This window comes from Nelumbo lutea, chromosome 6 (assembly GCF_056320005.1).
Source record: "Nelumbo lutea isolate HS-2025 chromosome 6, American lotus-T2T, whole genome shotgun sequence".
Taxonomy (NCBI): Eukaryota; Viridiplantae; Streptophyta; class Magnoliopsida; order Proteales; family Nelumbonaceae; genus Nelumbo; species Nelumbo lutea.
The window spans coordinates 30,432,133-30,504,221 of record NC_142689.1 but is presented as its reverse complement, the minus strand read 5'-3'; the positions used below and the strand labels follow the sequence as shown (position 1 = coordinate 30,504,221).

Here is a 72,089-nt window from a genome sequence, read left to right as displayed (position 1 = left end):
AATTGCTTTCAATTATTGTATATACAAGAAATTGTATAAACAATTGCTTGATTTTACGTTTTAACAACCACACATTTGCCAATGAGCCACACATATTTGCTTGCTATGACTATATATATTTTTAGTTTTTACTAAATTTTCACTTTTCTTAATGAGTGATAAGTTTTTATTAATAAATGCTAGAATTAATTATTAAAATTTATATACTAATAAATATTAAGATTAATATATTGGTTTTTGAAAATTGGCATTCACATTTTAGTTTTTTTATTCTTTTTACATTTAATTATTCCATTATTTTTTTTCAATAGTTGCTAATTATGTCCCAATATATTACATTTTATATAAACCATTAAATTATTGTTTTTTGCATTTAAATGACTTATTTACAATAATATAAAATTATAAATATAGTTAGTAATATATATTTTAAGATTTATTTGAATTTTTATATATTTATATATATTTTGATTTTTCATCCGTATCTAAAGCATATTTCAAAATATCTCTTAAAATTATCTTTCTGATACATCTTGCATTTCCGATCCTTTGATTCTTGAAAGACACGGCCCATGGGTCAATACAGCACAACCCGCACTTTGCATGTACTACTTACGGATTGTGCCATACCGACCCAGTACTACCCACTTTACACTTCAACTTACGGGAAATGTTACGTAGTCTTCGAAGATCGATGACTCCATGATATTGGAGTTTGGCCTTTCATCCTACATGCTGTGGTTACCTACTTCTTTTGACCAGGATCAGATTCTTTTGGTAACGATCTTATCGTGATTCAAAAATCAGAAGCCGACACAAGGTCTAAGGCTTATTCTTTGACTATGGTGGATTATCGGTGGCCTATCTAAATGGGAATGCAGCGAAGAAGATTGCTTCTGCAGTCGGTACTCTTTATGAACTATCAAAGAAAGATTCTCGAAAGTGGAGCAGTCCCACAATCTCATGCAAATTTATCTTTTATCAAAGAAAAGTTGCTATGACATAAACAATACATGTCATGATTTTTGGTTGTCTGGTTCAGATAGGAATATTGCTTTGCATTTGCTCAAATGGTTTCATTTCCTTTAGTCAAAAATATTATGGTGGGCTTGTTTTTCATGATGTTAGTGTGAAGAATAGAGCCTGAATAATTAAACTGACTGGGTTGGCATTTTCTTATTGAACCTGATGCTCTATAGACTAAGGTCTTTTGAGCCAAACACATGGAAAATTCAAATTTCTAGAACCTTAAAAGCAAAGCAGGAGACTTTTAGGTCCCTTTCATTTTTTGGTAAATTAGTTATTCAAGTAAATGCAATTAATTGAATAAGTTTTTTTTGGGAAATATTTACCTAGGTAAATACACTTATCCATATGTTCTTTTATTTTCCATGTAAATAAGGTAATGACCATTTTAGTCATTAAAAATCCATTAAAAGGGGCATTTTTGTCCCATTCAAGTGTTATCAATTTTTCCACTTAATGGGAAAGTTATTTACCCACCTAAGATATGGGTATCATTTGCCCGGATAAGTTATTTACTCAACTTTCATTTGCAACATAGACCCTTTAACTTTCACTTTGAATAAATGCCTCCTAGCCATTAAACTATCAAAATGTTCACCTAAACTTTTTTATTTTTTTTCTCATCCTTTTTTCTTAAATCCTAATTGATCAAAAAATACCTCCATTTTCTTTAAACAAAATCAACTAAAATAACAAGAATCATTTTACTAGCATAGATAAAAGTTTTTTTTTTTAATTATTGATCCATTTCACTCATATGAATGTCTTTCTTCATCTTAAAATATAAAAATTATCTACTCCTTTCTCCAATAAATCAAGAAAAACCAAACGAAACCATAAATTTATATCTATCAAAAAGAAACATCTACTATTTCATTTGAATATTGAATCCATCGAGAAATCTACATGGATCTATTTGAATAACCGAGGGCTCCAATGTTATATTTAGAAAATTAATTGAATCATAAATTATTTAAATAAATAAGAAAAGGGTAATTTAGAAATTAAAAAAAAAAAATAAACTGCTGAATGAAAATCTTTTTTGAAGTTAATCGACCGAACTCTAATGGAGGGAGGCATTTGTCACAAAGTTAAAGTTGAGGGATCTTTATCTCAAATGAAATTTCATGGGATATTTGTCCCTGACCCCATAATTGAACCATAAACCATTTCAGGTCCCAGCTGCCAAGCCACCGACCTCCACCCACCCTCTTCTCTCATCGTCAATTTGGGCATTGGAAACAAAGGCTGAAGGACAATATCCTAACCATTTAATTTGGGGTTACAACTTACAAATGGTTCAGATTCATCTCCATTTAATATAGTGGGTATGTGGGTATGTGTTGGGTTGGTTGAGTGGGTTTGATATAAATAAATAAGTCAGGTTGGTGGGTTGTTTATGAGTTGAATATAATTGTAGTGGTCCAAGAAAGTGAAGTAGTGTAAGGGGTGTGCAAGTAGTGGGTCATTGGAGGTCTCTCGAATCCCTCAAAGCATCTACAAACAACCTTATGTCGGATTTAAGACGCAAATTCAAGGAATTAGAAAGTGAGAATCATAAAGCATATCTATAAACTATATATAAGCCATGTCGTTTTACCTTAGACAGTAAAATATATACCACTACACTTCTGTTGCCATTGTCCTACCAGTTCACTTTGACAGTACGTAGCTCTAACACTACTTCTGTTGTCAATGTCCTCTCACTTCACTTTTGATAAAAGCTTCCACCTAATCCACTCCAAGTTGTACTCCTAATTTTATTTTTTTTTGTACTAGTAACTGTTTTTAAATTTTAGTTTTGGGTACTAGTAAATAATATGTTTTTTAATTTTTTTTATATTTTTATGTCTATAAAAATTATTTTTATTTAATATGATGATCAGATATGTTTTCCACAAATATTTCGTATTTTATAAACTTCTGTATGTTTCCATATTTTTAATTTTTGTTAATAATATTTAGTTATGTTATCAAAAGTTGACACATTTGACCCAAAGTGTTGAATTGTTGGCTTGCCATCAAATAGGAAAACAACTCCATTTTTAGGTATTTTATTTCTATCATCAATAAAAATAATTATTCTTGTTACACTTATTTTTCTTTAATATGATTAATTAATATAGGATTAAATGAGAGAATGGAAGCTAACACCCTAAATATAAGACTTAATGAAAGGGAATTAACTAATGAGAAATGTATGTAGTTCAAATTACATTTTGTGCCCTTACAATTAGAGAGGGACCAAATTAAAAAAATAGGAGCATTCTAGTTAAGAATAGGATTCAATGAATGTAAATGGAAGTAAATACTTTGAAATAATACTTAATAAAGGGGGTTTAAATGAGGAGAATAGTGATTCTTCAAATTACATTTCTATCCTTACAATTAGATTTTTTGGGATGGGGGCGGGGCGAGGGAGGGTAGGGGTGTTCAAATTCGGTTGATAAACAAACCTAATAAGCTAATTCGATTTGATTAATTTGGGTATCAGTTAGGTTCAATTTTTTTTAATTGGTTTTGGTTTTGGTTTCGATTCGGTTTGACTGAGATTTTCACTGAACCAAACCGAAAACTGAATTAGTGCTTTTATTTAATGAAGTATATTAAATATTTAATGTTCCATTTAATACATTACACTAATTAATTATTATCTTTCCCAATGGTCAATTTGGCAATTTCCCATTAGGCTTTGGACCCATTCTAATTGTTTCTAACTAATGGTCAATTCGGCAATTCCCCATTGGCATATGGTTTTGGGCCTATTCAAACTTTTAATTAGTAATAGTTAATTAAAACCTAGACTATTTATTAATTGTTTGTAAATAATGGCCAATTTGGTAATTCCACATTGGCATATGACTTTGGACCTTACCATTCTAACTTTTATTTAATAATAGTCAAGTAATTAAAACCATTCATTAATTGTTGAATGTTTATCATTTATGTGAAGTCAGGGCCCAAATGTCGATTTGGTTTTAAACTTTAGTTCGGTTTGATTTGGTTGGAAAAAATTGTCAAACTAAATAGTCAATTAGGTCCCCATTTCTAATCGAACCGGCCAATTGTACACCCCTATGGGAGGGTAAAGGAATCTATATATCCTACTCTAAGTGATGCTTTTTGTAGTTTGATAGGCACTAATTACCAAATGTAATCTATATTACTAATAAAATAGCAAATAGTCTCATTTTCTATACTTTTTATTAGACATTTTTACCCCTTATCTAAGCAATATACAACGGACATAAAAAATGGCATATATGTCCTTTACTCTCACTCCAAAAAACTGCCCACTTATAATTACTGTTCAAAAACTGTCCATAAATTGTAAATAGTTTTGTCTTGGAGATACTGTGGCGTACAAATGCACATACATGTTTATTAGTTACATTAAAAGCCTTAACATCATTAAAACTACAGCTAGAACTTGAGTAGGCTCAAATTGATTATTTGTTAACTTAGGTTGGTACAGCCGTTGGCTCATCCAATATAGACTCGGGATTGCATCCTGTTGCCATGAAGGGTTGGGGATTATGAGGATGGGGATGGGATGATCCTAATGATTTGAATATCATAATTGGTTGAGTTCTAATATGGTCCAATTCAATTCAATAAATATCCAAATTGAATCGATTTTACAATTCATATATAACATATAATATATAAAATATTTAAATATTTTATTTTTATGAAGGCTAAATATTTAAATATTTTAGGCAATTCATACATAATATTTAAATGATATAAATAATTTATAGCTTTATATATTTTATATAAATATATTTATACTATATAAATATTAATTACCTAAAATAATTAATCAATCAAATTTGAATAAAAAAGCTTATTTAATCAAATTCAAATTATGAATATTAACTTTCAATATCCATGAAATGTCAAATTGAATTCAAATATCAAATTTTAATTTATAATTGAATTTCAACTTGGATATTACTTAATTCAATTTGATTTCAATCCGTCTACACCCCTACACATGTTGGGTTCATAAGTATACATAGGCCTTGATGAAGGAAGATTTGGCCCGACCTCATAGTTATGCGACACGTGGCAAAGACGACAAATCGACACAAAAATACGCCTAAGGCACGAGCACTAAGGGGAGGATCTAGCAGCGGACCGAACTCCCCTACCAGCAGTTTTAACTCCCTACTAGGAGCCCAAACTCTCCCTTAGGCCCCAAGCCACTCAAGGGACATAAACTTGAATTGGCCTGCCTTATAGCAGTTCGGGACACACCTCGCCGAACTGGCCTGCCTTACAGCAGTTCGGGACACACCTCGCCGAACTGGCCTGCCTTATAGCAGTTTGGGACTCACCTCACCGAACTGGCCTGCCTTATAGCAGTTCGGGACACACCTCGCCGAATTAGCCTGCCTTATAGCAGCTCGGGACTCACCTCACCAACTTGGCCTGCAATATGGCAGTACAAGACATACCTCTGAACTCAAGACTTCACCTCACTCACCACTCCAAGACTTTGCCTCCAGGACGCCAAACCGTACCACGCCTAACACCAAGGAAGTTCGTACCCAGGGGCAGCGTACTTGACTGACTTGGGATCTGACGCTTGACGACCGCACTTCAAATGGCCACCTGCCACCGCCATCTCCAGTTACAGAGACGGCTCCGACAAGGAGCAGTGGCGGTTCTGTCCTAGAAGAAAGGTTGACACCTGAACTGATAGAAATAGAGATAATCGTACCCAACCTGACAGAGGCCTCGGAGTGAGTGTGCGAAGTGGTTATAAAAGGCCCCCTATCCCCAACAACAAGGTTATGTGAACTTTGCGCCATCTAGTCTTTACTTTGCCTTTGAGAGAATACTAACTTGAGCTTCGGAGTTATCTCACCGGGTTCCCCCAGGAGTTCCCTCATCTTCTCAGTTCGGGTGAACCCGGAGCTCCCAAGCCGATGGAGTCTGAACCCCATGAAGTTGCAGCCAATGCAACATCTCTCCTGGTCAGGCCAAGTGCGAACTGGGATGAGGAGCCCTGGATCCTTCACGTAGATGGCTCCTCAAACCAGCAGGGCAGCGGGGCTAGAATAGTCTTATGCGGCCCGAGTGGCACAAAATTGGAATACGCACTACGCTTTGAGTTCGCGGCATCCAACAACAAGGCTGAGTACGAAGCACTAATAGCCGGGCTGAACCTGGCGCAAAAGGTAAGAGCAAAGCACATAGTCATCTGCAGCGAGTACAAAGCACGCGAGCTCTCCATGATCGCATACTTAGCGAAAGTAAAAGAGGCTCTGCTCAACTTTCAATCACACTTCATCAGGAAAATCCCGAGGTCAGAGAACACTGAGGCCGACGCTTTGTCCCAGTTAGCCAGCACGAGTCACAACAACATGAGAACCGTGTACATAGAGGACTTACCTCGGCCTAGCATTCTCGATGGGGCAGAGGAGGTCGCTCCCGTCCTCGAAGCAGAGTCGTGCTGGATTGACCCACTCGCGAGCTTCTTGCTAGATGGAACCCTACCTGCGGACCGCAATGCAGCCAAGAGGGTGCGGCAAAACTTCACATCAGTCGCGCACCCGCAGGCAAACGGTCAGACAGAAGTAATGAATAGAGTCATCCTGTGTGGACTAAAAGCACGTCTAGATCGAGCTAAGGGGTTATGGGCGGAAGAGCTACCAAGTGCTTTATGGGCTCACCGAACTACAGAAAAAACTGCCACGGGAGAAACCCCCTTCAACCTCACCTACGGCACTGAAGCAGTGATCTTGGCGGAAATCGAAGTACCTACACTGCGACTAGAAACATATGACGATCAGATGAACGAAGATGAGTTACGTACCAACCTTGACCTACTGGACGAGGTAAGAGACCTCGCGCACATCCGGACAGTGGCCTACCAGCAGCAGGTAGCTCGATACTACAACGCCAGAGTAAAGCAACGAAGCTTCCGAGTCAGTGACCTGGTTCTCCATAAGATTATGGTGCCCGAACCCGGCATGGGCAAACTTGGACCAAATTGGGAAGGGCCCTATAAAGTAAAGAGAGCGCTCGGAGGGGCATATGAGCTCGAAACCTTAGAAGGCAAACAAGTATCCCGAGCGTGGAACATTGTTAACTTAAGGCGATACTACCTATAAACCGCCAAGCGAAGTGGACGAAATCGCTACAAGAGCCTTAAGGCCAAGATGCCGAGCCAACAAGAGGAACCTCGGCATAAGCGAGCAAAGAAAAGTCGGGCAGATTATAAGTTCGGAAAAATATCAATCAAAAGAATAAAGCGGAGCAGAGACTTAGTATTAAACACCGAAACAGGTCGCGCGAGTACAATAACCCGGGTAAGAAACAAATCGAGCATGTTATCAGTTCGGAAAACAAAAACAACACTTAATCGAAAAGATTGTCTATTCCATTGCAAGAAAAAGAATAGTAAATAAAAAAAATTACAAGCCCAGAGCTACTTCTTCCCCATCAGAAGGTACTTCAACGACACCCGAAGGCCCTGCCTCGCCCTTAGAATCCGGCTCGCCATCAGCAGCATTGGCCATCTCTTGAGTTATGCACGAAGTGGATATGGCACTAATGTCGAGGTCGGGATACGTGTTCCGTATCATCCACCGGCTCAGTTTGAATCCCCTTCTGTAAGAATCCACCATCAGGTCGTCAAAATGTGGCGAGGCAATGTAGTCCTCAACGGCCTTCTTCTTGGCATCTTCAATACCTTGGGAAAAGATCTGCGTTTTCCCCCTGATGTCCTCCTGAAGATATTCGACCTGATGCTGCAGGTCCAACCTCAAGTCCGCCATATGCTTCACGACTACCCCCATGGCCTCGGCATCCCGCTGAGACATCGCCTGCCTGGCCATAGTAACGCGAGCAGCCTCTTCGGCAGCATGAGCGGCTGCCTCAGCAGCTCGGGTATTTGCCTCGGTGGCACGAAAAGCCTCTTCGGCAGCATGAGCGGCCGCCTCAGCAGCTCGCGCCTGTCGCGAGCTCCTCTCCACCTGGGCCGCTAAGGCGTGAATAGAAGAGTTCACCTACCAAAAAGAAACAAGTGAGCGACAACAGCAAGAAGGATAGAAAATGAAGGTAGACGAAATCTGACTTGCCACCATAGCATGAGTTACGCCACGGCAGGCGACCTGATTCAAGGGAAGATTGGTCCACGTCGCGATCTCCTCAGGGAAAGTAGCCTCCCTACTCTTCTGAAGAGCGTAGTTCGGCGACAACATGCTCCTGAACTCCCATGGAGCTCACGAGCCTGAGGGCCCAGCCCGCGTATGAGCGAACCCAGAATAAGCAGGAGCACTAGAATAGGCGGGAGCACCCGTGTGAGTTGTCTCCGCGTAAGGGGCCCCTGCCGCTCCCTGCATTGAAGGAGCCACCTCGGGCTCCCTGGGCAGATCCTCCGACGTATGGTCCAGAACTTGTGGCTCCTTTTGGGGCAGCTCGGTACGAGTTTGCTTGGTGACCCGCTTCCTCCTCTTCATGCCTTGGAACAGGCACCCCCCACAAGTCCTCTTTGAGTCCATCACACCTGCAGAAAAGAGTTCGACATCAGAAGAAATGAAGAAACAAAGCAAACAAGAAACCTCTGAGCAAGAAACCTACCCGAACTCAGGCCGACCGCAATAAGCTTGGCCTCCGTTAGGTACTGATGGCACTTTAACCATTGCCGGAGGCCCTTCACCGTCTCTTTATCAAGAGTAACACCAGAGTCAGGAGCGGCCTCCCCCCACCCGGTCTGAAAAGGCCACCCCTATGCACTTCGCACCCCGAAGTAGTCCCGCTTCCACGTCGGGACCTTGTTAGGAAGTTTGTGCAGAAGCTTAAAACCCGGGCGAGGAGATAGGTAATACGCCCGCCTACCCCCGGGAAGAGAACCCGCTTGTTTCTTGAGCATTAAAATGGAGGAGAATATCTCCAAGTCTAAAGGGAAGTTTTGTTCGCAAAAAAGGGAGACTGTCCCCACCAGGTTCCGAATAGAGTTCGGATGGAGCTGGCCAACGGTAACGCCGAAGTGGTTTATGACCTCGACGAGAAGGGGGTGGAAAGGCAATCGCAGCCCCGCAGCGAGCTGCTCCTGAAAAATCACGATCTCATCAGGACCGTGTTCCCAAGGAAAGCTACCCGAAGGAATGAAATAGGTGTACCCCCCGGGCAGATTGTAAGAAATAAGTAGAGATTGGAGCCCCTCAGGATCACTAAGGCAATCGGAGGATACGACTTGGTTCGTAGAACCCACATCAGTCCTACTTGAAGAATCGTCTGAGCTATCAAAGCTAGACATCGAGGAGAAAGGTTAGATTCAGGAAAGTACTCACCGGAAGAAAGTTTTGAAGGCCCCGGAAACTGGAACAAGCCAAAAACCTTGAAGGCGAAAATGCGAACTGAAAAGCCTGGACGCGAGCTGAAAAGTTGGGCGCGAGCTCAAGAAGTCATAGAAGTGACAAAACGACTAGGGTCCCCTACTATTTATAGCCATAGTAACCGAGAACCAACAGTGCAGATCAGAGCCAATCCGACAGCCCATGTTCGCGCTGACCGCACATCCCCTGAGACCGAGACGTGATTGGCGCACGTCTTTCTGAAACTGACAGTGCACCGGTGCACGTCTTTCTATAATCAACGAGTGCCAATGCACGTCTTTTTGTAACTGACGAATGCTAGCACATGTCTCCTCACCTTTCAAAACGGCAACGGCGCGCTCTTTTCAAAAATCGAAAGACCCGCTGTCGCATCCCCCAGCGGCGCGCCTTTTTGAAATTTGAAAATGAGCGCCTGCCGCCACGTCTGTCAGTATTTGGACACTCCAGAAAACCGAAGAACTCTGACAAAGCACCTCGCGCTGTCAAGATTCGAAGAACGGGACAAATCCACCTTGCAAACTCCCCGCGCCAGGGCAAGACCCTTGGCGCGAGGAGTGGGGGGCAATTGATGAAGGAATATTTGGCCTGACCTCATAGTTACGCGACACATGGCAAAGATGACAGATCGGCACAAAAATACGCCTAAGGCGCGAGCACTAAGGGGAGGATCTAGCAGCGGACCGAACTCCCCTACCAGTAGTTCGAACTCCCTACTAGGAGCCCAAACTCTCCCTTAGGCCCCAAGCCACTCAAGGGACAGAAACCCGAATTGGCCTGCCTTATAGCAGTTCGGGACACACCTCGCCGAATTGGCCTACCATATAGCAATTCGGGACACACCTCGCCGAACTGGCCTGCCTTACAGTAGTTCGGGACACACCTCACCGAATTGGCCTGCCTTATAGTAGTTCGGGACACACCTCACCGAACTGGCCTGCCTTATAGCAGTTCGGGACACACCTCACCGAACTGGCCTGCCTTATAGCAGTTCGAGACACACCTCGCCAAAGTAGCCTGCCTTATAGCAGCTCGGGACTCACCTCACCAACTTGGCCTGCAATATGGCAGTATAGGACATTCCTCCGAACTCAAGACTTCACCTCACTCACCACTCCAAGACTTTGCCTCCAGGACGCCAAACTGTACTACGCCTGACACCAAGGAAGTTCGTACCCAAGGGCAGCGCACCTGACTGACTTAGGATCTAACGCTTGACGGCGGCACTTCAAACGGCCACCTGACACCGCCATCTCCAGTTACAGAGACGGCTCCGACAAGGAGCAGTGGCGGTTCTGTCCTAGTAGAAAGGGTGACACCCGAACTGGCAGAAACAGTGATAATCGTACCCGACCTGACAGAGGCCTCGGAGTGAGTGCGTGAAGTGGTTATAAAAGGCCCCCTATCCCCAACAACAAGGTATGTGAACTTTGCGCCATCTGGTCTTTACTTTGCCTTTGAGAGAATACTAACTTGAGCTTCGGAGTTATCTCACCGGATTCCTCCCGGAGTTCCCTCATCTTCTCCGTTTCAGGCTCCCCGTTGTTTCAGTCAGAGGCGAAATCGTTGATAGCTAAGACCGGCCAAATTGCACTCCATCAGGCCTAGTTTGTTTTTTGGTAAACAGGGTGGATAAGTTGGTCAGCTGGAGAGTTAATCAACTCACCCCTAGATATGTTGGATAAATAATTTTTCCATCCACAAGAAAAATTACTAACACATGATGGGACAGCATTTCAGATTCAATAACGACATTTTTATAAATAAAATGATCATTGTCTTACTTTCCCTCGAAAATAAAAAAATACTAATAAGTGCATTTACCTACGTAAACATTAGCTTGAATAAATATATTTAATTAGGTAAAAGAGTTACTGAAAAACAAACTATGCCTTATTGTTAAATGGTCAGTATCATCTAATTTCTGTCAATTACGTAAAAAGTCAAATGCCAATGGCTTGATTTAACTAGAATACTTTTAAGCTTGAATTCAAATTTGATTCAAACTCTAATTCCTGATTGGAGCTTGATTTGATTAAATAATTGATGAGTTTTAGTTCAGATTGAAAGCTCAAAAATGAATATATATTATATTATATTGTATTACATATATATAATATATAGTATATTCTTATATTATATAAAGGATATAAAAATACATTTTACATGAAAATTTTCATAATATATATTTTTATTATATATATTGTATGTATATGTTAATCCAGCTAGTTCGTGAACTTTCAAACTAAACATTTTGTTAGTTAAGCTCATATTCGAATAACTAATCAAGCTTATCTTGAGATTCAAACTACAATTGCATCTAATCAAACTTGAGTATAAAAAAATGTGATTAGGATTCGATTATATTATAACCCTCTCATAAGATTTAGATTTTTTAAAAGAATTCTCATAGGAGATTTGCCCGATGCCTACCATAAGACCAAGTCGGGATCTGCTCACACAAAGCGCACCTCACATAGACCTCACATGCTTAGGGGTGCTCACAATTCAGTTAACTGAACCGTAGGCTTATTTTTGAATCCAAACTGAACCAAAGCCAATTGGTTAATCAGTTGACCAATTTGGTTAACTGTCGGTTCTATTCTTCGATTTTTTGATTTTTATTATAGAAAAATATATAAATATACAAATATATAATAAAATTTAAAAATATATATATATAATTATATTTTAAATAATATATAATATATTATGTATTATAAATATATATTTATATATAATGCATAGAAAATATAAAATATATATAATATACATAAAATATATAAATATATATACCGTTCGATTAATCACCGGTTTTCTATTTTGGTTAACCGAAACTAAATCGATACCTTTGATTTTTTTTTAAATACTAAACCGACCTATTCGATTTTGGTTATAGATCTGCCAATTTTGGTTAATTTTCTTATTCGATTCAGTTTTTTGGTTTTTCTTGCTCACCCTGGAATGGGGCTGTGAGGTCCTATATATCTGACAATTAGTTGTCAGTCAATTCAAGGATTCATCCACGTTTCGTCACATGTTCAGTGAAGTGTTGATGTGTCATCTTACATAGGTAGAGTCATTGGGGTGAATTATAGGGGTGGCAACGAGCCGAGTTTTTCACGAGCTGAGTTCGGATTGGTTTAAACTGAGCTCGAGCCCAATTCAATGGCTCGATTATTAAACAAGCCGAGCTCGAACCTACTAGAGCTCGGCTCGTGAGGCTTACAAGCTGGCTCAAATATATATAAAATAAAATTATAGAAAATAATATATATAATAAAAATACTATAATTCTTAATTTTTGAAATATCAAATAAAAAATTTTATATAAATTTTTTTATTTTTATAAAATATTTTTCTCAAAATTAAATTCAAACCAAACCCAACTCAAGCTCGAGTCTTTTATAATAGTCTCAAGCCGAGCTAAAGCCTAATAGTATTCGTTCGGCTCGAATCCACCCCTCACCCGCAGGCGATACATCATGAGTGACGACGATTGATGACTACTGATTTGAATTGTCTTTCGTTTGGGAAAAAGAGTGTTACTTTTTGGCTCTTGCTACGGTACTTCCTCCACCTTTTAACGGAAGTCTCTTGTATTGGGACTCGCCAACTCAAGATGACTTGATCAGGTTCGAAGGCTTTTACTCGGGTGAATTGACAAGCAATTTCAAAAGAGCATAGTTCAATTTGTAACAGAACATGTTCCAACCCTCTACCTACTTGATCTCACACCTCACATCTCACCATGAGACTCGAACCCATCATAAAAGTGGGACCTACCATCGATGAAATGTACGGTGTAAGATCATGTTGATGAGGGTTAGAATATTTTTGTTGGCAAGTGATTGGGACACCACATCCGATCATGCATTGAGAATATCTCCCGTACTTATTAGTTTTTATACACGAGAGATGTTCCTAATGCATGGTGGATATACCTATGAGGCGCCTATTTGGGAAGAGCAGATCTCGTCAATTGAGACACTTGTTGGGGAATTGGGATATGCTTTTCACTCGACCTCACAAATACATCCTATTAGAGCTATTCACGGGTTGGGTTGGGTCGGTTTACTGATATTTTTCCAACTGACTCGACCTGGTCGGGTTACCTGAAATTGAAACTGAAGCTGACCCTGTGCTAAGCAAAACTGATCTGATCGATTTGAGTTGGTTTGGGTCGGTTTCGGCTCTACTTAGTAGTGACTTAGTTGTTGTTCAAGTGTTTATTTCTGGCTCTACATTTCCAAAGGAAACCAGCATTTCCTTAATGTTTTGTGGCTCATCCATGGATCCAGTTGTGGAGGGAGCAGAGTTTGAGAGACAACTTGGTTAAGTAGGTTGTAACTAGGATAGAGACAACTTAGTTAAGTAGGAACTAAGTAGGTTGTAACTACTAACTAGGAACTAACTCGGGTTGGGTCGGTCCGAAACCGACAAGTGCTGAAGAAAACTCGATCGAATCGGGTTGGGTCGATTCGGGTTGGTCAGTTTGGTTGGGTTGGGTCTTCTTAGGAAATTACAAGAATATCATGTAAAGATAAACCTTTTTGTGTAATTGACTTATAATTAAACTTGTTCATGGGCCGGGCTTTGAGCCTGACTTTATATTATATTGGGTTTGAGCTTTAAGTTGGGCCCATTCAAAATTTGGCAAAAGTCAAGCCCGAGCCCGGTTCATGAACATGTCTACTTATAATTGTCTATATGGTATTTGAAAATTACAAGACTACCATATATAAATTATATAATACAAATCTTCCACCTTGTAATTGCCTCTATAGTATCCAAAAATTATAAAACTATCACATATATGACAAATCTTCCAATTTAATTAACTCTATGGTATTCAAAAATTACAAGAGTGTCATATATAATTATTTATGATTTTGCCATCCCTTTTCTCTCTCACCTAATTCTCTCTCTCCTCCTATTATTTATCACAACTCTTATTTATTTTTTTATTATTATCTAAGCACTTATTTATTTAATAAAATTAAATAAATTGTGTATAAATAAAAAAAATAAAGGAGATTTGACCTTGAGAGGAAGATTTTAATATACATTTATTTATTTATTTTACTAAACTATTTATTTTTTTATTATTATCTAAGCATTTATTTATTTAATAAAAATAAATAAATTATTTATAAATTAGTAAAATAAAGGAGATTTGACATTGGGGGGGGGGAACCATTAGGGTGGGGAGTGGGGAGGGGGAAAATATACATGAAGAGTGGGGATTTGGCTCTCTAGGGTCCCCTTAGGCTTCGCTCCTAAGGTTGGGATTAAACCTATTCACATGCCATACTAGGCTTTGCCTTTATATCAGCAAAACATATTTAGACTTAAGCCGGAGCATGACTAGACCATCAAGTCTAGATCTTGAGCCTGAGTCTGACCCCCATATAAAGCCTAAAGCCCAAGCAAGAAATTGAAAAAAAAGAAGATTTGTATTCTTTATTTAACAACATAAAATGATTTATTTATATTAAATTGACTTCAAAGGTGAAAGTTTTATTTATTTATTGTTTTATTTTATTAAATTAATATATTATTATCCATAAATTTTTGTTTGTTTAATTCAACACGCACCCAATATTTAGGGTTGTCAATGGGTCGAGTTTGGTTCTAGATAACTTGGACCAGTCATGTCCTAATAATAAATGAATATTTACTTATATATTTTATTACACTAAATAATTGATTTATTTATTTTACAAAATAAAGTAAATTATTATCAATAAATTTCTATTTATTTAATTTACTAAATTAATTAATTAATTAATAATCTGTTTTACTAACAAATTATTTCTCTTTCTCCCTAAGTCTAATAATTTAGGCAATGTTTTCAAAATTGGACCAAACCCAAGCGGTCAAATCATAAAACCATTCGACTTGGGAGCGGTTTTGGCTGTTTTTGGGTTATTTTATTTTATCTTCTATCAAAGCAGGCTATTCGTTTGGACTGAATGATCAAGCTGTTCGGCCTGGGAACTAGACCCCAGAACGGTTCCTTGTTTGGTCTAGTTTTAAAAACATTGAAATTAGGACTATCAATAAGTTAGGTCTAGGTTGGGTAGGAGGAGAATAAAATATGGATGGCCATTAGGGGGCAACCATTTGGGTGGGGAGTGGGGGAGTAGGGGTGCAAATGGATTGGATCAGTTCACCCATGGGTTGGATCTTCGGATTGGATCCTATGATCTGATTATATATTGGATCGGGTTGGGGTCACCCTTATCCAATCCGAGAAGACCTGATCCAATGTGTTATATATATATATATATATATATATATATATATATATATATATATATATATATATATATATATAGAAAATTTAAATTGGTATGTTTAATTTTTTCTTTTAATAATTTATTAATTTTTAAAGAAAACAAGATGGATCCAATCCAATCGGAAGATCTGATAGGATTCAAATTCAGATTGAGTCCTATCAGATCCGATCGGATCTTTGGATCAGATTGGATCCAACATGAATGGTGTCAAATCGAATTCGAATCCGATCTAATCCGTTTGCATCTCTTTGGGGAAGGGGGATTTTTATTTTTATTTTTTGAGGGCGGGGAGGGGGAAATATAGATGAAGAGTGGGGATTTGTTGGGCCATATGCCATGGCTGCTTGGGGTCCCCTTGTGGCCTTGTCTCTACCCTCGGGGTTGGAATTAAACTTATTCATAGGCCACGCTAGGCTTTGCCTTTATATCAACGAACATATTTAGGCCCAAGCCTGAGCAAGATTGGACCATTGGGCCTAAATCTTGAGCCCAAGCCTGACCCCATATAAAGTCTAAAGCCTGACTAAGAAATTGAGATAAAAGATTTATATTATTTATTTAACAACAAAATTGATTTATTTATATTAAATTGAATTCAAAACTGAAACTTTTATTTATTGTTTTATTTTATTTTATTAAATATATTATTATCCATAAAATTATATTTATTTTAAATAAATCTTTTTTTCTTAAAAACTTTGAATTAAAAAATTTACCTTTTTGCAAATTCAATTTTTTCCTACACAATAATTTAACTTTTGCAAGCACTTCAACGCTGGGCCCCTCCGCTAGTCATGTTGATTAATACAAGTGCATAGCAGGTGTTCTTATACTAGTAAAAAAGTTAATCAGATTACAGTAATGTAATTTATATTTTTTACCTTTTCTTTTTGGATTTCATAACCTTTGAATTTTGTGAAAATTTCCAATTTCGACCTTAAAAATTAAAAGGGGGGAGGGTCATTTTTCTATTCTTACAATTTGGTGAGAAGACCATTTATAGAAAAAACAAACAACGTTTGTAATAATGTCAATCATTTGAAATTGAATAAAATAATTGAAAATGCTTATATTGCATTCCTAATCAGCCTATATACGTTTTCAGGTCGGTCCTACACAGTAATCCCACGCGTTAGAGCAATGTACATGTCACCACCTAATTGGGAAAAAAACAAAAGAATCATGTTCGACCATAGACTTCGGTGAAAAACTCTCTTCAAACGATATCAGGAATCCGATCGTCTTCTTCATCTCCGACCGTTGTTCGAGCTCACTCCGATTGTCTTCTTCGTCTTCGGCTGTCGTTCGAGCTCACTCCGGTCGTCTTATCATCTCTTTGAGTTCTTTTTCTCACCAATACAAAGAAAACACAATAGTGACTTCCATCCAAGCACACAAGGTTTTCAATTGTCTTCCTCATCTTCGACCGCCTTTCACTATGACTTTTTTGCTTTGTGTTCACCAATATAGAGAATAACACACTGGTCACTTCCATCGAGAAGAAAGGAGAAAAACACACTAGTAATCGGTTTACAAGCTTTTCATAGGTACCAATGTAGGGGTTTTTGGGGGCACCGGTCAGATCAAATCCTAGCTCAATTGCTTCTAACCACTCCTAAGGTAAGATTAACTATAAAAGGGGGTATTCATCTTAAGGTAAGCATATCAAAATCTCAAGAGAATCATTCTTGGCTATTAAGGACTAAGCTCTAAGCTTTTGTCTCTTACCTGGTCCGATTTCTCTCAAACACTCAACTAACTTGATCGTCGAAATCTCCATCCCTAAAATAACATCCGGGGCCTTTGACATGTGCTCTTCTCTTATTTTCAATTGCTCGTATTACCATTACCTAATGCATTATTTTAAGTAATAATGTAGGCAATAAAATCATTTTTACTAATTCTTTTATTTTTCCTTTTTTTTTATGAAATTCATGGTAAAATGAGTGTAGATGTATATGTGGAATTGTGATGATTTATTGGGTGAAAATTTTGAAAATAGTAACAATGAATAGTTGTATGGATATTTGAAGAATATGGTCAATAAAATATATTACAAGGTACCCAATTTGGGGTTAAGTGATGCTTTGAATGAAGTATTTGATGATTCAACAACATTTGGGTTGTTGAGCTATGTATCCAAGGGTGGGATTCTTGACATGTATATAGACAGCAATGTGTCAAACCCAACATATAACACAACAAGGTGCACTGCGGTGGGGGAACCCATCAATAAGTACCCTCCAAGTGAATTTAAATGATGAGATACATGAGCATGAATTTCTTGGGTACGATGGCAGTCAAGGTAATGTTGGCTCAATTGATTGATGATGTAATTTTATATATTTTGTAGTGTGATTTGGAGAATGTATTCGGTTGTATCATATAAACTAAAACCACTGAACAAGGGGAAATCGGTTAGGGCTAAGGCTCTTAATGTTAGAGGGATCAAAGTGGAAGACCCCCATGGAGGGATTGAAGGGGAAGAACCCATTGGAGGGAGATGTTCCCAATGTATGGTAGGATGTGTATGTGAGGACCTGTGAGGCTTTAGGTGAGGAGCAGATCTGGTCTCAACTAAAAGTGATGGGGAGTCTGTTGATGAGGAGTTTACAACCTCACATTGACCTCACATACACATCCCATCATGTATGGGAATATCTCCCGTACTTATGTCTTATTATTTATGAGAGATGTTCACAATGCATTGTGGCACGGATCGAGCAATCTCACACTCAGTAGTCCAATGCGGGTTTTCCCCATTGCATCTCAGGGATCTCTACTCTGACCCCGAAAATAAAAGAAAAATTGGAGGATGCACATCCACAGTACATTGGAAAAATCTCGCGTGAATAATAATTAATATGTATGGGAGATGTTCTATGAATAATAATGCATGATAGGATGTGTATGTGAGGATATGTGAGGCGCTAGGTGTGAGGAGCAGATCCGGTCTCAAAGAGTGATGGAGAGTCCGTTGATGAGGAGTCTATGAGAGATGTTCTCAATGCATGTGGCACCGATCACATCGAGCGGTCTCACACTCACTGGTCCAATGCGGGTTTTCCCCATTTCTGAAAATTCTATCTCAGTATTTCCACTTGACCCCAAAAACAAAGGCAAAATTGGAGGAAAAATATTCCGATAGTTCAATAAAGTCCCGTCCATTTTGAACAAATCCCAACCTATCCCTTTTGCGACGATTCTGTGTTCGTTCCATATCCAAGTATCCTTTAGGGGTATTATGGGAGATTGGGAGTTGAGGTTTCATTAGTTGGGTGGATACGTACAGATTCTGGTCTTGTTCAATTTTAATGAAGTAGGGGGGAAACCTAAAAACTGTGGACTGGTGGAATTGTCAGTTTCTGGCAGGAAAGCATATAAAAGGGGGTAGAGGGAGGAAGGGAAGGCTGTTGAGCAGTACGTTCTCTTCTCGTTATTGGGTGGTTTGATTTTTCATTTTGTTGAATTTGATCGAAGATGGAGGAAGTTGACCACCTAGCTCATGAGAGGAACAACGCCGAGTTCGATGTTGAAGCTATGAAGATCGTTTGGGCCGGCTCTAAGCGCGCATACGAAGTCTCAGACCGTATGGCTAGGCTTGTTGCTAGCGATCCTGTAAGTTTTCCACGTTTTTTGGCACAACTTTGCATTCGGGCATCGTTTCTTTTGTCTTTGGTTTGAGTTTGAACAATTTTAGGTATGTTTTCTCCCTATTCCTGGTAATTTTTTGGAGACAACGCATTCTTTTAATTTTAATCGATGTGAAGGGAGCTTTAGTTTGTTAGCTTGGGTTGTGTTTGAAGAAGTAAGAGAAAACTGGCTGCTGAATTTTTGTAATTTGAGACTGGTTCCATGAAGCAGATTTGGTGTTGTTGTTTCGGAACATTCAATTGAAGCTTTATTGATCAACGGAGAAAGTTAGTAGCTTAATAATTTCATGAATCTGCATTGCCCACTACAACAAGACAGTTTGTGCTTTTGTTTTTCCTTTTAATATTTTATGATTACTACCATTTCTACTGTGGTTCTTTTTATGGGCTTATGTGTAGGTCCAATGAGACTTCGTAATCTGATCTCTGTGGTGCCTTCTTTGATGATTAGGTCTTTCGCAAAGATAATAGACCTATGCTTAGTCGGAAGGAATTGTTTAAGAACACTCTAAGAAAAGCGACTCATGCATGGAAAAGGATCATTGAGCTCCGCCTTTCTGGTAATTTCCTTCTTTCCACATTGATGGGGTATTTAAATGTTATGTAAGCTTTTAATTTTGCGTTCTTTAGTGGTGGTCTCCATTGGTTTTGAGAGCTAAAATTTCTTCAGTCATATACAGATTTCTGTTGATTAATTTGTTTTTCATATTGGTTGTACTATCTAACTATTGGAGTTCTACAACAACAGAAGAAGAGGCATCCAGGTTAAGGTTTTATGTGGACGAACCTGCTTTTACTGATCTGCATTGGGTGAGTAACTTGCACTTGTACTTTTATGGGTATAAATATTGCAGTTATTCTATGTTGCTTATCTATTCTTAGAACCTCGGTACACATCCCAGATCCCTCAAAAAATATCGATATGTGTCCTTATTGAGATGAGCCCTATCATATGCCATGCATAATTTGCAATTGCAATTTAGGGGGTGTTTCTTCATATAAGAGAATATAAAGACTAAAGAGTACTGGCACCTGATTGGACAATTAGGACTGTTCAAATCGGGACCGGGAAAGTTCTTCGGGTCAGCACAGGAATTGATCCAATGTGGCAGTGGCACAAAGCAAGACAGAACCATTTAAAGAGTTCTATTCTTTTATAAATCAATTTGCCAAGGCAGGCCGGACAAATTTCTGGTTCTGTGCCAGAGACAAATGACCTAAAAGGAAGGGATGGTGAACTATCCTTCCTGGAATAAAATGTAACTCAAATCATTTGGTTTCAAAGAAATTTCATATGGTTTTGGACTTAGAAAAAGGGAGAAGGAAAAAACCAATGGAAAAGGAAACTTGGTTATTCCATGATTAGAAGCAGCTGGATGCTAATTTTTGAGGGAATGATATGATGCTGACTTGTCTTTGCTTCTCAGAATTTTACATGCTTTTATTATTATTTTTTTATCAATGAGAATTTTACATGCTTTTACAAACGCCATTAAAAATTACCACCATCATCTGATAGTAAATAAAAGCTTGAGAGAGAGGGTTGTGAAGAAGCCCTTATCTTGGCATTTGTCTTTTTCTTTAGTCGGCAGAAAAAAGGTAGAATAATTAAATATACAAGTTTAAAATGCTAAAAGACAGACTTCAGACCATAATCTATTGGTCTTGCTACTTGTATCATATGGATGCTAGCTAATAAGGGTAACCCAGATTACATGCAAAGGAGGCTTTTAATCTCATGAAACATGGATAAGATCCATAAATGGGGGTCAATGAGGGTACCTTATTTTTTGTGCTGTTCTGCATTTACTCTTTTTTTTTCCTTATTCATCATTTTTCTACATTTACTAAGGGGTCATTGCTTTGTGCAGTGGTAATTTCTCAGTCTGACAAGTATGAGAATGCAGATTTAAGTCTAAGAGTTGCTTCTTTGTGCAAACAAAGAAAACTGTTGACAAAAGAAGCCCATCAGGAAACTCTATCTCTCTCATATGCAACTCCCTAAACCTTGGCTTATTTCAGCTCCCAAAGGATCAAAACATGTGAACTACTTGTATCATATGGATGCTAGCTAATAAGGGTAACCCAGATTACATGCAAAGGAGGCTTTTAATCTCATGAAACATGGATAAGATCCATAAATGGGGGTCAATGAGGGTACCTTATTTTTTGTGCTGTTCTGCATTTACTCTTTTTTTTTCCTTATTCATCATTTTTCTACATTTACTAAGGGGTCATTGCTTTGTGCAGTGGTAATTTCTCAGTCTGACAAGTATGAGAATGCAGATTTAAGTCTAAGAGTTGCTTCTTTGTGCAAACAAAGAAAACTGTTGACAAAAGAAGCCCATCAGGAAACTCTATCTCTCTCATATGCAACTCCCTAAACCTTGGCTTATTTCAGCTCCCAAAGGATCAAAACATGTGAAAGTTAAATTTCTGCGAGAGTTTTGTGGAGGTGCACAAGGGTAGTGGTGTTATGAAATATGATCCATTTTGGAAGAACAGAATGCGGGATTTTTTCTTGAGAAGGAAAGGAGTGAGGAAATTGTGAAGGATTGTGCTATGACTAGGGTGATACATTGAACTATAACATGGACATCTTTTCACACCTCTCCTTTGAGGAAATTACCACCATCATCTGATAGTAAATAAAAGCTTGAGAGAGAGGGTTGTGAAGAAGCCCTTATCTTGGCATTTGTCTTTTTCTTTAGTCGGCAGAAAAAAGGTAGAATAATTAAATATACAAGTTTAAAATGCTAAAAGACAGACTTCAGACCATAATCTATTGGTCTTGCTACTTGTATCATATGGATGCTAGCTAATAAGGGTAACCCAGATTACATGCAAAGGAGGCTTTTAATCTCATGAAACATGGATAAGATCCATAAATGGGGGTCAATGAGGGTACCTTATTTTTTGTGCTGTTCTGCATTTACTCTTTTTTTTTTCCTTATTCATCATTTTTCTACATTTACTAAGGGGGTCATTGCTTTGTGCAGTGGTAATTTCTCAGTCTGACAAGTATGAGAATGCAGATTTAAGTCTAAGAGTTGCTTCTTTGTGCAAACAAAGAAAACTGTTGACAAAAGAAGCCCATCAGGAAACTCTATCTCTCTCATATGCAACTCCCTAAACCTTGGCTTATTTCAGCTCCCAAAGGATCAAAACATGTGAAAGTTAAATTTCTGCGAGAGTTTTGTGGAGGTGCACAAGGGTAGTGGTGTTATGAAATATGATCCATTTTGGAAGAACAGAATGCGGGATTTTTTCTTGAGAAGGAAAGGAGTGAGGAAATTGTGAAGGATTGTGCTATGACTAGGGTGATACATTGAACTATAACATGGACATCTTTTCACACCTCTCCTTTGAGGAAATTACCACCATCATCTGATAGTAAATAAAAGCTTGAGAGAGAGGGTTGTGAAGAAGCCCTTATCTTGGCATTTGTCTTTTTCTTTAGTCGGCAGAAAAAAGGTAGAATAATTAAATATACAAGTTTAAAATGCTAAAAGACAGACTTCAGACCATAATCTATTGGTCTTGCTACTTGTATCATATGGATGCTAGCTAATAAGGGTAACCCAGATTACATGCAAAGGAGGCTTTTAATCTCATGAAACATGGATAAGATCCATAAATGGGGGTCAATGAGGGTACCTTATTTTTTGTGCTGTTCTGCATTTACTCTTTTTTTTTCCTTATTCATCATTTTTCTACATTTACTAAGGGGTCATTGCTTTGTGCAGTGGTAATTTCTCAGTCTGACAAGTATGAGAATGCAGATTTAAGTCTAAGAGTTGCTTCTTTGTGCAAACAAAGAAAACTGTTGACAAAAGAAGCCCATCAGGAAACTCTATCTCTCTCATATGCAACTCCCTAAACCTTGGCTTATTTCAGCTCCCAAAGGATCAAAACATGTGAAAGTTAAATTTCTGCGAGAGTTTTGTGGAGGTGCACAAGGGTAGTGGTGTTATGAAATATGATCCATTTTGGAAGAACAGAATGCGGGATTTTTTCTTGAGAAGGAAAGGAGTGAGGAAATTGTGAAGGATTGTGCTATGACTAGGGTGATACATTGAACTATAACATGGACATCTTTTCACACCTCTCCTTTGAGGAAATTACCACCATCATCTGATAGTAAATAAAAGCTTGAGAGAGAGGGTTGTGAAGAAGCCCTTATCTTGGCATTTGTCTTTTTCTTTAGTCGGCAGAAAAAAGGTAGAATAATTAAATATACAAGTTTAAAATGCTAAAAGACAGACTTCAGACCATAATCTATTGGTCTTGCTACTTGTATCATATGGATGCTAGCTAATAAGGGTAACCCAGATTACATGCAAAGGAGGCTTTTAATCTCATGAAACATGGATAAGATCCATAAATGGGGGTCAATGAGGGTACCTTATTTTTTGTGCTGTTCTGCATTTACTCTTTTTTTTTCCTTATTCATCATTTTTCTACATTTACTAAGGGGTCATTGCTTTGTGCAGTGGTAATTTCTCAGTCTGACAAGTATGAGAATGCAGATTTAAGTCTAAGAGTTGCTTCTTTGTGCAAACAAAGAAAACTGTTGACAAAAGAAGCCCATCAGGAAACTCTATCTCTCTCATATGCAACTCCCTAAACCTTGGCTTATTTCAGCTCCCAAAGGATCAAAACATGTGAAAGTTAAATTTCTGCGAGAGTTTTGTGGAGGTGCACAAGGGTAGTGGTGTTATGAAATATGATCCATTTTGGAAGAACAGAATGCGGGATTTTTTCTTGAGAAGGAAAGGAGTGAGGAAATTGTGAAGGATTGTGCTATGACTAGGGTGATACATTGAACTATAACATGGACATCTTTTCACACCTCTCCTTTGAGGAAATTACCACCATCATCTGATAGTAAATAAAAGCTTGAGAGAGAGGGTTGTGAAGAAGCCCTTATCTTGGCATTTGTCTTTTTCTTTAGTCGGCAGAAAAAAGGTAGAATAATTAAATATACAAGTTTAAAATGCTAAAAGACAGACTTCAGACCATAATCTATTGGTCTTGCTACTTGTATCATATGGATGCTAGCTAATAAGGGTAACCCAGATTACATGCAAAGGAGGCTTTTAATCTCATGAAACATGGATAAGATCCATAAATGGGGGTCAATGAGGGTACCTTATTTTTTGTGCTGTTCTGCATTTACTCTTTTTTTTTCCTTATTCATCATTTTTCTACATTTACTAAGGGGTCATTGCTTTGTGCAGTGGTAATTTCTCAGTCTGACAAGTATGAGAATGCAGATTTAAGTCTAAGAGTTGCTTCTTTGTGCAAACAAAGAAAACTGTTGACAAAAGAAGCCCATCAGGAAACTCTATCTCTCTCATATGCAACTCCCTAAACCTTGGCTTATTTCAGCTCCCAAAGGATCAAAACATGTGAAAGTTAAATTTCTGCGAGAGTTTTGTGGAGGTGCACAAGGGTAGTGGTGTTATGAAATATGATCCATTTTGGAAGAACAGAATGCGGGATTTTTTCTTGAGAAGGAAAGGAGTGAGGAAATTGTGAAGGATTGTGCTATGACTAGGGTGATACATTGAACTATAACATGGACATCTTTTCACACCTCTCCTTTGAGGAAATTACCACCATCATCTGATAGTAAATAAAAGCTTGAGAGAGAGGGTTGTGAAGAAGCCCTTATCTTGGCATTTGTCTTTTTCTTTAGTCGGCAGAAAAAAGGTAGAATAATTAAATATACAAGTTTAAAATGCTAAAAGACAGACTTCAGACCATAATCTATTGGTCTTGCTACTTGTATCATATGGATGCTAGCTAATAAGGGTAACCCAGATTACATGCAAAGGAGGCTTTTAATCTCATGAAACATGGATAAGATCCATAAATGGGGGTCAATGAGGGTACCTTATTTTTTGTGCTGTTCTGCATTTACTCTTTTTTTTTCCTTATTCATCATTTTTCTACATTTACTAAGGGGTCATTGCTTTGTGCAGTGGTAATTTCTCAGTCTGACAAGTATGAGAATGCAGATTTAAGTCTAAGAGTTGCTTCTTTGTGCAAACAAAGAAAACTGTTGACAAAAGAAGCCCATCAGGAAACTCTATCTCTCTCATATGCAACTCCCTAAACCTTGGCTTATTTCAGCTCCCAAAGGATCAAAACATGTGAAAGTTAAATTTCTGCGAGAGTTTTGTGGAGGTGCACAAGGGTAGTGGTGTTATGAAATATGATCCATTTTGGAAGAACAGAATGCGGGATTTTTTCTTGAGAAGGAAAGGAGTGAGGAAATTGTGAAGGATTGTGCTATGACTAGGGTGATACATTGAACTATAACATGGACATCTTTTCACACCTCTCCTTTGAGGAAATTACCACCATCATCTGATAGTAAATAAAAGCTTGAGAGAGAGGGTTGTGAAGAAGCCCTTATCTTGGCATTTGTCTTTTTCTTTAGTCGGCAGAAAAAAGGTAGAATAATTAAATATACAAGTTTAAAATGCTAAAAGACAGACTTCAGACCATAATCTATTGGTCTTGCTACTTGTATCATATGGATGCTAGCTAATAAGGGTAACCCAGATTACATGCAAAGGAGGCTTTTAATCTCATGAAACATGGATAAGATCCATAAATGGGGGTCAATGAGGGTACCTTATTTTTTGTGCTGTTCTGCATTTACTCTTTTTTTTTCCTTATTCATCATTTTTCTACATTTACTAAGGGGTCATTGCTTTGTGCAGTGGTAATTTCTCAGTCTGACAAGTATGAGAATGCAGATTTAAGTCTAAGAGTTGCTTCTTTGTGCAAACAAAGAAAACTGTTGACAAAAGAAGCCCATCAGGAAACTCTATCTCTCTCATATGCAACTCCCTAAACCTTGGCTTATTTCAGCTCCCAAAGGATCAAAACATGTGAAAGTTAAATTTCTGCGAGAGTTTTGTGGAGGTGCACAAGGGTAGTGGTGTTATGAAATATGATCCATTTTGGAAGAACAGAATGCGGGATTTTTTCTTGAGAAGGAAAGGAGTGAGGAAATTGTGAAGGATTGTGCTATGACTAGGGTGATACATTGAACTATAACATGGACATCTTTTCACACCTCTCCTTTGAGGAAATTACCACCATCATCTGATAGTAAATAAAAGCTTGAGAGAGAGGGTTGTGAAGAAGCCCTTATCTTGGCATTTGTCTTTTTCTTTAGTCGGCAGAAAAAAGGTAGAATAATTAAATATACAAGTTTAAAATGCTAAAAGACAGACTTCAGACCATAATCTATTGGTCTTGCTACTTGTATCATATGGATGCTAGCTAATAAGGGTAACCCAGATTACATGCAAAGGAGGCTTTTAATCTCATGAAACATGGATAAGATCCATAAATGGGGGTCAATGAGGGTACCTTATTTTTTGTGCTGTTCTGCATTTACTCTTTTTTTTTCCTTATTCATCATTTTTCTACATTTACTAAGGGGTCATTGCTTTGTGCAGTGGTAATTTCTCAGTCTGACAAGTATGAGAATGCAGATTTAAGTCTAAGAGTTGCTTCTTTGTGCAAACAAAGAAAACTGTTGACAAAAGAAGCCCATCAGGAAACTCTATCTCTCTCATATGCAACTCCCTAAACCTTGGCTTATTTCAGCTCCCAAAGGATCAAAACATGTGAAAGTTAAATTTCTGCGAGAGTTTTGTGGAGGTGCACAAGGGTAGTGGTGTTATGAAATATGATCCATTTTGGAAGAACAGAATGCGGGATTTTTTCTTGAGAAGGAAAGGAGTGAGGAAATTGTGAAGGATTGTGCTATGACTAGGGTGATACATTGAACTATAACATGGACATCTTTTCACACCTCTCCTTTGAGGAAATTACCACCATCATCTGATAGTAAATAAAAGCTTGAGAGAGAGGGTTGTGAAGAAGCCCTTATCTTGGCATTTGTCTTTTTCTTTAGTCGGCAGAAAAAAGGTAGAATAATTAAATATACAAGTTTAAAATGCTAAAAGACAGACTTCAGACCATAATCTATTGGTCTTGCTACTTGTATCATATGGATGCTAGCTAATAAGGGTAACCCAGATTACATGCAAAGGAGGCTTTTAATCTCATGAAACATGGATAAGATCCATAAATGGGGGTCAATGAGGGTACCTTATTTTTTGTGCTGTTCTGCATTTACTCTTTTTTTTTCCTTATTCATCATTTTTCTACATTTACTAAGGGGTCATTGCTTTGTGCAGTGGTAATTTCTCAGTCTGACAAGTATGAGAATGCAGATTTAAGTCTAAGAGTTGCTTCTTTGTGCAAACAAAGAAAACTGTTGACAAAAGAAGCCCATCAGGAAACTCTATCTCTCTCATATGCAACTCCCTAAACCTTGGCTTATTTCAGCTCCCAAAGGATCAAAACATGTGAAAGTTAAATTTCTGCGAGAGTTTTGTGGAGGTGCACAAGGGTAGTGGTGTTATGAAATATGATCCATTTTGGAAGAACAGAATGCGGGATTTTTTCTTGAGAAGGAAAGGAGTGAGGAAATTGTGAAGGATTGTGCTATGACTAGGGTGATACATTGAACTATAACATGGACATCTTTTCACACCTCTCCTTTGAGGAAATTACCACCATCATCTGATAGTAAATAAAAGCTTGAGAGAGAGGGTTGTGAAGAAGCCCTTATCTTGGCATTTGTCTTTTTCTTTAGTCGGCAGAAAAAAGGTAGAATAATTAAATATACAAGTTTAAAATGCTAAAAGACAGACTTCAGACCATAATCTATTGGTCTTGCTACTTGTATCATATGGATGCTAGCTAATAAGGGTAACCCAGATTACATGCAAAGGAGGCTTTTAATCTCATGAAACATGGATAAGATCCATAAATGGGGGTCAATGAGGGTACCTTATTTTTTGTGCTGTTCTGCATTTACTCTTTTTTTTTCCTTATTCATCATTTTTCTACATTTACTAAGGGGTCATTGCTTTGTGCAGTGGTAATTTCTCAGTCTGACAAGTATGAGAATGCAGATTTAAGTCTAAGAGTTGCTTCTTTGTGCAAACAAAGAAAACTGTTGACAAAAGAAGCCCATCAGGAAACTCTATCTCTCTCATATGCAACTCCCTAAACCTTGGCTTATTTCAGCTCCCAAAGGATCAAAACATGTGAAAGTTAAATTTCTGCGAGAGTTTTGTGGAGGTGCACAAGGGTAGTGGTGTTATGAAATATGATCCATTTTGGAAGAACAGAATGCGGGATTTTTTCTTGAGAAGGAAAGGAGTGAGGAAATTGTGAAGGATTGTGCTATGACTAGGGTGATACATTGAACTATAACATGGACATCTTTTCACACCTCTCCTTTGAGGAAATTACCACCATCATCTGATAGTAAATAAAAGCTTGAGAGAGAGGGTTGTGAAGAAGCGCTTATCTTGGCATTTGTCTTTTTCTTTAGTCGGCAGAAAAAAGGTAGAATAATTAAATATACAAGTTTAAAATGCTAAAAGACAGACTTCAGACCATAATCTATTGGTCTTGCTACTTGTATCATATGGATGCTAGCTAATAAGGGTAACCCAGATTACATGCAAAGGAGGCTTTTAATCTCATGAAACATGGATAAGATCCATAAATGGGGGTCAATGAGGGTACCTTATTTTTTGTGCTGTTCTGCATTTACTCTTTTTTTTTCCTTATTCATCATTTTTCTACATTTACTAAGGGGTCATTGCTTTGTGCAGTGGTAATTTCTCAGTCTGACAAGTATGAGAATGCAGATTTAAGTCTAAGAGTTGCTTCTTTGTGCAAACAAAGAGAACTGTTGACAAAAGAAGCCCATCAGGAAACTCTATCTCTCTCATATGCAACTCCCTAAACCTTGGCTTATTTCAGCTCCCAAAGGATCAAAACATGTGAAAGTTAAATTTCTGCGAGAGTTTTGTGGAGGTGCACAAGGGTAGTGGTGTTATGAAATATGATCCATTTTGGAAGAACAGAATGCGGGATTTTTTCTTGAGAAGGAAAGGAGTGAGGAAATTGTGAAGGATTGTGCTATGACTAGGGTGATACATTGAACTATAACATGGACATCTTTTCACACCTCTCCTTTGAGGAAATTACCACCATCATCTGATAGTAAATAAAAGCTTGAGAGAGAGGGTTGTGAAGAAGCCCTTATCTTGGCATTTGTCTTTTTCTTTAGTCGGCAGAAAAAAGGTAGAATAATTAAATATACAAGTTTAAAATGCTAAAAGACAGACTTCAGACCATAATCTATTGGTCTTGCTACTTGTATCATATGGATGCTAGCTAATAAGGGTAACCCAGATTACATGCAAAGGAGGCTTTTAATCTCATGAAACATGGATAAGATCCATAAATGGGGGTCAATGAGGGTACCTTATTTTTTGTGCTGTTCTGCATTTACTCTTTTTTTTTCCTTATTCATCATTTTTCTACATTTACTAAGGGGTCATTGCTTTGTGCAGTGGTAATTTCTCAGTCTGACAAGTATGAGAATGCAGATTTAAGTCTAAGAGTTGCTTCTTTGTGCAAACAAAGAAAACTGTTGACAAAAGAAGCCCATCAGGAAACTCTATCTCTCTCATATGCAACTCCCTAAACCTTGGCTTATTTCAGCTCCCAAAGGATCAAAACATGTGAAAGTTAAATTTCTGCGAGAGTTTTGTGGAGGTGCACAAGGGTAGTGGTGTTATGAAATATGATCCATTTTGGAAGAACAGAATGCGGGATTTTTTCTTGAGAAGGAAAGGAGTGAGGAAATTGTGAAGGATTGTGCTATGACTAGGGTGATACATTGAACTATAACATGGACATCTTTTCACACCTCTCCTTTGAGGAAATTACCACCATCATCTGATAGTAAATAAAAGCTTGAGAGAGAGGGTTGTGAAGAAGCCCTTATCTTGGCATTTGTCTTTTTCTTTAGTCGGCAGAAAAAAGGTAGAATAATTAAATATACAAGTTTAAAATGCTAAAAGACAGACTTCAGACCATAATCTATTGGTCTTGCTACTTGTATCATATGGATGCTAGCTAATAAGGGTAACCCAGATTACATGCAAAGGAGGCTTTTAATCTCATGAAACATGGATAAGATCCATAAATGGGGGTCAATGAGGGTACCTTATTTTTTGTGCTGTTCTGCATTTACTCTTTTTTTTTCCTTATTCATCATTTTTCTACATTTACTAAGGGGTCATTGCTTTGTGCAGTGGTAATTTCTCAGTCTGACAAGTATGAGAATGCAGATTTAAGTCTAAGAGTTGCTTCTTTGTGCAAACAAAGAAAACTGTTGACAAAAGAAGCCCATCAGGAAACTCTATCTCTCTCATATGCAACTCCCTAAACCTTGGCTTATTTCAGCTCCCAAAGGATCAAAACATGTGAAAGTTAAATTTCTGCGAGAGTTTTGTGGAGGTGCACAAGGGTAGTGGTGTTATGAAATATGATCCATTTTGGAAGAACAGAATGCGGGATTTTTTCTTGAGAAGGAAAGGAGTGAGGAAATTGTGAAGGATTGTGCTATGACTAGGGTGATACATTGAACTATAACATGGACATCTTTTCACACCTCTCCTTTGAGGAAATTACCACCATCATCTGATAGTAAATAAAAGCTTGAGAGAGAGGGTTGTGAAGAAGCCCTTATCTTGGCATTTGTCTTTTTCTTTAGTCGGCAGAAAAAAGGTAGAATAATTAAATATACAAGTTTAAAATGCTAAAAGACAGACTTCAGACCATAATCTATTGGTCTTGCTACTTGTATCATATGGATGCTAGCTAATAAGGGTAACCCAGATTACATGCAAAGGAGGCTTTTAATCTCATGAAACATGGATAAGATCCATAAATGGGGGTCAATGAGGGTACCTTATTTTTTGTGCTGTTCTGCATTTACTCTTTTTTTTTCCTTATTCATCATTTTTCTACATTTACTAAGGGGTCATTGCTTTGTGCAGTGGTAATTTCTCAGTCTGACAAGTATGAGAATGCAGATTTAAGTCTAAGAGTTGCTTCTTTGTGCAAACAAAGAAAACTGTTGACAAAAGAAGCCCATCAGGAAACTCTATCTCTCTCATATGCAACTCCCTAAACCTTGGCTTATTTCAGCTCCCAAAGGATCAAAACATGTGAAAGTTAAATTTCTGCGAGAGTTTTGTGGAGGTGCACAAGGGTAGTGGTGTTATGAAATATGATCCATTTTGGAAGAACAGAATGCGGGATTTTTTCTTGAGAAGGAAAGGAGTGAGGAAATTGTGAAGGATTGTGCTATGACTAGGGTGATACATTGAACTATAACATGGACATCTTTTCACACCTCTCCTTTGAGGAAATTACCACCATCATCTGATAGTAAATAAAAGCTTGAGAGAGAGGGTTGTGAAGAAGCCCTTATCTTGGCATTTGTCTTTTTCTTTAGTCGGCAGAAAAAGGTAGAATAATTAAATATACAAGTTTAAAATGCTAAAAGACAGACTTCAGACCATAATCTATTGGTCTTGCTACTTGTATCATATGAATGCTAGCTAATAAGGGTAACCCAGATTACATGCAAAGGAGGCTTTTAATCTCATGAAACATGGATAAGATCCATAAATGGGGGTCAATGAGGGTACCTTATTTTTTGTGCTGTTCTGCATTTACTCTTTTTTTTTTTTCCTTATTCATCATTTTTCTACATTTACTAAGGGGGTCATTGCTTTGTGCAGTGGTAATTTCTCAGTCTGACAAGTATGAGAATGCTGATTTAAGTCTAAGAGTTGCTTCTTTGTGCAAACAAAGAAAACTGTTGACAAAAGAAGCCCATCAGGAAACTCTATCTCTCTCATATGCAACTCCCTAAACCTTGGCTTATTTCAGCTCCCAAAGGATCAAAACATGTGAAAGTTAAATTTCTGCGAGAGTTTTGTGGAGGTGCACAAGGGTAGTGGTGTTATGAAATATGATCCATTTTGGAAGAACAGAATGCGGGATTTTTTCTTGAGAAGGAAAGGAGTGAGGAAATTGTGAAGGATTGTGCTATGACTAGGATGATATATTGAACTATAACAATGGACATCTTTTCACACCTTTCCTTTGATGACACATGGAGAAACTGGGGTAAGGTGGCAAGGAATTCTTCAAGAAAGAGGATGATATGTGTTCCTTGGTCACCTCCATCTGAAGACTTCATCAAGCTAAACTTTGATGGCAGTGACCTTGGTAATCTGGGTCCATCGGGAGCATAGTTTTCAAGGTGCCAAGGCAAGGCTAGGCAACAGGGGGCGCCTAGGCATTGCCTAGGCAATGGATTTTTTAAGTAAAAAGCACATACCCTACGGTAGTTCCCTAGGTTCCATAACCATCCTTCCTTAACAACTATCCATAATTGTCGTAAGAAAATTATAAACTTCATGTTTAAATCTAGAAAATCAACATATTTATGAGAAGAAAAAGAAGAAAAGAAAATTCAAAAAATATAGGGGCTGAACCCCTATTTTTGTTTTAGGAAAAGAAGAAAAGAAAAGGTGGAAGAAGAAGAAGAAGAAGACGTGGAAGAAAAATTGTGTTGATTAGACAAAATTTTAAGTTCTTCCCTTACTTACTGCTTCAGATTTTGAAGTCTTTGAGGGTTCAACAGCAGTTCGCAATGTTTGTGTTGATTAAACCTTAACAAATAAGAAAATAATAAAAAGGAGTTAGTTTATAAATGTTTAATAATGTTCATTTTATAGTTATAATCTCAAAAAAATAGCAACATAAAAGTATTTTATAAGACAATATACAAAACTGCTTGGCGACTAGGTGAGGCGAGCCTCCAAGGGCACCTTGTTACCTAGGTGTCACCTTGATAACTATGAAGACTTCAGTTGTAATGCTTTTTCTGTTTTTTTTTTTTCTTTTTAATTGGATGAGGTGGATCTCACTCTCCTTGGGATGTTTATATTGTTGTATATATTGCTTTTCTAATAACAATAAAATTACTTATAAAAAAAACAAGTTAAATTTCTGTGAGAAAGCAAACACTCAATCAAATCAGTTCAATGTTTTGATGGAAGTATGCTTCTGTAGGCATTATTTTGGGTTGTATATTGGAATAGGGGTTAGGAATTAGGTTTTCAGACTCTAGATAATTTAGAAGTCCATTGCTTTGATAGATAATAATAAAAACTTTTTATTACTGAAATGTTGGAAGTTCATGAATATAAATTTGCTGGGAGGATAACATGATATGATACAGAACAGGTTAATGATGTATTGTGGATAATATGAATATATAATATAGAAATTTATAAACGAAAAAAAAATCTTGATTGATAAAATGAAAATGTCTGAAAGTCAACCCTAGAAACCATATGATGGAATTATGATGCTGTACCCTGAATATATCTTGTAATTAGTAACAAAGAGGTTGGATTCAGACATTTTAATAGTACATTGTTGTGATATATGATATTTTTGTAGCTTGATTTGTAACTTCTAATAAATGAGAAAAATAAATAGAAAGAAGAGAGAAATAACAGATATAGTGTAGTCCTCTCTAACCTGTCGGCTGAAGGACTTACTAATATTTTAAGCGGTGTAAAATTACAATTATACCCATTTATGCATAAGGAGAAGAATAATAGGCCAAATAAAGACCAAAAGGCCCCTAACAACATAGAGTAACAACCTTGAAGAAATGGTCTGTTGCAAGTTGGAGGGGGCTAGAAGGGCTAGTGGAAGACTAAAAAGGACATGGATTGAAGTAGCAAGAAATGATTTAAGTGCTCATGATTTATTGATGGATATGACACTAAACAGAATGGAATGGCAAATAGGATTAATGTAGCTGATCCCATACAGTTGGATTGATGATGATGGAATTTTTATAGTGAGCATTTGAATTGAAACTAAAGACTAGGATTGATTATGGGTGTACTTTCTGGAGTCATGAGATGAATAGTTGGTATTAAGTACTAAGAAGAGGTTATGTAGAAGTCCGAAGTGCAATTTTCACTGCAGCTAGTAACTGTTCCTTTTTATGGCTAATTAATAAAGTGGACAATTACCAATAAAAAAGAGCAAAATTACTGGCTTCAAATATCTGTTGGATAGATCTAGATTTATATTATTCAAATCACATTTGTTAACCACATTTCTATTTAGAATGAGGTGCTTTCCCTATTTCCACTCCTAAGCCTGTGGTTAAGATCAAATTTGTCAGTGACCAACTTCTTGTTGTATTCTGCATGGCCAAAACTGTGTTGTTCCCAGTGGATGATGAAAGGATCAAACTTCTCTTCTTATCTATAGTATATACTTATTGATAAAAAAAAATCTATGGTATATACTTGAAACGAAAGGTGCATATGGCCGAATGCTGAGAATTCAGCATTTGGTATCTGGGTGAAGGCTAAGAGATCGTTATTCGGTATCCATATGTGATGTTCTTGACACGTGACAGTTGAACAGAATTTCGCTTGCATGTGGTTGACTCACATGTGGGAATTGAGGAATCTGTCTTGCTGTCTGTGGGGTTCTGGAAGATTCCGTATCACCTCTTCCACTAGTCTCTTTGTCTCTGGGTTTCTCCGGTTTCCAGGGGTTTCCAATGGGAAGCTGCAAATAATAGACTTGGTTTCTGGTAGAGTTGTGCCTTAAGGTACCACATTTCCAACAAAAAAAATCCTCTGCCAGCATTTTAGTGCTTTTGTAGTGTTTGGATTTAATTTCCTTCCATGTATTGCAGTATTCCATATTTTCTAACTTCTGTTACACATTTGGGGTTAAAATATGAGCTTGATATTGATGCTTAATTTTACTTTTCCCTGTATTTATCTCCAAAAGAAACACTTAATTTTCTTTTTCCAGTATTATTGATTTGCTGATTTTCTCTGTAGGGCATGTTTGTACCTGCCATAAAAGGGCAAGGCACCGAGGAGCAGCAACAGAAATGGTTACCATTAGCATACAAGATGCAAATAATTGGATGTTATGCACAAACTGAACTTGGTCATGGCTCCAATGTTCAAGGACTTGAAACTACTGCAACATTTGATCCTAATACTGATGAGTTTGTTATCCACAGTCCTACCCTAACTTCAAGCAAGGTAACCAACTCTTAATGAGAATCTGTATTTAATTTTCAAGAAATTGTGGGTTTAAAAAAGTCTAAGTTACCCAAATCTAAGAAAATAAGGATGACCCATGGATGATATAGCTGTGCACTACTTTCTTGCCTATAATGTTCCACGCATACTGCCATATCAGCACTGCGTGTTTTTTACATTCTAAAAGATAGCTATTTTAGATCCTCTTATTGATGCCACTTTTTGTTATAACAGTTATTTTTAAAGATTAACTTTCTATTTATCCTTAAAACTTTTACAAATTATTTTAATGAATTTTGTCAACAGTGGTGGCCCGGTGGACTGGGTAAAATTTCTACACATGCTGTTGTGTATGCTCGCCTCATAACAGATGGTCAAGATCATGGGGTGCATGGTAACTTTCAAGACTCAGTGAGAGAGCACCATATGTAAAGTGTTTTCTTCTGGTTGAATTATTTATTTAAAATCTTCTTCTGTACAGGTTTTATAGTTCAGCTAAGGAGCTTGGATGACCACTCACCTCTTCCGGGCATTACTGTTGGTGATATTGGAGTGAAATTTGGAAATGGAGCATACAACACTATGGATAATGGTGTTCTGCGGTTTGATCATGTGCGCATCCCAAGGAACCAAATGTTGATGCGGTTTGTTCTCTTTCTTCCCTTCTCTGTGTGTTGCTTTGGATATATTATGTGTGTATCTATCTATAATTAAACATTTTCCTTAATAGACAATATAAAAGAATTGCATTTATTGTTTAAACGAACTGTTGAAATCATACTATTGCATTGGCATGGCTTTTAAGTCCAAAGTGATCTGCTTGTTTGGGCTCCTTATGACAATTGGAGAGCTATTTTCCTCTCCCATTTTTATTTGATAACATTTAATTATTAATTGCTGATACTGATAGAATAAGTTATTAATTATTGCCCATCCATAGAGGAAAACTTAAATGCTGGGACTGGGGGCTATGCTGCAGCTCACATGGACAAGGGCACTGTTGAGGTGGCCATCTAATATGTTATGTTTGAGTTGAATAACCCTGGAGTTGATATATAGGACACTATCTGTGCTGAAGTTTCTCATACACGATTACACGTCATGGTTTCCTGCTTCTAACGTCATCAAATTAAACTTTGATGGTTGTGGATTGTGGTTTGGGGTGTCTAGGAAATTCAAGAACAGTAGTTTTCAGAAATTTTGATGGAGACCCATGATGATTCAATGAGTGGTGGTAATCCTACCAGGGATAAGATTAGCCAATTCCCTAACTTACAGGAATTTAGTGGTAGAAGGAGACTTTTTGTAATTGTGGGCTGACTTAAAAATGATAGTACTCTCTTGGAAGCATGATATGCTTTTTAATTATAAAGTAAATGCAGTTTTTTTAAAACGAAAATTGAAATAGTACAATTACATTTTCTTCTGTTTCTTTAATAAATTTTTCATTGTTACTGATAAAAAAAAAGAAAAAAAAACTCAGCCATCACATTCTCATCTTGATTAAAATACAAACATCGATTACATATTTATGCTATCATTTCATAATCTAATTCTAATTCTGATCATAGATAAGTCCCAAAAGATGAATGAAATAGGTCTTTAAATTCAGGATGTTTGCAGCCATTTCATAACGAATGAACCAATATGAGCAACAGTTCTTATTATCTCTGCTCTTTCCTTCTAAAACTCCTGTTTCTTTCTTTCCATATACCCCAATTGATTGCCAAATGGAATTGATCTCTAGAAAGTTTTTGCCTTCTTGCTATCTGATACTGCAGGCTACTTAATAAGAGTTCTAATCATGGAAGCATAAAAAGTCTTCACCATAAAAACACCATTAGTAGATTCTTTCCACCATGTAGCATCTTCTGACGATAGCATTACTTGTGTTCCTTCTAAACATTCAAACAGATCAATCCATTCCTCAATCTTTCTCTAGCAATGGTTTCCTGAAAAATGGGTGCCAAGCAATCTGATTATTTCTGATTTCAAAAGAGTCCCTTAGCTGCAATGTTCTAATCATTTAATGGATATGATCTTGGACATAATCCACACAACTTCCCAACCCCAAACCACTTGTCTTCACAGAACCACACCCTATTACCCTCTCCCACCTTATACTTTGTACAGTTTGCAATTAATTGATAAAATTTCGTTGTTCCTCTCCAATTTGCAAATAATTGAAAATAAAGACATGCCATGAGAGAGGCAAAACAGTTGGATATGGAATTGAGAACAAATTACAACTGGGCACTGGGATCAGCCAACAGTATGGTTGATGCCTTGGAAAAACAAGGAATAATCTGAAATCATTTCAATTAGACTTTGATTCCCCAAGGTAGTGAACTTGTAAAAAGTAAAATTCAAAAAGGAGGGTAGCAGGTGCTAGCCCAAATGGGGGTGTTTGACACATTTCTGTTTTGTATATCTTTCTTTAACATAATACTTAATAAAGCTTTGACTTTTTACTGATTAAGGAAAAAAAAAAGCATGCTGAAGTTTTTCTCAACTGTTTCAGGGTTTCTCAGGTTACAAGGGAAGGGAAATATGTGCAATCTGATGTTCCAAGGCAGCTAGTTTATGGGACTATGGTTTATGTACGTCAAACTATTGTATCTGATGCTTCCTGTGCTTTGTCACGAGCAGTTTGTATTGCAACAAGGTATAGTGCTGTCCGAAGACAATTTGGTTCACAGGATGGTGGGCCTGAGACCCAGGTAATCCAGGAAGCAATGTTGAAATCGTAATGAAACTTCAGCTTTTGCTTATAAAGTAAGGGCTTAACCCATATATAGGTGGCATGGAGTCTTATAACTTCTACTCTGTTTCTATTAGTGATTGCCTTGGATGGAAAACCCATATTTAGGTGTAATGTATCCTTTTGTTGGTGTCCAATTAACAAGATACTGATCCTGACCTTCACCTGATCCAAAAAACTGAACACACTGATGACCCTAATGATCCATTACATGATTTTTCCTGGACCACTGGCTATTTAACGATAGCTGTGATGATTGATTGCAACCTTTGGATCCACCACATTCTTTCCATTGAGGATTTCTATTGTATCGATTGAGGCATCAGGTGTGGGATTCCAGTCCATAGGTTGCACACTCACCTTAGTGGTCATCTAGGGAGAAATCCTAAAATATCTCATCCATGAGTAAACAATGATAGATACATAGTCAAAGTTTTTTGTTATCTTTGATGACTCTGATGAAGATAAGTTATGGCTTATAATCAAATATTTCTCAGTCCTATGGTTTCACTGGTGTTCCTCCAGAAAAGCTCCATCTTTTTTTTTATTTTTATTTTTTGATAAGTGATTATCTCATTGATTAAGGAAAAAAAGATTACAAGTTTTCTGGATAGGCATCCAGACACCATAAATTCAATAACAGCAGTTACAACTGAGCCCAAAACAATTGATCTCTATGCACTCCCTGTTTAGCCATATAACCAGCTAACCCATTTTCTGATCTCCTAACCCAGTTGAGGGTGGTTCCAGTAGGTGGGGCACATAGGTCCTAGACGCAGCCCTTTCAAAAGGCACATGCCTGGTGTGCCTAGGCATGCGCCTGTTGTGCCTTACGCCTCCGAGAACCCCCCTATTTGCTAATGGTGTTCATTCGTTCATCCTAATAAAATATCTTCTTTTAAAGCAATTAAAATTATAAAATTATTATTTTTTGTGTGAGAACTAAGAACTTAAGAACCTAACATGGACTTTTTTGAGCTTGCCTTGAGGGGTGTGGCACAAAGGCAGTTTGTAGAATCAGGAATGTAATATGTTTTACATCACATTAGCTACTTGAAGTAATGCAATTGAGGAAAAAAAGAGATTGTGTGTTTTACATGCTTGAAGAATGTTTTATATGTTTGATTTTAATTTTAGATCATAGGTTTTTTAAAACAATTATTTTAAAATCTAAGTTTATATATTTTTTTAATATTATGTTTTTTTTTTTGCATTTTTATTGAATTTTTATTCTCTTTTTTGCTCTTGTGTTTTTGTGATGGTTTGTAATGCCTTTTCTTGTTTTCTACCCATTGATCTCCAGGTGATTGATTACAAGACGCAGCAAAGCAGACTCTTTCCATTGTTAGCTTCAGCATATGCTTTTAGGTTTGTTGGCGAATGGCTGAAGTGGTTGTACACAGATGTGAGCCAGAGATTGCAAGCCAATGATTTCTCGACATTGCCTGAAGCACATGCGTGCACTGCTGGTTTGAAGTCATTGACTACTTCTTCCACTGCTGTATGTAAATCTTAGCTTTCCTATGATTACATTACTTTCCTTCTTTATTACTTCCCCATTTTTCTGGGATATGTTCTCCACTTCTCTCAGAATGGTTATGGCATCTAGGACTTCAAGCGGGTGTTTATTGTTTATTTACGAAACTGACCTGTTGTGTACGTAATAAAGAATGCATTGAGAAAGGTAAGCCAAGAAGTTCATCTGTTTACCTGAACAATATATCATTGGAAACTGGGAAAGTAAGGTGTTTTTTGTACATAACACAATGCACAATTATTTATTTTAGTTTAAAACACTCCAGTTCCATATAAGACAACTGAAGTTGAAACAACCCCCCCTGTTGGGGGAAATGCAAAAAAGACATGTCCCCAACACCCCCATGCACATAACCTGATGTAAAGGGTGGAGCAAACGTTTAAAGTTAAATCTTCCCAACTAAACATGATTTTGGTTCTATGAGGTCAAAACACCTAGAAGGCGCTTACATGGACTCTAAATGGGAATGGAACCACCATCCCAAACACCCATTAAGTCACCCAGCATGGTCATGCATCCTGTCATGTCCTGGAGCTCAAGCACAATCAACATGGGAATAATGTTCCAAACACCCAAGGCTGCAACTTGGGTGGACTCAGGCTTGGCATTTGTTAAATTTGAATGGACTTTCCCAGGGCCCAGGTCTGATACAGTGTAATTGTGTAAATTTTTCCAGTTGGGTACCTAACTTGCACGGTTGCACCCATTGTTATCTTGTATTTAAGCTAAGTTAGTGGACTATATCATATAAATCTTCATGCCAGTGCATTATTTATGCTTTCTTCGCTAGGCGACGCCTAGGCGACAAGGCGCCCTTTGAGGCTCACCTCGCCTAATATCCAAGCAGTTTTGTACTATGTATTGCAAAATACTTTTTATTCTTTATTTTTTGACATTATAATTATAGAATAGGAACTACTAAACTAAAATATTCATTTTGTGTGTTTATATACTAATTTGTTTTTATTATTTTCTTATTTGTTAGGATTTAATCAATACAAATTGCTAAGTGCTGCATTGAACCCTCAAAGACTTTAAAACCTGAACCAATAAGTAAGGAAGAACTTAAAATTTTCTTCTCATGAATATGTTGATTTTCTATACTTTAACATGAACTCTATACTTTTCTTATGAAAGTTATGAATAATTATTAAGGAAATATGGCTATGGTACCTAGGGAACTACCCTAGGATCTATGTTTTCTATATAAAAAAGCCCATTGCCTAGGCGCTCCCCTGATGCCCAGCCTCGCCTTGGCACCTTGAAAACTATGATCCTATGGTCAAAACTCTTCAATAATTAAGCAATTTGTGTATTTTACCATCACATCAAGAAATGCCCCCTATATTAAGCATTTTATTGACAAATCTTAATTGTGCTTGGAGCAGCCACACTGATGAATTAAAATGAACTTTCATCTTCTGTTTCCACTTTCATTCAGTAGAAATGGTTTTTTTTAAAAAAGATATTCCTATTATGGTTTAACAGCCAGAGGAATTTGCTTGTACTGTTGGCTTGATAGCCTAGTAATAACTGCACCTCACCTCCTTAATGTGGTGATTGATAGGATATTTAAATTAACAGACAGGAATTTTACATGCAAAATATGCAAAGTTCCCGAAGTCTAGGTTATAATTAGATTGAACAAATTTCTAGGGCATGTTCCATGAATGAACTCAAGTAGAACCCAAGTTTAAATGATGCGAGAAACTGCTTTCCTTCATTTAATTTTTTCCTTAGACATAAGCATTTGAAGCATTTTAGCCATGTTCCTCAGTTAATATTCTTTTTATTTTCATAGACCTACTCAATATAAATACAAGTTATTTCTCTGCACTAGTGTGTAATTCTTTGGTAACGACATCAACATTGAGACCCCCAATCAGTTTTACATCATTATGATGTTACTTTAGTTGACATTAATTAATGATTCTATATCTTCTGTGGATAGTCTTTAATTCTATCAAGTTTTGGGAAGTGCTATGATGCCTTAATTCAAAATCTATTATTAAATTCCATTTTCCTTGTTTGGCAACTAAATACATCGCTTTAATTGGTGTCAAGCATGATTCACACTTTCATATCTCTTTGTTTGTCATTTGGCTGTTTTCTGCCTAGCCATGTGATGTTGTTGTCATGGGCACTTGCATTTCAAATCCCAATACATTCCCATGAACCTCTGACCTTTTTTTTTTTCCAATTTTTATATCCTCTGTCGCAACATTTGAGGATTTAAATATGGTCAACAAGCTGCAACTTCTTGATCTAGATGTTATTTTCTATTGACAACCTCATCTGCTTTGGTTACAGGATGGCATTGAAGAATGTAGAAAACTGTGTGGAGGCCATGGGTATCTATGTAGCAGTGGGCTTCCAGAATTATTTGCTGTATATGTTCCTGCCTGTACATATGAAGGAGACAACATTGTTCTGCTTTTACAGGTTAGCAGATGATAGTGGTAAAATTATTTTGATAGCTTAAAAACATAAAACCTGTATAGCCAGCTACACTTGAATACTGGAAAGTAGATATTTACATTCCCATCTCTTTTTTTTTCCCTGTTGTATTTGCACTTATTGTATTGAAAGACTGGATCTGTTGTAGCATTACCCTGCAGTCCTGCTCTCTTGTTATGTAAGATGGTATGGTGGCACTGCCTCAACTTTTTGTTGGAGAGATGATATAGCCACGTAGGATTGTCAGCTCTGATGCCAAATTGCTGTAGGATGACTATGACCTAAGGTTGAGTCTACAAAGGTATTAATTAGCTAGGAAAGGGTTTAGGGGTGATTTTAGGACTAGAGGTATAGATCAGTCTGGTTAGGAATTAGGATGGGTCTCTGGGCTTAACTAAAAGAATTGTAGGTTTGTATTGGATAACTGTGAAAAATTTTTGAGTTGAGAAAAGTCAATATAGGTTTGATTTTTTTTTTTTTTCAAATGAAACTTTTTAAATAGGTTTAGGTTTAGAATGGATAGTTATAAGGGTGACCAAATTTGTAGCATCTAATAGTTTATGCTTGTTTATAGATTATAGACATGCCCGCAAGTCTTGCTGGGTCGTAATCCTGGGTACATCTCAGATTCTAGTTCTCATATACATGTCCATGCAACACTGATAGAACCATAGAGAAGATGGAGAGAAAATCTAGCATTACTCAACGGGGTGCCTAGAATCACTCTAGGGCATGAGAATCATTCACCATGCATAGAATAATCTATAAACTCAACTAAACATAATTTATTCATCCTTCCAACTCTTCACACTTTATACATAGATACAGAATTATAAGGGTGACCAATCCCACTAGAACTAAGAAAATTTTAAAATACAGAATTGCCACTATCATCAGAAAATTACTCCTAAGCTACTTAACCATTAACTACAATTACACACAGGGATGACAATGGTGTGGTTTTAGCACTATAATCAGGACCAAGGAAACTCTAATTGTTGGCCCTGCACCAAGTTCTAAAGCTGGGAAAGTTATTAAACTACAAGAATATAGTGGTGGAGGGAGACTCTCAATTGCTGTGAGCTGCCCAAGTATTACAACCAGGGATTATAGAAACATAGACACATTTTCAGGGAGATGACACAGCTTGCACAAGAATTGAGAACTGAATTCCAGTGGATTCAAAGAACAGCAAATACTATGGCAGACTCTTGCAAAGGAAGGGGTGGACAGGGAGCAATTGTATTGGGGGGGTTACCAATAAGGTTTCTGAATTCTCTGGGCTTGTATAAAGGAATGTATCAGGCAAGGTATCTCAGGCTATTTCGTGTCTTTGGGGTGCTTGGCACTTTTCTCTCTGAACATATTTGCATCCATAAAAAAAAAAAAGAATTTACACACAACTGTGCTATGAATATATAAATAAAACTCTATGGCCATAACTAATAGAGAGCATGTAAAATGACCAAAATACTCCTAGTGTCATAAATACAAAAATACAAAGCAAATTCAAAAAATTCCTGATGTAGCGCGATCCGGTCACTCCTAGCTGGCACTCACGTGGCTCCTGGAAGATACTTGAGGTGGAGAAGAAGAGGAATCCCCGAGGGGTTTACCCGGCAGGAACACTCCGATGCTTAAGTTAGCACTCTGTAGGAGAAGCAAGAAGACGAAGGCTAAGAGTGCAGATAGCGCGAGTATAGAAGATGATGATCCTGATCATACCTGTCCTCCTTGATATTAAACTTCTTGTAGCAGAAATCCGTTACATTCGGTCCATTGGCCTCTGACAAGGCAGGTATAACCGCCATTGCCAGCCTACCGTAGCCGTTATTGGCCGAGTTGAGGTGGCACGCGCGGGGCCGTCGTCGTAGGGTACGTGCCTGTCAGGTGTAAGGCACCTTTTGAAGACGGCATGCACGGCGCTGTCTGACGAGGGATATGGCTACTGCCTCCAGATTTGTCGGGCAGGAGGTCTTCCTGCGATCTTCTGAACTACCCTTCCGCGAGATACTCTGTGCCAGGCTATCTCGCAAGCGGTGAGCTGCCTGGGGCAAGCTAAGCCAAACTGTCTGGCCCGGGGTGTCTTCACCTTGGGATGCCTATAGGCGGATCAGTGTGTTCCTGTCTAGGGGGGGCCCGAGATCCATTGGGAGGAGCTCGGGTATTAGGAAAGGTCAGGGGACCCCGAGCTAGGGGGCATCTCGGGGTGCCTTAGCCCCGGGGAGGCGGTGCAGGCCAGGCGGCTCTCGGCGAGTAGTCTATCCCGCCGAGTTTCCAGGCTGAACTCGGTGGGACCTTCCCTCCAAGTTGCGGTTGCGGCTTATGTGTTGTTGCGCTGAGTCAACGTTTGAGCAAGGTCACACCCACGTGTACCCGTGCTACGAGGTCGGGCCAAATCATCGCGTCGGGTGGATTTGGCTTCGGTACTTATGCCGCTTCGTCACGTGTTCCGTCCAACTGGACCGGTCTAGTTCTCGGTTCGATTAGAAGGGACTCGGGTCGCGTCTAGTTTACGCGCGGACGTCATGCGATTCGGACTTCGCGGACGCGAAAAAACGCGCTAAATTGATTTCGCCTCGAGGAACCCGTAGCCGATTTTTTTGAGAGCCGTTGGATCGTTTTGATCGTGATCGTTGATGCTCGGGCACAATGGCTATAAATAGTGGGGGACCCTTGGCCATTTCTTCACCACAAAGTTTCCAACGTCCAAGTTGAGCTCGCGTCTGGGGTTCCTAGCTCGGTTTGTTCCTCTGGCCAGTTTGCGTTTCCTGTGGTGAGTCCCCGAGCTCCTCTTTCTTTTTTGAGTATCCTTCCCCCTTTGCTTTGTTATGTCGTCTAGCGTAGATAGCATAATTGACGAGCCCGAGGTGGGTACCTCGGCTCAGGGCGGCTCCTCTGCCGCCCAGTCGTCTGATGTACATGCGACTTCGGGTCATCTGGCGTCCACCTTCAACAATGACTTCGGAGAGGCTTCAGGACCTCATACAGAGGTTCAACCTCCCTAGGGAATACTCATATAGCCTTCCTGTCGGCAACTTTCCATGGGAGCACGGTCCTGAGGAGATCGTGATCTTTAGGGAGCAATTGGTAGTCAGAATCCGACTTCCTCTTCACCCTTTGATTGTTGAGGCGCTGGTACACTTTAACATCACTCTGGACCAACTCCACCCGAACTCCATACGGAATGTGGTGGGGTCCATTTCTCTTTGCTTTGACCGTTCTCTCTCCATAGACTTAGATATTCTTAGTACAATTTTGGCCATAAAGAAGAGTGCTTCGGGCGCTCTCCCCGGGCACAGACGGTCTTACTACCTGTCTCCTCGCCCGGGTTTCAAACTTATGCACAAGCTCCCGAGTAAAGTCCCAGCCTGGAAGCGGGACTACTTCGTAGTTCAGAGCAGCACGAGATGGCCCTTCCCCACTGATTGGAGGGTGGCCGTTCAAGACCCTAGTGTCATCCTAGACGGCAAGACCAAGAAGGTGCTCTAGTTACTGGCTCAACTCGGGTTGAATTATAAAGACTTCACATCTGAGGAGAAGCTCATCCAGGCCGGCTTGAGCACGGGTAGGTTTTTCTTCACTTTGGCTTTTCTGTTCATATATTTACTTTTGGGGTTACTAATGTCGAGCTTCACTGCAGGTCCCATGGAGGCAGAGATGATTGACATCAAAGACTCTTCCGTCAAATGAAGAGGAAGAAGCGCGTAGCCAAGAAGGCTCGCGTTGAATCTCCACAGGCCTCCACCGAGGCCCAACCTTCACAAGCCCCGGCTCCAGAGCCCGAGCTCCCCCATCCTCACCCCGTCATCGACTTGGAGGAGGACATGGCGCCTCAGGGTCCCGAGATGGCGGCAGAGCCTACTGCGGAGCCTGCCGAGACCGTTGTTGGGGGTGACACAGGAGCCGCTCCTGGGGTACGCCTTGCAGAGACTGCAGCCAGGGCATGCCCTACTGATGCTGCTGCTGAAGCTTCTGAGGAGTCCGCCCATGCGGCAGAGATGACGATGTCTAGCTCGGAGAGTCAGGGGGTGAAAGTATTCTGAACCCCCGATGTAGTCTCCAGAAGAGCAAGGAGGCCGTGTACCCGGAGCAGGTCACAGAATGGGTTGAACTCACTCCTGGTCAGCTCGGTGCCCAGGCTGTTTCTCATACCATGGTGGTGAGTTCCCTGTGAAAGGTTCTCCCCTTCTCCTTTCTTCTTCTTCTTTTTTTTTTTTTTTTATATATTGACTGGTCTTGCCTTCTTGTAGCTGAACTCCGTCGTGCATGCCTTGACCTTCCAGTCCGACCAGCACCTGAGATGGGCTCTGGAAGCTGAGAAGTCATCCCGTGAAGCCCATACTGAACTGAGGGCAGCTTGGGGTCAGGTCCACCGCCTTCAAAACGACGCCTCAGCTTAGAAGAGCTTTATTGAGGTGCTGTTGGCGGAGAAGAACGAGTTGGCCCGAGACAAGGATAGACTGAGGGCCGAAGTGAACGGTTTCAAGGTCGGTTAGGAGGCACTGAGGCTGGAGATAGACAGTTTCAAGGCAGACCAGGACAGCCTCAGGGCGGATCGGGATAAACTTAAGGCAGATTGGGACGCCTTGAAGCTTGAGTTGCAGGGCCTTAAAAAGGCCAAAGGAAAGTTAGAGCAAGTGGTGGAGTCCCTCCGAGCTGACATCAAGGAGAAGACGGTGATTTTTGAGGATGCCCTCGAGGAGACCAAAGTGCAGGCTGTCATTGATTATGTCCAGTCATCGAAGTTTGACAATGTGATGACTGAGGCTTACCGCAAGGGCTTCAAGCTCAGCCGGTGGCTGATCAGGCACCTCTACCCTGATCTGGATACCAACGCCATCACTACTTCCTGGATCACTGATGACGTAGTGCGTCAGTTGGCGGATGATCCGGATTCTGAAGACGAAGGCGCCGATAATGAAACAGAGGCTGCTGGTCCCGTTATTGCCCCCGAGGGAGTGCCTGGCAAAGACGACGAGCCTCCGAAATAGCTTGGTTTTAGTATTTATAGGCTTAGTCTTCTCTCTCTTTCTCTTGAAACAAAAGCTTTGCATTGAAATCTTCATAGTGAAAAATTCGCTTTTCCAAACACTTGTGCAATTTTCTTTTACTTGCTGAAGTGGTTGTCTTACTCTGGACTGTTAGGCTACTAGGCTGATTATCTGAAGTGTGGGTTCTTCAACTATCGTGGTCTCGAACTGTTAGTAGGGGTAGCCTTGTGTACACCGAGGTGAGTGACATAGTAGGGTATATGCCCGATCTGTCTGCACCCGGGTCAAGCTGGCACCGGTTGTCACTTACGGGTTTAACTTGTTGCATGCCAAGGCGGGCTATCCGCCACAGGGTTCCCGACCGAAATGCCTGTGCCTTAGGCATTGCAAGCACTTAGCCTATGTCGATGAGGCAACTAGGTCTTATATGCTGCCGAGGTCTTTTCATTAGCTCGACGTTTTAGCCCTTAGGCTGGAGGAGTGGCTCGTGGCCCACTCTCGGAGTCTGCCCATGCCATTGAGGCGACTGGGTTCTGTTGTGCCGAGGTCATGTTAGCTCGGTATTCTGGCCCTTAGGCTTTGGGAGTGGCTCGTGGCCTACTCAGTTCTTACAGATAGTATTGTCTGAAGTTGACAATATTTCATGCCCAAGGTACTTGTTTCCCTTCGAGAGTCTCGAGCTCGTACGTTCCTTCCCCAAGCACTCGTTTCACTCGGTAAGGACCTTCCCAGTTGAACCTGAACTTGCCAGCGCCGGGATCAGGTACCATAACTTTACGAAGGACCTGGTTGCCAACGCGGAGGTTCCGCTTCTTGACCCTGGCGTTATAGTACCAAGCTACTCTCTACTGGTAGGCTACTGTCCTGATGTACGCGAGGTCCCTTACTTCGTCGAGTAGATCGAGGTTGGTACGTAGCTCATCTTCGTTTGTCTGATCACTGTATGCTTCTAGTCACAGTGTAGGTACTTCGATCTTAGCGAGAATCACTACTTCGGTGTCGTAGGTGAGATTGAAGGGTGTTTCTCCCGTGGCGGTCTTCTCCGTGGTCTGGTAGGCCCATAGAACACTGGGTAGTTCATCTGCCCACAATCCTTTAGCTTGGTCCAGTCGTGCCTTTAGTCCGCAGAGGATGGCTCTGTTCATGACTTCTGCCTGGCCGTTTTCTTGAGGGTGTGCGACTGAAGTAAAATTCTGTCGGATTCCCATGTCTTGGCACCAGTCTTGGAATTTGATGTCCTCGAACTGCTTGCCGTTGTCAAAAATCAATACCCGAGGTAATCCGAAGCGGCACACGATGTTCTTCCAAAAGAAGTTTTGGACATTCCGAGCTATGATCGTTACAAGGGGTTCAACTTCTACCCACTTGGTGAAGTAGTCCACTGCTATTACTAAGAACTTCCTCCCACCCGTTGCTGGTGGGAATGGCCAGAGTATATCAATGCCCCATTGTGCAAAGGGCCACGGGCTGGTGAGATACTTGAGGTCGACAGTGGGCTGGTGGTGGATATTGGCATGTCTCTGGCATTTGTCACATTTCCTAACGAGCTCAATAGCATCTGCCTTCATTGTTGGCCAATAATACCCCTCTCAAAGTGCCTTTTGGGCAAGGGCCCTACCCCCCAGGTGTCCGCCGCACAATCCCTCATGAGTGTCGCGGAGTACGAGCTCAGCTTAGGTAGGTCGCAAGCAACACAGGTAGGGGAGCGTGTAAGATCTCCGGTATAGCCATTTGTCTCTCATGACGTATTTGGTTGCCTGGTGCTGCACTCTTCTGTCTGCATTGCGATCTGCAGGAAGGGTCCTGTGTAGCAAGAAGCTCGCGAGCGGGTCAATCCAGATCGGCTCTGCTTGGACGACGGGAGCGACCTCCTCTGCCCCCCCGAGAATGCTAGACCGAGGCAAGTCCTCTATGTACACGGTTCTCATGGTGATGTCGCTGGCGCTGGCTAATCTGGACAGGGCGTTGGCCTCAACGTTCTCCGACCTTGGGATTTGCCTGATAAAGTGTGACTGGAAGTTGAGCATGGCCTCTCTGACTTTGGCTAAGTAGGCGGTCATGGTTGGCTCGCGAGCTTCATACTTGCCGGTGACCTGGTTGACCACGAGTTGGGAGTCGCTGCAGATAACGATGTGCTTGGATTTTACTTCTCTGGCTAGAGCTAGTCCAACTATCAATGCCTCGTACTTCGCTTCATTGTTAGATGCCGCGAACTCAAAGTGTAGAGCGTACTCCAGTTTCGTGCCACTTGGGCCGTGCAGAACTATTCCGGCTCCGCTGCCCTGTTGGTTCGAGGAGCCATCTACGTGAAGGATCCAGGGCTTCTCACCCCAGCTCGCGCTTGGCCGAACTAGGAGAGATGCCACATTGGTTGCTACCTTATGGGGCTCGAACTCGACCGGCCTGGGAGCTTCGGGCTCACCCGAACTGGGAGCCTCGTGCTTAATCGGCTTGGGGACTTCGGAGCTAAATGTGCACTCGGCGATGAAATCTGCTAAGGCTTGGGCCTTAATGGCAGTTCGCGACTTGTACTGGAGATCGTACTCGCTAAGCTCAACGACTCACTTCGTCAACCGAACAGAGACCTCGGGCTTAAGTAAGACTTGCCTCAGAGGTTTGTCGGTGAGAACGATAACAATGTGAGCCTGGAAGTACGGGTGGAGCTTCCGAGCTGCAATTACCAGTGCGTATGCTAGCTTTTCTATCTCTGGGTATCTCGTCTCTACTCCCTGCAATACTTTACTAACATAGTAGATGGGTTGTTGAACCCGATCTACTTCTTTGATTAGTATCGAACTGACCACTTCGTCGCTTGCCGAGAGGTACAATTCTAAATTATCGCCCTCCTCGGGCCGGGTTAAGATTGGCACACTAGCGAGGTATTTCTTGAGCTCGTCAAATGCGAGCTGATAGTCTTGGGTCCATTCGAACCTTTTGCTCTTGATTGCCTTGAAGAACGGCAGACAACGGTCCGCCGATTTGGACATGAAGCGGCTCAGGGCGGCTATGCGGGCATTCAACCTCTGAACCTCCTTCAACTTTTGGGGTGGTCTCATTTCTAAGATGGCTTTAATCTTATTCGGGTTGGCTTCAATGCCGCGTCGGTTAACGATGTATCCTAGGAATTTGCCCGAGGTCACACCGAATACACACTTGTTTGGATTCAATCTCATATTAAACTTACGCAAAATTTCAAAAACAGAATGCAAGTCTGGTATTAATTCATGTGAAAATTGAGTTTTGACGACCATGTCGTCTACATAGCACTCTACTTTTCTGCCAATTAGTGGCGCAAACAACTTATTTACAAGTCTTTGAAAGGTTGCCTCTGCATTTTTCAACCCGAAGGGCATAACCTTGTAATAGTATAGACCGAACTCCGTGATGAAGGCAATCTTTTCTTCGTCCACTGGGTCCAACTTGATTTGGTTATAGCCCGAATAGGCATCCAAGAAACTTAACAACTCGTGCCCTGAGGTCGCGTCCACCAAGCAGTCAATTCTGGGGAGCGGGAAGCAGTCTTTGGGCAAGCCCGGTTTAGGTCGGTGTAGTTGACGCACATGCACCACTTGCCGTTGGCCTTCTTTACCAGGACGGGGTTGGCTACCCAGCTAGGGTAGTGGACTTCTCTTATGAAGTCAGCTGCGAGGAGCTTCTCGACCTCCTCGTCGACCGCTTTCCACCGCTCTGGGGCTAGGTTGCGTTTCTTCTGTCTAACGAGCCTAACTATAGGATCAATATTCAGCTTGTGAGTGATAAGGTCGGGGTCTATACGAGGCATCTCTGCCGTGGACCATGCAAAAATATCTAAATTTTGGAGTAAGAAGCTTACCAGTTCGGACCGTAGAGGTTCTTGGACGGAAGCACTGATCTGAAGCGTCCGAGTTGGGTTGGCTGCTGAGGTCGGGACTGCGACTGTTTCTTCCATGGGCGTGACCCGTTCTCCGCCTTGCTCGGTAGGCCACTCCAGTTCGAGGTCGTCAGCCACCTTGGTCTTTCCCTTCAGGGCGGTGACATAGCACTTGCGGGACTCGAGCTGGTCGCCTCGCTCTACCCCCACACCGAAGTTTGTTGGGAACTTAATAGCCAAATGATAGGTGGAAACCACCGCCCGTAGGACATGGGTGATCGGCCGACCTATTATGGCATTGTATGGGGAGGGGGTCGCGACCACCAGGAAGTCGTGTTTGAATCTAGCTACGCAAGGCCATGTGCCGATTTCCACAAGTACTGTTATTTTCTAAAGGGGCCAGACTTCTTCTCCGCTGAAGCCCACCAAAGGAGTGTCCGCAAGCTTCAGGTCGCCTCTCTGCAATTGAAGCTGGTCGAACGCAGCTTTGAAGAGGATGTCGGCTGAGCTGCCCGAGTCAACGAGTACGCGCCTAACCTTGAAGTCGTTGATTCTCAGCTTTATTATGAGTGCATCATCGTGGGGGTAGTGGACCCCTCGCGCATCATCTTCCGTGAAGAAAATTGGCTCTTCTTCCTCGGCTGCTTTGGAGGATTCTGTTCTTCCCGGGCGGCCTCACGAACTGACGTTCGAGCTGCTGTTGAAGTACAACCCGCGACGATCGGACCTCCCACTATCATGTGGATGGCCCCCAGAATTGGCCTCTTCCGGAGGCTGCCTTTGTGGCTGTTTGGCCGGTCTGCTGCTAGACTCGGGAGCATCCTTACCGTGCTCCCCTTGCCGACCTATTTTATTATTACTATTATTATTTTGTACAAAGTTCCTTAAATATCCGCGACGGATGAGCTCCTCAATCTCGTCGCGGAGGTTTTTACAATTTTCGGTACTATGACTGTGATCTCTGTGAAAACTACAATACAAATTCTTATTTCTCTCACTGCGATTTCCCCTCAAACGGGGTGGCCACTTCACATACGGGGCGTCCTTGATCGCCATCGGGATTTTGGCCCGCTTGGCGTTCAGTGGGGTGTAATCAGTTCAGTCCGCTACAGGAGCTTGGAACGACTGACCCGACTTTTCCCCAGAGCTGCATCCTTTTTCTTTCGGCTGTTCCCTTGGCTGGAAGGCTCTCCTTTCCTCTTCCTTTTTTCGGGCGCGCCCTCACCCTTCTGGTTGATCTCTTCTTCGGTGGCTATGAACCTGTCTGCGAGCTTAAGAAATTCGGTTATGGTCGTTGGTTGATTGACGACCATGTGCCATTTGAACTCTCTATGCGTCACGCCTTTCTTGGCTGCCGCGAGGCGCACGGCGGGGTCCAAGCGCGGTATTTGCATGCAAGCATCGTTGAACCGTTTGACATAGCTCCGGATGGATTCTCCCTCTCTCTTCACTATGTTGAGGAGGCTTTCTTCAATCCGCAGGCACCGCTTGCTGGTAACGAAGTGGGACGTGAAGGCTTGGGCGAATTGCGCCCAACTTCTTATTGATCCGGGCGCCAAGTTCCAGTACCATGTGCGGGCTGCTCCCCTGAAAGTGGTGGAGAAGGCCACACACATGCACAACTCACTGGCTCTTGCCAAGTGCATCTACGATTGGAAGGCATCTACGTGATCATTTGGGTCGAACGTCCTGTCGTACTTGTTAAGAGGGGAGAGCTTGAAATCTTTAGGCATTGGGACTGCCAGGAGCTCGGGTGATAGGGGGATTGAGCTGAAAGGATGGGAGCCTTGACTTCGCTTGAGCTTACTTCTTCTTTGCCTCCGAGCTCGGGCAGGTCATGGGTGGCAGACCGGCGAGCTTGGCGACGGCGTCTCAGCTTCTTGGCGGGCTCGACGTTTGTACTGCTCACCTCTGTGCTGTCTGGGATGGTGTGTGCAGGAAGTAGCTCGGGCCGCTGGTGATGATTGCGGACAGAGGGATCCTGCTTAGAGCCTGCGGCCAGAATCTTGAACCGGTTCTCTAGGAACGGGGTACCGAGCTTGGAGGGCTGAGGCAACGTGGACTTGGCGAGCTGAGGTCCTTCCAACCTGACTGCCCGTGGTGAGGCCGAAGTGGCCGGTCTTTCTTGTCTGCCGCGGGAGGAGGTCTGGCTCCTTGGAGGGTTCTGGGGGGGCCTCTCCTTGGCGAGAAAGGTGCTCCTCCTGACGGCGAGACCTACCTCGCTGCGAGGCTGGGTGCCAAGGAGGGAGATGCGATTGCTGAAGCTGAGGTTGAAGCAGTTGGGGAAATTGCTGCTGATACTGGTACGGGGAGACCTGGTGTAGCATATGTTGCTGATAGAGCGGAAACTGTTGGAACTGCTGCATTTGAACCTGCATGCACTGCATCAAGTCTTCCAGTTGGTTCGGGCTGGCCGCCGGGGCACAACTGAGGGTTCGGTTAAGGTTGCTCCAATTGTAGTAGGGAGCGGAGCGACGACGGTGCTCCTGTAATAGGCACGTTCAAACTAGGGATCCCGTCCGTTGAGAGGGGGACGGTGAGCTGTCCGATGTAGACAGTAGGAAGCTGGGGCTGTTCCTTGGAGTTATCCATCTCCGTGCTTCGTCCGGTGTTGCTAGAGGAAGCCATGAGTGTTGAGTTTTTGAAGAGTAAAGAGATGTGAAAGTTTAGAGAAAGGCATTTCGAAGCGATTCCCACAGACGGCGCCAAATGATGTAGTGCGATCCGGTCACTCCTAGCTGGCACTCACGTGGCTCCTGGAAGATACTTGAGGTGGAGAAGAAGAGGAATCCTCGGGGGGGTTTTCCCGGAGGGAACACTCCGATGCTTAAGTTAGTACTCTGTAGGAGAAGCAAGAAGGCGAAGGCTAAGAGTGCAGATAGCACGAGTATAGAAGATGATGATCCTGATCATACCTGTCCTCGATATTAAACTCCTTGTAGCAGAAATCCGTTACATCCGGCCCACTGGCCTTTGACAAGGCAGGTATAACCGCCACTGTCAGCCTGCCGTAGCTGTTACTGGCAGGGCTGAGGTGGCATGCGCGGGGCCGTCGTCGCAGGGTACGTGCCTGTCAGGTGTAAGGCACCTTCTGAAGACGGCAGACACGGCGCTGTCTGACGAGGGATATGGCTACTGCCTCCAGATTTGTCGGGCAGGAGGTCTTCCTGCAATATTTTGAACTACCCATCCGTGAGATACCCTGTGCCAGGCTATCTCGTAAGCGGCGAGCTGCCTGGGGCAAGCTAAGCCGAGCTGTCTAGCCGTCTTCACCTCGGGACGCCTATAGGCGGATCGGTGTGTTCCTGTCTGGGGGTGGCCTAAGATCCACTGGGAGGAGCTCGGGTATTTGGAAAGGTTAGGGGACCCCAAGCTAGGGGGCAGCTCGGGGTGCCTTAGCTCCGGGGTGGTGGTGCAGGCCAGGCGGCTCCCGGCGAGTAGTCTATCCCGTCGAGTTGCCAGGCTGAACTCGGTGGGACCTTCCCTCTGAGTTGTGGTTGCGGCTGTTGTGCTGTCGCGCTGAGTCATCGTTTGAGCAAGGTCACACCCACGTGTACCCGTGCTACGAGGTCGGGCCAAATCATCCTCCATCAATTCCATATCTGACCAATTGGCTCCTGCAATTACAACTGTTATTTACACTAACCTGAATGATGTTATCCATGTTAATGTATATAGAGCATAGGCTTTTTTAAGCACCCTAATTTCTTCAAAGTAACAGCACCAGAGGCATCACCCAGTCAGTTAGGGCTAGGAATGCATTGCCAGTAGAAGGGATGAGATGACCGGTGCACACTGTGAGGATCATAGTGATTTTCCTTGTACTAGTAGGTAGCACATGTGATGAACATGAATAAAATCAAAATAAGTTTTATTTTTTTTTGTGTTTTATATGCATTATTAGGGGTTCTCACAGTTCGGTTAAACGAACCATAGGCTACTTTTTGAAACTGAACCGGTACTACCGGTTTTTGCAATTTCACAAACCGGTACCACCAGTTGACTAGTTTGTTTCTTTGGTTTTTTATATTTATAACATATATTATAAATAAATAATATATTTATAATAATATATATATATATATATTTATATAAATATATATCAGTTGGTTTGATTAACCTCCAGTTTTTTTTCTAGGTTAATCAAAAACTGAGCCGGTCCTTCGGCTTTGCAAAAATACCAAACCGACAAAGTCGGTTTTCTCGGTCTAATTTGGTTTTTCGGTTCTTTATGAGCACCCCTATGCATTATATGTATATTAATGTCTATAAAACATAGGTTATAATTTATGATGGACCTAGACCCGTGCAATTGTTTTATTGTATCACACTTACGAGAGTATTTAGGTGTCAAAACATTAGCTAATATATGAAGTTCAATATATGCCTATGTATTTGTTAGGATGTGCTTGTTTGTACTCAGATCATCTCTTGCAGGTTGCGAGGTTTCTTATGAAGACTGTTTCTCAATTGGGTTCTGGAAAAAAACCTGTTGGAACAACAGCTTACATGGGAAAAATCGAACATCTGATGCAGTGCCAATGTGATGTTCAAAGAGGTAAATTATCTTGTTTCTGAATGCTGGTACTTACAGTTAAAATTTCTATTTGGTGCGAGATATTGCATTTGAAGTCAAATTAGAATGTTTTATCTTGGGGACAGTGTTATGGTGCATCTGAAAATCCCTTTCCCATAAACTCCTAAAAGCTTTCTATATTTGAGATCATGGAAAGTTTGTTGTTTGGAAGTCACAGAATAGGGATGCAATATCTATAAAAGAATTGTGATTAAATTGCATATTAGGGATCAAAGTTATGTTCTCTCTTTTCCCCCTTTTCTTCTTTCTTCCGATAATTGTGAAACAAACAGAAGAAAAGAACCTAATTTCCCATCTAGAAGACTTACATGGTCCTTTTCAAATAACACAGAATGATATATATATATTTTTTGGAAAAGGTAAAGTAATATTTATTGAGAATGAAGTACACATTGGAGGCTGAGATCAGTCCCAAAACAGGCTGACTGATCTAAACAGCGATTACACAATCCATCAAGACAAGGAAAAAAATAAATCTGATACATTACAGTTTCTAAAATCTGCCGCCACAGACAACCAAGAAATCAATTTGCCCATTAACTTCTGGGTTAGGTCCTCTAGACTTGGAAACTTGTTGCTGAACACCCTTCTATTTCTCTCGGTCCAGATACACCACATTACAGCACTTGGAATCATTTTTCGTAAAGTCTTCTTTTTCTTGCTCCAGCCCACAATATGCCAGCAGCATAACAGCTCTTTTACCGACCTCGGCATCACCCAACAAACTGTCAAGGACTTGAGGAGGTGGTTCCACAACTGAGCCGAGAACGGGCAGTGTAAACACAGATGATCAGTAGATTCAGCACTGCACCCACATAAGCTGCAAGAGTGGTCCAAAATCTGAATTCCCCTTTTTACAAGGTTTTCCTTGGGAAGGCATTTGTTAAGAGTCATAGTCCAAACAAGGAAACTGGCTTTAGTCGGACTGATAGGATTCTGCACTTGCTGAACTGGGAAATCAAGAACACCCCTCCTACCAATCCTAGCCGCCAAATATTTAACAGAGAATATCCCATCAGGATTCCACTTCCAATGCCATTTATCCTCCGTACTAAAGTCCATCTCTTGATGCTGTAGACAGGTCAAAAGATTCACTGCCTCATCCACCTCCCAATCAAAGAGATTTCTACGGAAAGAGGGAGTCCAAAGAACAGAATCACCAGAAATACTATAGCACTCAGCAACTGAGGCCTCTTGGTCTGAAGCACACTGGAAGATGAGAGGGAAGGATTCAGCAAGAGGAACATCTGAGCACCAAGCTCCTTCCAGAATTTGATCCTATTACCATTACCAGCCTGACTGAGATCCCCCTGGCCAACTCTGGGAAATGCTTCATTATCCCCTTCCACAGAGAGTTAACCCCAGTTAGGAGGGGGGTCCCTAGATCTCCAATTTCCCCAGCTCACACCATATTTTCTAGCTATGAGAGATCTCCACCAAGCATTAGATTCTACAGCAAATCTCCAAATCAATTTACATAGGAGAGCAGAGTTAAAATATTTCAGTTTCCTTATACCTAACCCCCCTTCAGATTTGGGAAGACAGACTTGTTCCCAACTCACCAAGTGCACTTTTTTCTCTTCCTCCCAGCCTCTCCAAAGGAAATTCCATTGAAGCTTTTCATTCTGATTTGCCACCTTCTTAGGAATAGAGAAAAGAGATAGGAAGTAGGTAGGCAAATTGGAGAGAGTACTCTTAGCCAGAGTCACCCTCCCTCCAAAAGAAAGGTATTTAGCCTTCCAAGAAGCCAGCTTCCAGCTTCCTTTCCAATCTCTCAATAGCCGGGTCCCAAATAGCAGAGGAACCACCACTCACCCCAAGCGGGAGTCCCAAATATTTGACCGGGAGAGGTTCAATCTGACAAGCCAGAATACCAAAGCCGCTCCTGTATAAGGAGCAAGGTATTGTAATGTAGCAGGTGAGTCTGCCACTCAGCTAAACTGGAAACAAGTTCAACTGGGATAATTTAGCTCTTATTCCAATTAACTTTCAAGCCTGTAATCACTTCAAACCAAGAGAGAATCCCAAGAATTAGCTCCACTTGAGAGGGGGAAGCATCCACAAAAACATACTGTATCATCTGCAAATTGAAGAATGTTCACCTTCTCTCCCCCCGACACCATTGCAAAACCTTCCCAATCCCCCGACTCAGCAGCCTTTTTGCAGAAAATAGTGAGGATCTCCATTACACATAGAAATAACAGAGGAGATAGAGGGTCTCCCTGCCTAAGACCCTTGGAACTATCAAAGAAACCTGCAGACTGTCCATTTACCAAGACTGAGAACTTTGGGGAAGTGATACATACTTTCATCCAATTCCTCCATTTTTGCCCAAAATTCATCTGAAGAAGCACAAGGTCTACACATCTCCAATTAACATGATCGAAGGCCTTCTCAATAGCAAGTTTACAAATCAAACCCGGAGAATCTTCTTTTTTCCTGGAATGTATGAGCTAATTGGCAATAAGAACTGAATCTAGCATCTGTCTACCCAGAATAAAAACACTTTGGTTATTTGAGATAACCCTACCAAGAACTGCTTTCAATCTTTCTGCAAGGACTTTAGATAGGATTTTATAGAAGCTATGCAACATACTAATTGGCCTAAACTCCTTAATATTCTCAGCACCTTCAATCTTTGGAATAAGGGTTATAAAGGTAGTGTTCAGACTTATCTGTAATGAACCCGACTCAAAAAAGTCTTGGAAAACATTCAATATATCCTGTCTCACCACGTCCTAGCATTTAATGTAAAAGAGATCTGTAAGACCATCGGGCCCTGGAGACTTTTCATCAGCCAACAACTTGATAGCTTCTTTAATTTCCTCCTCAGAAAAAAGGTCTCTCAATGAAAGAAGACTGCTCATCACTTAGCTGGTTAAAAGAAAGGGATCTTGGAAAAGGTCTGAATGTACAACTTCTTGTAAAAGCTAGTTGCCACTAGCTTCATATTAGACTCAGTGATACCTACCCTGCCCTCTCCCTCCAGCCTGGTAATTACAGAAGCTCTAGCTTTGGCATGTGCCATTTTGTGAAAATAATGTGTATTCCTATCCCCCTCTTTCAACTACGCCACTTTGGCTCTTTGTCTCCATTTAATTTCTTTTGCCATTGCCAATTTGTCAAACTTCAACTTAGCATGAAATCTTTTTAATCTGAGCTCCTCAGCAATAGGACCTTATTCTTCAGCTGTGTCAATCTCCTTTATGGTACTCAGTAGAGCTTTCTTCTCAATATCTAGATTCAAACTTTTCTCCACTTTCCAAATCTTTAGCTTTGCTTTAATGGCTCCCAATTTCTTTGATAAGATGAATGAACCGGTACCTCCCACCTGCATATCCTCCCAAATAGACTTCAACAACGGAACTAGAGAGTCATCCTCAAACCAAGCATTCTCTAATTTGAACAGAACTTTTGTTCTCTCTCTAACACCACAAACCAATTGAATGGGAATATGGTCTGACACTGGCCTTGGAAGGGCAATCTGCTTAAACTCCGGAAAAATATCCTCCCAGTTAGAAGTAACCAGAAACCTATCTAGCCTCACTAGGGTAGGAAGGTCTTGATTGTTGGTCCAAGTATACCTATTGCCATGAAGGGGTAAATCTTGAAGCTCAAATATGTTGATAAAATTAGCAAATAGCACCATATCCCTAGATCTTCTTCTCCCCGAGCTTCTCTCCTCCCCAGAAAGAGTGACATTAAAGTCCCCACCAATAACCCACGGGCAATCTAGACTTCCCCTAGCCACTGCGAGCTCCTCCCAAAACTCCTCCCTCCGACTTCGGTCATTAGGACCATACACATTAGTAACCTGACATTGTTATGGATCCATTCGTGGGGAAGGTTTACCGCCGCCGCCGGCAGCAACACTAAGGAGCGGGCCCACACAACAGCTCATCAGGGGGCCCACACTAATCTTGCCACGACAGCTCTGCTCGCCAACTCGCCGCCAGCTTACATTATCCCTCATCCCTTATCCTTATCTTATGTTCTTAGTAAGAGTTTGTTTACCATTAGAAGTAGGAGTTTGAGTTTGATTTAGAGAGGGATTATCCTAGCCTAGCCGAATACATCAAGGAACCCCCTCTTGTAATCTCCTATTTAAGGAGCCTATGAATTGGAATAAAGCATTCAGTTTTCTAGTAAGAGAAGAGTGAGGAGAGTTCGGATGGTCTCTTGGACAAATCACCCATTCGGTTTCCACAATAGGGTCTGCACGCAAGGGAAGGCGCAAGGGGAAGCAAGAGGTTCTCCCCGTGGACCGACCCGTGACGAGATCCTACGCCCGGGCCCATAACATTCTGGTATCAAAGCCTACTGTCATGGGGGAACAGGAGCCGCTGTCTTCTAGGGTCCACGAGCTGGAGCATAGGCTCGCTGAAACCAACATGGAGGTTCGTGAAGTCAAGGATGATGTTCGGGAGCTGCGACGCCTACTGGAAGCATTCCTCTCCAACAAAGAAAGAAGTTCTGAGGGAACCGCCACCACCAACAGTCGTCGTCCGGACTGGACAGAGACGTCCAGCGAACAACAAATCGATGCCCCGACAGCCGTTGTTATTCCCAAGTATAGCTGGCTGGAATTTCCATCTTACAACGGCACCAGGGACCCGTTAGGATGGTTGTATCGCTGCGAACAGTTCTTCTGTAACCAGCGTACTGATGACAAGGATAAAGTCAGTCTGGCTGCCTTCCACCTATCAGAAGAGGCGCAACTCTGGTTCTACAGACTGGAGCAAGAAGAACCCGGTCTCAGCTGGGGCAGTTTAAATCATTTTGTCTCGAGTTTGGACCCCCGTTGGCAAGCAATTCGTTGGGCGAGTTGATCAATCTCAAGCAAACTGGAACAGTGGCAGAGTACCAACGCCAGTTCCAAACCCTTCTCGCCAGAGCAACCTCAGTTCGCGCAGATCAGCAAGTAGATATGTTTACAGCAGGGTTAGTAGAAACTCTAAGAGTGGACGTAGAGATGCAACACCCTCCTAACCTGGCCACAACGATGAACCTCGTACGCGCCTTCGAAAGGAAAATGCACCTCTCCCACGGAAACCTCAGTATAGGACGATCGGCAACAACCTGGGCACCTTCGAAGATAGCAGGGGTGCCTCCTTCTTCGACAGCCAACAGGGAACAAAGGCCTCCTGCCGGTAACCCCTCCAGATCGACAACAAGTGTAGGAAGTAACAAGACAGCACCCCCCATTAGACGGCTGACCCGAGCCGAGATGGCAAAACGGCGCGCAAGAGGGCAGTGCTTCAACTGCAATGATCTGTACTCCTCTGGGCACAGGTGCAAGAAGTTGTTCTGCCTTCTGGTAGAAGAATCCGAAGAGGACAAGGATGAGCCTGCAGCATCAGAACCAGAGATCTCCCTCCACGCCATCACAGGGATCAAAACTTCCCAAACCATGCAACTAAGGGTGCGGATAGCAGGGCAACCAGTTTGTATTCTCGTAGACTCCGAAAGCATCCACAACTTTGTTAGTGAGCAGGTTGCCCGTCGATTAGAATTACCGATGGAAATCAAGCCGCAATTACAGGTAGCCGTGGCCAACGGGGAAAGAGTTCACAGCCCCGGTATCTGCAAAGACACCGAAATTCAGGTCGGAGCAGAATCCTTCTGGGCTGACTTATTTGTACTCTCCTTGGATGAATTTGACATCGTCTTGGGAGTCAAATGGCTAATCACTCTAGGGCCCATCCTATGGGATTTCAGCACCCTAACAATGACTTTCCACCTGGATGGGAAACCAGTTACATGGTAGGGAACCAAAATAAAAACAAAAACGCAGCTGCACACACTTCAAGGTGAGGACTCACGCACAACAGATATGGAGAGGCTCCTCACGGAGTTCTCTGCAGTATTCAAGGAACCCAAGGGGCTCCTACCTTCCAGAGACTACGATCATCGAATCCCTCTGATAGTCGGATTGGATCCCGTTGTCGTCCGACCCTACCGTTACCCACATCAACAGAAGGATGAAATAGAAAGGCAGTGCGCGGACATGTTACAGTAGGGGATCATCCGACCCAGCCGCTCCCCCTTCTCCTCTCCGGTTCTGTTGGTACCCAAGCAAGATGGGACTTGGAGATTTTGTGTAGACTACAGAGAACTTAACAGTCGGACGGTCAAGGACAAATTTCCTATCCCCATCGTAGACGAACTATTGGACGAGCTCCATGGCGCACAATACTTCTCAAAACTAGACCTCCGGTTGGGTTACTTCCAGGTCCGAATGACTCCCGAAGATGTAGAGAAAACGGCCTTCAGAACACATCATGGCCATTTCGAATTCCTGGTTATGCCATTCGGCCTCAGCAACGCTCTTTCCACATTCCAGGCCCTAATGAACAAGGTATTTCACTCTCACCTCCGTAGATTCGTCTTGGTGTTCTTTGACGACATCCTAGTCTATAGCAAATCGTGGGTAGAACATGTGCAGCATCTATGGATCGTTCTTGAACTCCTGGAACAACACCATCTCTTCCTTAAGCGATCCAAATGCTCCTTTGGGGAACGCTGGGTCCTTTACTTGGGGCATGTGATCATCGGGCAAGGGGTCACTGTGGATGACTCCAAGATTCAGGCAATCAGGGAATGGCCCAGACCGCAATCCACCAAGGCTCTCCGCGGGTTCCTAGGGCTGACAGGCTACTACCGCAAGTTCATACAAAATTATGGACTTTTGGCGGCTCCACTAACCAATTTGCTCAAGAAAAATGCCTTCCTCTGGGATAGTTCAGCCGATGCAGCCTTTGTGAGTTTAAGGGAAGCCCTCTCCTCCACACCGGTTCTACAATTGCCAAACTTTGATCTCGAGTTCACGGTGGAATGCGATGCATCCGACACCGGCATCGGCGCCATACTACAGTAGCAAGGACATCCAGTCGCTTTCTTCAGCCGCAAACTGGCCGACCGCCACCTTAAGTTACCCACCTACGAACGGGAACTAATTGGACTGGCAAAGGCAGTGCAACACTGGAGGCCGTACTTGTGGGCAGATCCTTCGTCGTCAAGACGGACCACTACAGCCTTAAATATTTGTTGGAACAACGACTTACCACCTCGCTGCAATAGCATTGGGTCAGCAAGCTTCTTGGGTTCAGTTTTCGGGTGGACTACAAGGCGGGAACCTTGAACCATGCCGCAGATGCCTTGTCTCGCTGAGAAGAAGACAACATGCTGCTCCATGCGATCTCATAGCCCCGAGCCACCCTACTAGAAGACATTCGGAACATACTGCCACAGTCACCAAAGTGGAACGAGTTGGTCAAGAAAATACAAACCGGAATGACCAACCCAAACTGGTCCATGCACGACGGGTTGGCATTATACAAAGGGCGGATTTATCTCCCATCCGACTGCCCTTTGATTCCCTCCGTCATCTCCAGCATACACAACTCCACACACGAAGGTATCCAGAAGACATTGCACCGCATCCACGCTGACTTCCACTGGCAAGGTATGAAGGCTTCGGTGTAGGACTTCATTCAAAATTGCTCTATGTGCCAACAACAAAAGTGGGAAAGCTTGCACCCAGCAAGCCTTCTCCAGCCACTGGGCACTCCCAACTCAGATTTGGGAAGATATTTCCATGGACTTCATTGAGGGTCTACTCAAAGTTGGAGGGAAGTCGGTCTTATTTGTAGTGGTGGACCGTTTTTCCAAATATGCACATTTCCTCCTCTTATCCCACCCTTACAGAGCGGTTTCAATCGCTCATGCCTTCTTCACCCACATCTTCTGATTGCATGGGCTACCCGAATCCATCGTAAGTGACAAAGACCCGATCTTTACTAGCACTTTCTGGAAGGAGCTATTTCGTCTGCAAGGAACAGCCTTGGCCTTTTCCTCCGCCTACCATCCGCAGACTGATGGCCAAACGGAGGTGGTAAACCGAACAATAGAGATGTACCTCTGCTGTTTTGTGGGAGACCAGCCCCGGCGATGGGTGGAGTACCTTCCATGGGCCGAATACTGTTACAACACCTCCTACCACTCCTCTCTTGGCATGACTCCCTTTCGGGTTGTTTACGGTCGGGACCCCCCCCCCCCCGTCTATTATCTTACGAACCCAGTTCAACACGGTTGGAAGAAGTGGATCGCGGACTACAAGATCGTGACGCCCTCCTGGCCGAAGTTTCCTTGCGCTTACATCTGGCTCAGGCACGTATGAAGAACGCCTACAATCAGCACCACCGTGAGGTCACCTTCGAGCCGGGATAGTTCGTTTGGCTGAAGCTCCAACCTTATCGGCAGCTCTCCCTCAGACACAGAGCCCCCCCTAAGCTGGCTCCCAAATTCTACGGGCCCTTCAGGGTTTTACGACAGATCGGGAAGGTTGCTTACCAGCTCGGAGCTACCGGAACACTGCAGACTCCATGATACCTTCCACGTGTCCCTACTCAAGCCTTTTATAGGGACTCCTCCTGATCAGGTACCTCCCCTACCCCCCCTTGAAGGACGGCAAACCCATTCTCCAGCCTCGGGCTATTGTCCGATCCCGCATCAACCGGGGTACTTTCGAGGTCTGTGGAGTGAGACGATCTACCATCAGTAGAGGCCACCTGGATCCCCTGGTCGGATCTTCATGACGCCTATCCTGATCTCAAGTTTGAGGACAAGCTCGTTGCCCAAGAGGGGTGTGATGTTATGGATGCATTCATGGGGAAGGTTTACCGCTACCGCCGGTAGTAGCAGTAAGGAGCGGGCCCACACTTATCTTGCCACGACAGCTCTACTCGCCTACTCGCCGCCAGCTTACATTATCCCTCATCCCTTATCCTTATCTTATCTTATGTTCTTAGTAAGAGTTTGTTTACCATTAGAAGTAGGAGTTTGAGTTTGATTTAGAGAGGGATTATCCTAGCCTAGCCGAATACATCAAGGAACCCCCTCTTGTAATCTCCTATTTAAGGAGCCTATGAATTGGAATAAAGCATTCAGTTTTCTAGTAAGAGAAGAGTGAGGAGAGTTCGGGTGGTCTTGAACAAATCACCCATTCGGTTTCCACAATAGGGTCTGCACGCAAGGGAAGGCGCAAGGGGAAGCAAGAGGTTCTCCCCGTGGACCGACCCGTGACGAGATCCTACGCCCGGGCCCATAACAGACACATTGCCATCTGCAAGTTTCAAGACGAGAAATTGAAAAAAGTCCAATCTGATGAGAGATCAAGCTGCAAACAGTCGGGTCCTATATACTCAGTAACCCCCCTGCACTACCAGCTGCTGACTTCGACCTCCACCTAACCTCCCCCTCCCCCCAGATACTTCTAACCACTCCAACCTCCACAGATTCCAATTTAGTTTCTTGAATCAATACCACTTTTGAACCCGAATTTTTCAAAGAGTCACAAACTACCAGCCGCCTCCTCCCCGACCCCAGCCCCCTAACATTCCAAGATAAGATCTTAAGCTACATAACAAACTAGGAACAACAGAACACTTGGCACTTAAGCCTTTCTCCCCCCTCCCCTCACTCCTACCAACTTTATTATTAAGGTTCCAAGTCAAGCGTAGCAATTCTCTACTTCTTTTAGATTTGTTGCCCCCCTTCTTTACTACAGCTTTCCCCCTGGCCATACTCATTCTTTTCTCTACCCCCTTCAAGCACTTAATTGTTTCCTCTTCCAAGCCTTCTAGCGAGATCCCCATAAACTTTCCCAATCCCATCAACTTAGAAGAAACCCACGACGAATCAGAAACACTTACAAACTGCTCCCCTACCTGGTTCGACTGATCCACTAACAGATTGTTATTCTTCTGAGACTGCCCAACTGTGACAGCAAACCTATCCGTAACAATTTGTTACCTTCCACCTGTGGCCCAGCACCCTCAATAATACCTTCACCACCTGCAATTTGAGGATCTGCAGCCACCATCACTATCGGATCCATCTCCATCAACTCCTCTTCCTCTCTCAGCACTGCTAGTTGGTTGGACTTTAGCTGAGTCTCGCCTACTAGAGCAGACGCTTGGGAAGGCCAAGATTTCACAACCCCAGTGCCGGGATCTGAAACTCCCTCTCCGCCCTTCTTCTCCCTACCAGCAGCAGTCCCCCTTCGTTCCTGAGAATCCCGAGCCTCCCCTGAAGACCACCGCCAACCCGAGGACTGAAATCTGGCGTCAGGTTCGTCCTTCGAACAGAGGATGGACTAGACTCAACATAACCATTGAGCCCAGGCCCAGCTTCCAGAATAAAAGGTTGAAGAGTCGGTTGGGCTGAATAAAGCATTCCAGGCCCATTAACTTCATTCGAAGTCCCATGGGCCCACTGAGACTCGAGTGGGGGAGGCCGACAGCCCTTCTGACAATTCTCTGGCGCACTAACTTCCCTAGGGGCCAGCTGGAGCTCTACAAGGCATTCTCTAATTAAGGCTTTAATGACCTTAGTACCCCAAACCTGCCCGCTGCCCCTCAGATTTGAATTTCGAATCTCCTTCACTGCTGGATCCTGGGTAAACCCATCTGTACCGTTCGAAGTCACCAACATCGGACGGCTCAAAAGAACCCCCAAACTTGCATCTTCTTCTCTATCTACGGTCACCGGAGAAGCAACTCGCGTCTCCGTCTTCTGATACCTCTCTGCTACTGAAAAACCGGGAAGCTCACTTTCGCCAAAATCTTCCAGGATTAACGTTTTGGAGCAATTCGAACTATCCTTGTCTTCTTTAAGGACATCGCGAGACAGCCCTTCTCCACCTCTCCAACTTCGAACAAACGGCAGAACTTCTTGCCAGATCTGAACCGTGAAGACCACTTCCCCTGCTACCACTTCAACCTTGCTCGGAATTTGGTTTCCCTTGCGGATTTTCATTCTTACCCACTCGCAGGTCGCAATCTCCAGTTGGGAATCGTCCGTCTCTATAAAACCCCCACAAGCATCACCAATAGCCCTTATGACACTTGGGCACCAGAGCAGGAGTGGCAGGCCGTGAACCCTAATCCAGCATGACTCCAGGTCCTCTCATACTTCGAAGGGATTAGGGTAGTGGCATCCCGCACTCGCCCCCCACCAGTCCAGCAAAAGGGGGTTTCTTCCCATTTGCCATGGACCTTGTCTTAAAACCCAATCCGCACCAGCTCTTGACGGACAAATAAAGAGGAATAGACCATCCGCCATTTTCTTCACTCTCACACCCCCCACCTCTCTCCAAACGCCATTTGCCCACCTCTCTACCTCGTTAATCTCCACCCCCCATCGGAACCTACCCACCAAACAGTTCCTCAAAAACTCTCTTCTCGCAGTCACCCCCTGAGGGTCCGTTGCTACCACCCTATTACCATTAACCCATTTCACCTCTGACACCCCAAAAGTAGGCCAAACCCCCGCCGCCACCACTTCTCTGTAAGAAACAGACTGTAATCATTGCCCTCCCTTCGTTCTCCAATCTACGGTACCAGGCAGAAGCTTCCCATCTTCGCTTCCCCCCACCTGCTCTATTATAAGAGAATCTGCGCTCCATCAATAACTTCAGAAAAGAGACCCTTCACCAGCGAAACAGACTGTAATCATTGCCATTCGAGGATTTTATTGAAATCAAAATGTTCTGGTAGTGTCCATCCATCCATGGAAACTAATTGTGTCAGCCTATGAACTGCGAAACCAATCTATCCAAGTTTAGAGAACCCCAAAAGCGTGAGTAAAGTAAACTTACCACACTTGTTATCAAAATTATACTTTTTGGAAGGTGATAGCTTGCCAATCATTATATTTAGAACTTAGACAGTCTATTTATTGGAAGGTGATAGCTTGCCAATCATTGCTATCCAAAATTATACTTTTTGGGCATTCCCAACTTTCCACTCAGGTTCTGTTTGTGGTTGTTTATGAGGGAGTTCTACATGATCTGTCCTGAGATTGAACCATAGAGATTATTGTATTGGTGAATAATCAGTAAATTTTCTCACCAAGGAGACACCAATCATCTCCATTCGTGGATTAACTTAATATTGTTTCTTCTATTGCATAAAATTAATTATCATGTAATCTTAATCAGTCTATAATCATTGCCTGCCTAATAAATGAAAAAAAAAATCACTGCATTTTTTAAATGGAAATTATGATCTGAAAATGCTTCAATTAATGGTTCTTAGGTTTTATTAATCATTTCATCATCATCATCCAAACCTTATCCCAATTACATGGGGTCAGCTACATGAATTCTGTTCAAATCAGGATCCATGATCAAGTGCTTGGCAGAAGTTTTAATGCTGGCTGCCAACCTGATGCAACTCTCCTCTTTTATCCAGGCTCAGGACTGATGGTGTAAAACAAGTTTACACTGATGTAGTTGTTTTCTTAATCATTTCACAGTATCATATTCTAATTAGAGCTATCAGTATAGTGGACGCACTCTCAGCAATCATGTTTGTGATCATGTATCTGACACTGGCTGACTGATATCTTGCATCATTGTGAATTCTTGAAATTCCTTTGGCTGAATTGTCTGACATTACAGCACCCTTGCACAAGCATCTGGGTATCATAGGTGTTGGGCTATGTGAGACATTGAGGTTAACCATTTTAATATTATTTTGCAGCTGAGGATTGGTTGAAGCCTAATGTAATATTAGAGACTTTTGAGGCAAGAGCTGCTCGGATGTCTGTTGCCTGTGCTCAAAATCTCAGCAGGTTTTCGAGTCCAGAAGAAGGTATCCACTATATATTTTATAAAAATGCCTATCAAATGTTCCAGTTCTTTCTTTTTCAGGATGATGGAATACTTGGAATGAAAGAAAACATCTTCCCTGCTGTCTTGTTTGTTTGATGTGGCACATGTGCAAGATACATCCATTAGATGAAACCCCCAAGGTTTCCTGGGCCAGATTGGCTAAATTGCAATGGTAATGATTGAATATATAGTATGTCACCAGAATGAAATTAAAAATTAAAAACACAAGAAAATAAAGAAGACGTGAAGGTGTTCTTTTCCATGGAAACTCTTTAAGTGTTTCTAACAATCTAAAAGAATTCAGTTATCTGGATGGTTAGGCTTTAGACTCATCCAGTTGAGTGAATTTTCTGTTGTACCTACATGCCTTGGGATCACTTTTCATATATCGTGCTATTAGATCAGTTGGGAAAATGCTTCTTCCAGTCCTCTGTTTTAATATGAGTTTGGAGAAATGAATATGTATCGGCTTACATCTCTTTTCATTCAGGCTTTGCAGAGCTCTCTGCCAATCTCGTGGAAGCAGCCATTGCTCACTGCCAATTAATTGTTGTTTCCAAGTAAGTTTGTTCTTCCTCTATCTCAGTTGATCAATATGTTTATAAAAAGATCAAAAGAAAACCATTCTCACTTTGGGGAATTAATTTTGGGAACATGAGAAATCTAGAATCTTCTGGAAGGGCCCTAAGAAATTAATTGCAGGAGCAATATTAGTTTCTCTCAATCTTAGAAATTTGTTGCCATAAAGGATAGCAAGTAACAGCTAGGTCCTACTTGTGTATCATTTTATCGGTCAGGTTCCTTGAAAAGTTGCAACAAGAAATTCCAGGGAAGGGGGTGAAAGAACAGCTAGAGGCGCTCTGTTACATTTATGCCCTTTACCTGCTTCACAAACATCTGGGTGACTTCTTATCAACAGGGTGTATCACCCCCAAGCAAGGATCACTTGCCAATGATCAGCTCAGATCCCTATACTCACAGGTTTGTACCAAATACAGAATCAATTCTGGTTGAATCAATTCGTGCCATCTAAGTAGCTTTTGCTTCTCTAACCAGAATGCATTTTGATGGTATACTGATAATAGGTTCGTCCTAATGCCATTGCCTTGGTTGATGCTTTTAACTACACTGACCATTACCTTGGCTCTGTTCTCGGTCGCTATGATGGAAATGTGTATCCAAAACTGTATGAAGAGGCATGGAAAGATCCACTCAATGACTCGGTTGTTCCTGATGGATACCATGAGTACATTAGGCCAATGCTGAAGCAACGGCTCCGGGCAGCACGTCTTTGAATGTATTTACTACATGGTCAAACCAGACATTCGGTTATTTTCATTTTAACTTATATTATAAATGAAACTAATAAAGCTATAGGGGTGATCCTTCAAACTGGGGTTCGAGTATGTGTAAATTCTGGACAGAAGTTTATAGAGAATCATCTATCAGTTTATCTGTCAGATTCTTATTGTTGGAGAATTTCTATAATTGACCGTTCCAAATAAAAGATTGTCCCTTTTATTTGTGCTTCATGTGTTATAGTTACAGATGAGTGTCATATTACTACTTAGTAGTTAGTAGTACTATCTTTTATCATTTCATCTGATATATAAACACGTGCTTTTTACCGTATATATGATGCAATATGATGATCCACATTGCGAGATTGTGCGATATAAAGATCAAAACATCAGTATTGGGTATCGTATTGGACAGTTCAGAATTCAGATGCGGATACATTTGGGAAATGCATAGATACAAAGGAAAGATATGGAAATGCTTAAATACACTAGGGAAATGCATGCAAATCACATGAATACATTAATAACATTAAATCTAAAATTTAATTATCTATGGATAAAGTATAGCCACATAAAAAATGCACACTTTAATATGTTATATGAGGAAAAACATTATAATCAATAATATCGGGACTTTAGAATATGTATACATCATAAAAAAATGTATTTATTTAATATTTTTATATAAATAATGATTTTATTTTTTTAAATAATATGTTTTATTTTTAAAATATAATTATTTTATTTTTTATATAATTGAATAATAAAGCATATATAATTTTCATTTTTTATTAAATTATTGGGGGAAATTAAGTCTTAAAATTTTTATTTCAGTTTTTATAATTATAATTTCTATTTTCTATTAATAAATATGTTTTCATTTTTAACGTATAATTATCTGTAAAATAAAACATATAAATCATTTAAGGTAGATAAAATATATTATTTTTATAATTTTTAATTCTTATTAAATTTTTTGAAAAAATAAAATTTTAAATTATTTATTTTAGTTTTTATAATTATAATGTTCCATTTTTATTGAAGTTGAAAAATAATCCAAAATCAGTAAATATATAATTTCGTCAAACTAGGCTTCCATATTGATGAGTGTCGTAATATATCCACCGATATGATGCGATACTTGAGGTTTGCCTTTGGGCATTATTTGGTTTGATTTTGGAAAAGTTAGTTATCTAAATAAATACATATACTTGGGCAAGTGTTTCCTTTCCTAGGTAAATAAGACAATTAAGCATTTTAACCATAAAAAACTATTATTAAAATGAATAATTTTCACTTTCTTAAAATCCAAAAAGCAAACAGATCCTTGAAATTTAATTCAGAACCCATTGTACTTATTACAAGTGGTCATGCATGCAATGTTCCAAATGTGTGGTATAAGATGCACATGCACTTGAGAAAAATGGAAAGTGACAGAAGAGTGGAGTCATTTCAGCAAGACACCCACGTGTTCTAAATCAATGACAAGTGTTATGAGATTGAGGGCCATTTGTTAAGGCCAGTGGCCAGACAAAAAAAACAAAAAACAAAAAATGAACAAAGCCCAAATCCACTTGCAATTCAAGCAGCAAACATGGTGAAAGCAATCAGAGTTTATGAGCATGGCGGACCAGAGGTTCTTTCTCTCTCTCTCTGCATGTATTTTAGGTTCATGCAACCTTTATTCCGGTAGAAACCAGCCTGCTTCAGTTTAGTTATTTTATTGTTAGATTCCATGCATTTTTCTCAAGGCAGAAGCTTTTTTGGGAAGTTGAGGTTTTCGCATGATAGCTTGCACATTTTTAAGGTCATTTTTATTTCATGAAGCCCAATGGGAAATATCAACAATTGAAGATTTCTGATTGCTGGTTAACCCATATACTAATTTGATACCTGGTAGTCCCAATTGAGAGTAGCTTCAGTTGCATTCTTTGGAACCGTCTTTTAAGTTCCGTTGGAAATGTTTCTGGCTTTTTGTGAATCTAATCCATTTCCTTTGATTGCCAATTTATGGAAGTCTAATTCAATCAGGTCTAACCTGTATTGATCTTTTATGGATTCTGAGAATGATCTCGGTTTGGCTACTTAGGTCCTCAAGTGGGAGGATGTGGAGATAGGAGAACCAAAAGAGGATGACATCCGTGTCAAAAACATTGCGATCGGGTTCAACTTCATTGATGTGTATTTCCGCAAAGGGGTTTATAAACCTGCTACATTGCACTTCATCCCAGGTTTGTTTCTGGTTCTTCTATGTTGTTAGTGTTAAAAGTACATTTGGTGGGCCAGTCGGCCACTTCAGTGGCCCACCGACTGAGCCCACGATATTAAATCGGTGGTACATCTTTAATCTTTTTTAACGGTGAAAACTTACTTTTCAAAATGCCTATTATACCCCTCTGTTGCTTTCATCCATTCTATTTTATTTCATTGTATACTGTATACAGGGTGTTGAGAGGAGAGTGGTGTTGGGTGTATTGGGTGTTGGGTACGGGTGTGATTCTATTGAGGTCA

At 41.2% G+C, this 72,089-nt stretch overlaps 2 protein-coding genes across 2 annotated transcripts in view; both read left to right on the top strand.

The window, feature by feature from the left end:
- Positions 1 to 18,660: 18,660 nt before the first annotated feature.
- Positions 18,661 to 69,809, top strand: LOC148848306 (peroxisomal acyl-coenzyme A oxidase 1-like). The gene is made up of 14 exons (XM_088952489.1): positions 18,661 to 19,294; positions 19,781 to 19,889; positions 20,078 to 20,139; positions 35,196 to 35,405; positions 35,712 to 35,799; positions 35,887 to 36,049; positions 37,927 to 38,125; positions 39,470 to 39,667; positions 42,014 to 42,145; positions 55,442 to 55,562; positions 68,147 to 68,257; positions 68,768 to 68,837; positions 69,075 to 69,258; positions 69,363 to 69,809. The coding sequence occupies exons 1-14, from the start codon at positions 19,157 to 19,159 to the stop codon at positions 69,570 to 69,572; spliced, it is 1,995 nt and encodes a 664-aa protein (XP_088808615.1). The 5' UTR covers positions 18,661 to 19,156; the 3' UTR covers positions 69,573 to 69,809.
- Positions 69,810 to 71,074: 1,265 nt separating this feature from the next.
- LOC148848305 (uncharacterized) overlaps positions 71,075 to 72,089 on the top strand; it is a 5,176-nt gene continuing 4,161 nt past the window's right edge. The window contains exons 1-2 of the mRNA XM_088951600.1: positions 71,075 to 71,214; positions 71,668 to 71,809. Coding sequence (XP_088807726.1) covers positions 71,173 to 71,214; positions 71,668 to 71,809 — 184 coding nt within the window. The 5' untranslated portion in view covers positions 71,075 to 71,172. The remainder of the gene's footprint in view (positions 71,215 to 71,667; positions 71,810 to 72,089) is intronic.

Bases quoted from the DNA above. Each gene is read 5' to 3' on its own strand.
- LOC148848306 (XM_088952489.1), top strand. From the start codon at position 19,157: ATGGAGGAAGTTGACCACCTAGCTCATGAGAGGAACAACGCCGAGTTC. The intron at 35,406-35,711 runs GTAACCAACTCT...TTTTGTCAACAG, and splicing joins CTACCCTAACTTCAAGCAAG to TGGTGGCCCGGTGGACTGGG. The intron at 68,838-69,074 runs GTAAGTTTGTTC...TTTATCGGTCAG, and splicing joins CAATTAATTGTTGTTTCCAA to GTTCCTTGAAAAGTTGCAAC.